Here is a 72,089-nt window from a genome sequence, read left to right on the forward strand (position 1 = left end):
CCACAATTTATATCCTCGCTCAATTTATATCCCCCATAATTTATGATCCCCACAATTTATATCCCCTCACAACTTTTATCCTCCCTCAATTTATATCGCCCCACAATTTATAACCCCCCTCAGTTGATAAACCCCAAAATTCATATTCCCCACAATTTATATCCTCCACAATTTATATCCCCCCACAATTTATATCCCCCACAATTTATATCCCCCCGCAATTTATATCCCCCACAATTTATACTCGCCTCAATTTATATCCCCCACAATTTGTATCCCCCGCAATTCATATCCCCCCACAATTTATAACCCCCTCAATTGATAACCCCCAAAATTCATATTCCCCAAATTTATATCCTCACGCAATTGATATCCCCACAATTTATATCTCACCACAATTCATATGCCCCAGCAATTTATAAATCCCCCGCAATTTATATCACCCACAATTTGTATTCCACACAATTTATGTCAGCCCGCAATTTATATCCCCCACAATTTTTATCCACCACAATTTATATCCCCCGCAATTTATACCCCCCGCAATTTATGTCCCCCACAATTTATACACGCCTCAATTTATATCCCCCCACAATTAAAATCCCCCCGCATTTTATATTCCCCCCGCAATTTATATCCCCCACAATTTATATTCCCCGCAATTTATGTCCCCCGGAATTCATATCCCACTGCAATTTATATCCCCAATCAATTGATATCCCCCCACAATTTATATCCACCACAATTTATATCCTCCCGCAATTTATATCCCCCACAACTTTTATCCCCCCTCAATTTATATCCCCCGCAATTTATACGTGCATCATTTTTTATCCCCCCACAATTTATATCCCCCCACAATTTATATCCCCCCGCACTTTGTATCCCCCACAATTTATGCACGCCTCAATTTATATCCCCCCACAATTTATATCCCCCCACAATTTATACCCCCCGCAATGTATATCCCCCACAATTAATATCCCCCTGCATTTTATATCCCCCCGCAATTTATATCGCCTCACAATTTATATACCCCTCAATTTATATACCCCGCAATTCATATCCCCCCGCAATTTATATCCCCAATCAATTGATATCCCCCCACAATTTATATGCCCCACAATTTATATCCTCCCTCAATGTATATCCCCCAGAACTTATATCCTCCCGCAATTGATATTCCCCCCACAATTCATATCCCCCACAATTCATATCCCCAAAAATTATATCCCCACAATTTATACATGCCTCCATTTATATCCCCCACAATTCATATCCCACAAAATGTATATCCACCACAATTTATACATGCCTCAATTTATATCCCCCACAATTTATATCCCCCCGCAATTCATATCCCCCACAATTTATACATGCCACAAATTATATCCCACACAATTTATATCCCCCCGCAATTTATATCCCCCCACAATTTATATCACCCACAATTTATATTCCCCACAATTTATATCACCCCGCAATTTATATCCCCCACAATTTATATTCTACCGCTGTTTATATCCCCTTAAAATTTAAATCCCCCACAATTTATATCCCCCACAATTTATATCCTCCCGCAATTTATATCCCCCACAATTTATATTCTACCGCTATTTATATCCCCTTAAAATTTAAATCCCCCACCATTTATAATCCCCACAATTTATATCCTCCCGCAATTTATATCCCCCACAACTTTTATCCCCCCTCAATTTATATCCCCCCGCAATTTATACATGCATCATTTTTTATCCCCCCACAATTTATATCCCCCCACAATTTATATCCCCCCGCAGTTTATATCCCCCACAATTTATGCACGCCTCAATTTATATCCCCCCACAATTTATATCCCCCCACAATCTATACCCCCCGCAATTTATATCCCCCACAATTAATATCCCACGTCATTTTATATCCCCCCGCAATTTATATCCCCCACAATTTATATACCCCTCAATTTATATACCCCGCAATTCATATCCCCCCGCAATTTATATCCCCAATCTATTGATATCCCCCCACAATTATTATGCCCCACAATTTATATCCTCCCTCAATGTATATCCCCCAGAACTTATATCCTCCCGCAATTGATATTCCCCCCACAATTCATATCCCCCACAATTCATATCCCCCAAAAATTATATCCCCACAATTTATACATGCCTCCATTTATATCCCCCACAATTCATATCCCCCAAAATGTATATCTCCCACAATTTATACATGCCTCAATTTATATCCCCCACAATTTATATCCCACCGCAATTCATATCCCCCACAATTTATACACGCCACAAATTATATCCCACACAATTTATATCCCCCGCAATTTATATGCCCCCACAATTTATATCACCCCGCAATTTATATCCCCCACAATTTATATTCTACCGCTATTTATATCCCCTTAAAATTTAAATCCCCCACAATTTATATCCACCACAATTTATATCCCCCCGCAATATATCAACAGCAATTTATATCCCAGAGCAATTTATATCCCACCGCAATTTATATCCCCCACAATTTATATCCCCCACAATTTATATCCCCCCGCAATATATCAACAGCAATTTATATCCTACCACAATTTATAACCCCCACAATTTATATCCTCCCTCAATTTATATCCCCCATAATTTTTGATCCCCCACGATTTATATCACCTCACAACTTTTATCCCCCTCAATGTATATCCCCCTCAATTTATACATGCATCATTTTTTATCCCCCCAGAATTTATATCCCCCACAATTTATATCCCCCCACAATTTATATCCCCCCGCAATTTATATCCCCCGCAATTTATATCCCCCGCATTTCATAACCCCCCACAATTTACAGCACCCACAAGTTATATCCCCCACAATTTATACACCCCTCAATTAAAATCCCCCCGCATTTTATATCCTCCCGCAATTTATATCTCCCACAATTTATATCCCCCGCAATTTATATCCCCCACAATTCATATCCCCCCACAATTTATATCCCCAATCAATTGACATCCCCCCACAATTTACATCCCCCACAATTTATATCATCCCTCAATTTATATCCCCCAGATCTTATATCCTCCCGCAATTGATATCCCCCCACAATCTATATCCCGCACAATTCATATCCCCAAAATTTATGTCCACCACAAATTATACATGCCTCAATTTATATCCCCTACAATTTATATCCCCCCGCAATTCATATCCCCCACAATTTATGCACGCCACAATTTATATCCCCCACAATTTATATCACCCACAATTTATACATGCCTCAATTTATATCCCCCCACAATTTATATCCCCCCGCAATTTTTATCCCCCGCAATTTATATCCCCCGCAATTCATAACCCCCCACAATTTACAACACCCACAGGTTATATCCCCCACAATTTATATCCCCCGCAATTTATATCCCCCCACAACTTACATCCCCCCATAATTTATAATCCCCCACAATTGATATCTCCCCGCAATTCATATCCCCCACAATTTATGCACGCCACAATTTATATCCCCCACAATTTATATCACCCACAATTTATATTCCCCACAATTTATATCACCCCGCAAGTTATATCCCCCACAATTTATATCCCCCACAATTTATATCCCACCGCTATTTATATCCCCCAAAATTTATATCCCCCACAATTTATATCCACCACAATTCAAATCCCCGAGCAATTTATATCCCCCAGATACTTATATCCCCCCGCAATTTATATCCCCCACAATTTATATCCCCCACAATTTATATACCCCTGCAATATATCAACCGCAATTTATATCCTACCACAATTTATATCCCCCACAATTTATATCCTCCCTCAATTTATATCCCCCATAATTTATGATCCCCCACAATTTATATCCCCTCACTACTTTTATCCTCCCTCAATTTATATCCCCCCACAATTTATAACCCCCCTCAATTGATAACCCTCAAAATTCATATTCCCCACAATTTATATCCTCCACAATTTATATCCCCGCACAATTTATATCCCCCACAATTTTCATCCCCCCGCAATTTATATCCCCCACAATTTATACACGCCTCAATTTATATCCCCCCACAATTTATATCCCCCGCAATTCATATCCCCCCACAATTTATAACCCCCTCAATTGATAACCCCCAAAATTCATATTCCCCACAATTTATATCCTCCCGCAATTGATATCCCCACAATTTATATTTTACCACAATTCATATCCCCCAGCAATTTATAAACCCCCCACAATTTATATCACCCACAATTTATATTCCACACAATTTATATCACCCCGCAATTTATATTGCCCACAATTTTTATCCACCACAATTTATATCCTCCCGCAATTGATATCCCCCCACAATTTATATCCCCCACAATTCATATTCCCCACAATTTATATCCCCCACAATGTATATTCCCCTGCAATTTATATCCCCCACAATTTATATCACCCATAATTTATATCACCCACAATTTATATCCACCCGCAATTTATATCTCCCACAATTTATATCCCCCACCATTTATATCCCACCGTAATTTATATCCCCCAAAATTTACATAACCCACAATTTATATCTCACTGCAATTTATACCCCCCTCAATTTATATCCCCCCACAATTTATAACCCTCCACAATTTATATGCCCCATAATTTATATCCCACCGCAATCTATATCCCCCCACAATTTATGCCCCCCCACAGTTTATATCCCTTCACAATATATATCCCACCGCAATTTATATACCCCTAAATTTATATCCCCACAATTTATATCCCCCAAATTTATATACCCCAGCAATTTATATCCCCCACAATATATATCCCCACAACTTATATTCCCCACAATTTACATCCCCCATAATTTATATCCCCCCACAGGTTATATCCCACACAACGTTTATCCCCCGCAATTTATTTCCCCCACAACTTAAATCCCCCCAGAATTTATATCCCCCCACAATTGTAATCCCCACAATTCATATCCCCCCGAAATTTATATCCCCCACAATTTACATCCCCCCATAATTTATATCACCCCACAATTAATATCCCCCCGCAATTTATGTGCCTCCACAATTTGCATCACCCTCAATTTATATCCCCCGCAATTTATATCCCCCATTATTTATATCCCATCACAATTTATATCCCCCGCAATTTATATCCCCCCGTAATTTATATCCCCCTTCAATTTATATCCCCTGCAAGTTATAACCCCCACAATGTCTTTCCTGCCACAATTTATTTCCCTCCACAATTTATATACCTCCACAATTTATATTCCCCAGCACTTTATATCCCCCACAATTTATATACCCCACAATTTTATGCCCCCGCAATTTATATCCCCCACAATTTATATCCCTCCACAATTTATATACCTCCACAATTTATATTCCCCCGCAATTTATATCCCCCATAATTTATAATCCCCCACAATTGATATCGCCCTGCAATTTATATCACCCGAAATTTATCTCCCCCACAATCAATATCCCTCCGCAAGTTATATCCCTCCGCAATTTATACCCCCCTCAATTTATATACCCCACAATTTATATCCCCCAACAATTTATATCCCCCCACTATTTATTTCGCCCCTCATTTATATCCCGCCGCAATTTATATCCCGCCTCAATTGATATCCCCCCACAATTTATATCCCCCACAATTTATATCCTCCCTCAATTTATATCCCCCACAATTTATATATTCCCGCAATTGATATCCCCCCACAATTTATATCCCCCACAATTCATATCCCTCAAAATTTCTATCCCCCACAATTTATATCACCCACAATTTATATTCCCCACAATTTATATCACCCCGCAATTTATATCCCCCACAATTCATATCCCCCACAATTTATACACGCCTCAATTTATATCCCCCACAATTTATATCCCCCCGCAATTTATATCCCCCCACAATTTATATCACCCACAATTTATATTCCCTCAATTTATAGCACCCCGCAATTTATTTCCCCCACAATTTATATCCCTCCGCAATTTATATCCCCCAAAATTTATATGCCCCGCAATTTATATCACCCGCAATTCATATCCCCCCGCAATTTATAACACACCTCAATTGATAACCCCCAAAATTTATAGTCCCCACAATTTATATCCTCCCTCAATTTATATTCCCCACAATTTATATCACCCCGCAATTGATATCCCCCACAATTTATATCCTACCACAATTTATACACGCCTCAATTTATATCCCCCACAATTTATATCCGCCCGCAATTTATATCCCCCCACAATTTATATCACCCACAATTTATATTCCCTCAATTTATAGCACCCCGCAATTTATATCCCCCACAATTTATATCCCACCGCAATTTATATCCCCCAAAATTTATATGCCCCGCAATTTATATCACCCGCAATTCATATCCCCCCGCAATTTATAACACACCTCAATTGATAACCCCCAAAATCTATAGTCCCCACAATTTATATCCTCCCTCAATTTATATCCCCCACAATTTATTTCCTCCTGCACTTGATATCCCCCACAATTTATATCCTACCACAATTCATATCGCCCGCTAATTTCGATCCCACAACAATTTCTGTCCCCCCGCAATTTATAAACCCCCCACAAATTATATCATCCACAATTTATATTCCCCACTATTTATATCCCACCGCAATTCATATCCCCCAAAATTTATATCCCCCAACATATATATCCCCCACAATTTATATCCCCCAGCAATTTAGATCCACCAGCAGTTTATATCTCCCCGCAATTTATATCCCCCATAATTTATGTCCCCCACAATTTATATCCGCCCGCAACATATCACCCGCAATTTATATCCTGCCACAATTTATTTCCCCCACAAATTATATCCACCCTCAATTTATATCCCCCTTAATTTATGTTCCCCCACAATTTATATCCCCTCACAATTTTTATCCCCCCTCAATTTATATCCCCCGCAATTTATACATGCATCATTTTTTAGCCCCACACATGTTGTATCCCTCCGCAATTTATACCCCCCTTAATTTATGTCCCTCCACAATTTATATCCCCCCACAGTTTATATCCCCCCACAATTCATATCCCCCGCAATTTATACATGCCTCAATTTATATCCCCCCACTATTTATTACCCCCCGTAATTTATATCCCCCCGCAATTTATATCCCCCTCAATTTATATTCCCCCGCAATTTATCTCCCCCGCAATTCATATTGCCCCGCAATTTATATCCACCCGCAATTGATATCACCCCACTATTTTTATCCCACACAAGTTCTATCCTCCCTCAATTCATTTCACCCCACAATTTATATCCCCCGCAATTCATATCCCCCCAAATTTATACACCATAGCAATTTATATCCCCCCTCAATTTATATCCCCCCACCAATTATAAAATCCCCACAATTTATATCCCTCATAATGTATATCCCCCCACAAGTTATATCCCCCACAATATCTTTCCTACCACAATTTATGTCGCACCGCAATTTATATCCCCCCGCAATTTTTAGCCCTCTCAATTTATATCCTCCCGCAATTTATAACCCCCCGCAATTTATATCCGCCCACAATTTTTACCCCCCACAATTTAAATCCCCCGCAAGTTATATCCCCCCAGAATTTATATCCCCCCGCAATTTATATCCCCCGCAATTTATATCACCCGCAATTTATAAACGCATCAGTTTATATCCTCCCATAATTTATATTGCCCCATAATTTAGATCGCCCCACAATATATATCCCCACAGTTTATATCCCCCACAATTTACATCCCCATAATTTATATCCCCCCACAAGTTATGTCCCACACAACGTTTATCCCCCACAATTTATATCCCCCACAAACTAAATCCACCCATAATTTATATCTCCCCGCTATTGCAATCCACACAATCTCCCCAGAATTTATATCCCCCCACAATTGTAATCCCCACAATTCATATCCCCCCGAAATTTATATCCCCCACAATTTACATCCCCCCATAATTTATATCACGCCACAATTAATATCCCCCCGCAATTTATGTGCCTCCACAATTTATATCCCCCACAATTTGCATCACCCTCAATTTATATCCCCCCGCAATTTATATCCCCCACAATTTACAACCCCCCATAATTTATATCCCCCCAAAATTAATATCCCCCGCAATTTATATGCCTCCACAATTTATATCCCCCACAATTTACATCACCCCGCAATTTATATCCCCCGCAATTTAAATCTCCCCATTATTTATATCCCCCCCAATTTATATCCCCCACAATTTTTATGACCCCGCAATTTATATCCCACACAATTAATATCCCTCCACAATTTATATACCTCCACAATTTATATTCCCCCGCAATTTATATCCCCCATAATTTATAATACCCCGCAATTGATATCGCCCTGCAATTTATATCACCCACAATTGATATCCCCCACAATCAATATCCCCCGCAAGTTATGTCCCTCCGCAATTTATACCCCCCTCAATTTATATTCCCCCACAATTTATATCCCCCCACAATTTATATCCCCTCGCATTTATAGACCGCAGCAATTTATATCCCACTCAATTTATATCCCCCGCAATTCATATCCACCCACAGTTTATATCCCCCTCAATTGATATCCCCCCACAATTTATATCGCCACAATTTATATCCTCCCTCAATTTATGTCCCCCCACGATTTACATCCTCCCGCCATTGATATCCCCCCAAAATTTATATACCCCACAATTCATATCCCCCAAAATTTATATCCACCACAATTTATACACGCCTCAATTCATATCCCCCACAATTTATATGCCCCCGCAATTTATATCCCCCACAATTTATACACGCCTCAATTTATATACCCCACAATTTATATCCCCCCACAATTTATATCCCCCCACAATTTATATCACCCACAATTTCTATTCCCCTCAATTTATATCCCACCTCAATTTCAATCCCCCAAAATTTATATCCCCCACAATTTATATCCCTCACAATTCAAATCCCCCAACAATTGATATCCACTCGCAATTTATATCCCCCACAATTTATATCCCCCCGCAATATATCACCCGCAATTTATATCCTACCACAATTTATATCCCCCACAATTTATATCTTCCCTCAATTTATATCCCCCATAATTTATGATCCCCCACAATTTATATCCCCTCACAATTTTTATCCCCCCTCAGTTTATATCCCCCGCAATTTATATATGCATCATTTTTTATTGCGCCACAATTTATATCCCCCCACAATTTATATCCCCCGGCAATTTATATCCCCCACAATTTATACACGCCTCAATTTATATCCCCCCTCAATTTATATCCCCCCTCAATTTATATCCCTCCGCAATTTATATCCCCCGCTATTTATATCACCCACAATTTCTATTCCCCTCAATTTATATCACTCCGCAATTTAAATCCCCCCCAATTTATATCCCCCACAATTTATATCCCACCTCAATTTCAATCCCCCAAAATTTATATCCCCCACAATTTATATCCCTCACAATTCAAATCCCCCAACAATTGATATCCACTCGCAATTTATATCCCCCACAATTTATATCCCCCCGCAATATATCACCCACAATTTATATCCTACCACAATTTATATCCCCCACAATTTATATCTTCCCTCAATTTATATCCCCCATAATTTATGATCCCCCACAATTTATATCCCCTCACAATTTTTATCCCCCCTCAATTTATATCCCCCGCAATTTATATATGCATCATTTTTTATTGCGCCACAATTTATATCCCCCCACAATTTATATCCCCCGGCAATTTATATCCCCCACAATTTATACACGCCTCAATTTATATCCCCCCTCAATTTATATCCCCCCTCAATTTATATCCCTCCGCAATTTATATCCCCCGCTATTTATATCCCCCACAATTTGTATCCCCCGCAATTTATATCGCCCGCAATTCATAACTCCCACAATTTATATTCCCCACAATTTATATCCTCCCTCAATTTTTATCCCCCACACACTATATCCTCCCGCAATTGCTATACCCCCACAATTTCTATCCCCCACAATTCATATCCCCCGATAATTTATTTCCCCCAACAATGTCTCTCCCCCCACAATTTATATCACCCACCATTTATATTCCCCGCAAATTATATCATTCCGCAAATTATATCCCCCACTTTTTATATCACCCACAATTTATATCCTCCCTCAATTAATATCCCCCATAATTTATGATCCCCTCACAATTTTTATCCCCCTAAATTTATATCCCCCCCAATTTATATCCCCCGCAATTTATACATGCATCATTTTTTATCCCCCCACAAGTGATATCCCCCTGCAATTTCTATCCTCCCGCAATTTATATCCCCCCGCAATTTATATCCCCCCGCAATTTTAACCCCCCTCAATTTATATCCTCCCGCAATTTATATCCCCCCGCAATTTATATCCACCCACAATTTTTGCCCCCTACAATTAAAATCACCCGCAAGTTATATCCCCCCAGAAATTATATCCCCCCGCAATTTATATCCCCCGCTATTTATACACGCATCAGCTTATATCCTCCCATAATTTATATCGCCCCATAATTTATATCCCCCCACAATTTATATCCCCCACAATTGTCATCACCCATAATGTATCTCCCCCCACAAGTTATATCCCACACAATGTATATCGCCCGCAATTTATATCCCCCACAATTTACATCTCCCCATAATTTATATCCCCCCACAATTTATATCCCCCAGCAATTTATATGCCTCCACTATTTAGATCCCCCACAATTTAAATCACCCTTCAATTTATATCCCATGCAATTTAAATCTCCCCATTATTTTTATCCCACCACAATTTATATCCCTCCGCAATTTATATCCCCCGCTATTTATATCCCCCACAATTTGTATCCCCCGCAATTTATATCGCCCGCAATTCATAACTCCCACAATTTATATTCCCCACAATTTATATCCTCCCTCAATTTTTATCCCCCACACACTATATCCTCCCGCAATTGCTATACCCCCACAATTTCTATCCCCCACAATTCATATCCCCCGATAATTTATTTCCCCCAACAATGTCTCTCCCCCCACAATTTATATCACCCACCATTTATATTCCCCGCAAATTATATCATTCCGCAAATTATATCCCCCACTTTTTATATCACCCACAATTTATATCCTCCCTCAATTAATATCCCCCATAATTTATGATCCCCTCACAATTTTTATCCCCCCTAAATTTATATCCCCCCCAATTTATATCCCCCGCAATTTATACATGCATCATTTTTTATCCCCCCACAAGTGATATCCCCCTGCAATTTCTATCCTCCCGCAATTTATATCCCCCCGCAATTTATATCCCCCCGCAATTTTAACCCCCCTCAATTTATATCCTCCCGCAATTTATATCCCCCCGCAATTTATATCCACCCACAATTTTTGCCCCTTACAATTAAAATCACCCGCAAGTTATATCCCCCCAGAAATTATATCCCCCCGCAATTTATATCCCCCGCTATTTATACACGCATCAGTTTATATCCTGACATAATTTATATCGCCCCATAATTTATATCCCCCCACAATTTATATCCCCCACAATTGTCATCACCCATAATGTATCTCCCCCCACAAGTTATATCCCACACAATGTATATCGCCCGCAATTTATATCCCCCACAATTTACATCTCCCCATAATTTATATCCCCCCACAATTTATATCCCCCAGCAATTTATATGCCTCCACTATTTAGATCCCCCACAATTTAAATCACCCTTCAATTTATATCCCATGCAATTTAAATCTCCCCATTATTTTTATCCCACCACAATTTATATCCCCCGCAATTTATATCCCCCCGCAAATTATATCCCCCCTCAATTTATATGCCCCGCAATTTATAACCCCTACAATGTATATCCTGCCACAATTTATATCCCTCCACAATTTATATACCTCCACAATTTATATTCCCCCGCAATTTATATACCCCACAATTTATATCCACCACAATTTTTCTCCACCCACACTTTATATTCCCAACAATTTATATCCCTCCACAATTTATAGACCTCCACAAATTTTATCCCCCCGCAATTTGTATACCCCACAATGGATATCCTACTACAATTTATATCCATCCACAAATTATATCCCCCCACTATTTATATCCCCCCACAATTTATATCCCCTCACAATTTTTATCCCCCCTCAATTTATATCCCCCGCAATTTATATATGCATCATTTTTTATTGCGCCACAATTTATATCCCCCCACAATTTATATCCCCCGGCAATTTATATCCCCCACAATTTATACACGCCTCAATTTATATCCCCCCTCAATTTATATCCCCCCTCAATTTATATCCCTCCGCAATTTATATCCCCCGCTATTTATATCCCCCACAATTTGTATCCCCCGCAATTTATATCGCCCGCAATTCATAACTCCCACAATTTATATTCCCCACAATTTATATCCTCCCTCAACTTTTATCCCCCACACACTATATCCTCCCGCAATTGCTATACCCCCACAATTTCTATCCCCCACAATTCATATCCCCCGATAATTTATTTCCCCCAACAATGTCTCTCCCCCCACAATTTATATCACCCACCATTTATATTCCCCGCAAATTATATCATTCCGCAAATTATATCCCCCACTTTTTATATCACCCACAATTTATATCCTCCCTCAATTAATATCCCCCATAATTTATGATCCCCTCACAATTTTTATCCCCCTAAATTTATATCCCCCCCAATTTATATCCCCCGCAATTTATACATGCATCATTTTTTATCCCCCCACAAGTGATATCCCCCTGCAATTTCTATCCTCCCGCAATTTATATCCCCCCGCAATTTATATCCCCCCGCAATTTTAACCCCCCTCAATTTATATCCTCCCGCAATTTATATCCCCCCGCAATTTATATCCACCCACAATTTTTGCCCCCTACAATTAAAATCACCCGCAAGTTATATCCCCCCAGAAATTATATCCCCCCGCAATTTATATCCCCCGCTATTTATACACGCATCAGCTTATATCCTCCCATAATTTATATCGCCCCATAATTTATATCCCCCCACAATTTATATCCCCCACAATTGTCATCACCCATAATGTATCTCCCCCCACAAGTTATATCCCACACAATGTATATCGCCCGCAATTTATATCCCCCACAATTTACATCTCCCCATAATTTATATCCCCCCACAATTTATATCCCCCAGCAATTTATATGCCTCCACTATTTAGATCCCCCACAATTTAAATCACCCTTCAATTTATATCCCATGCAATTTAAATCTCCCCATTATTTTTATCCCACCACAATTTATATCCCTCCGCAATTTATATCCCCCGCTATTTATATCCCCCACAATTTGTATCCCCCGCAATTTATATCGCCCGCAATTCATAACTCCCACAATTTATATTCCCCACAATTTATATCCTCCCTCAATTTTTATCCCCCACACACTATATCCTCCCGCAATTGCTATACCCCCACAATTTCTATCCCCCACAATTCATATCCCCCGATAATTTATTTCCCCCAACAATGTCTCTCCCCCCACAATTTATATCACCCACCATTTATATTCCCCGCAAATTATATCATTCCGCAAATTATATCCCCCACTTTTTATATCACCCACAATTTATATCCTCCCTCAATTAATATCCCCCATAATTTATGATCCCCTCACAATTTTTATCCCCCCTAAATTTATATCCCCCCCAATTTATATCCCCCGCAATTTATACATGCATCATTTTTTATCCCCCCACAAGTGATATCCCCCTGCAATTTCTATCCTCCCGCAATTTATATCCCCCCGCAATTTATATCCCCCCGCAATTTTAACCCCCCTCAATTTATATCCTCCCGCAATTTATATCCCCCCGCAATTTATATCCACCCACAATTTTTGCCCCTTACAATTAAAATCACCCGCAAGTTATATCCCCCCAGAAATTATATCCCCCCGCAATTTATATCCCCCGCTATTTATACACGCATCAGTTTATATCCTGACATAATTTATATCGCCCCATAATTTATATCCCCCCACAATTTATATCCCCCACAATTGTCATCACCCATAATGTATCTCCCCCCACAAGTTATATCCCACACAATGTATATCGCCCGCAATTTATATCCCCCACAATTTACATCTCCCCATAATTTATATCCCCCCACAATTTATATCCCCCAGCAATTTATATGCCTCCACTATTTAGATCCCCCACAATTTAAATCACCCTTCAATTTATATCCCATGCAATTTAAATCTCCCCATTATTTTTATCCCACCACAATTTATATCCCCCGCAATTTATATCCCCCCGCAAATTATATCCCCCCTCAATTTATATGCCCCGCAATTTATAACCCCTACAATGTATATCCTGCCACAATTTATATCCCTCCACAATTTATATACCTCCACAATTTATATTCCCCCGCAATTTATATACCCCACAATTTATATCCACCACAATTTTTCTCCACCCACACTTTATATTCCCAACAATTTATATCCCTCCACAATTTATAGACCTCCACAAATTTTATCCCCCCGCAATTTGTATACCCCACAATGGATATCCTACTACAATTTATATCCATCCACAAATTATATCCCCCCACTATTTATATCCCCCCACAATTTATATCCCCCCGCAATTTATATCCCCCGCAATTTATACACGCCTCCATTTATATAAACCCACAATTTATATCCCCCCTCAATTTACATCCACCAGCAATTTATATCCCACGCAATTCATATCCCCCGCAATTTATATACCCCCTCAATTGATATCCCCCCACAATTTATATCCCCCACAATTTATATCCTCCCTCAATTTATATCCCCCACATTTTATATCATCCCGCAATTGGTATCCTCCCACAATTTATATCCCCCACAATTGATATCCTACCACAATTTATATCCCCCACAATTTATATCATCCCGCAATTGGTATCCTCCCGCAATTTATATTCCCCCTCAATTGATATCCACCCACAATTTATATCCCCCACAATTTATATCCTCCCTCAATTTATATCCCCCACATTTTATATCATCCCGCAATTGGTATCCTCCCACAATTTATATCCCCCACAATTCATATACCCCACAATTTATATCCCCCGCAATTTATATCCCCCCACAATTTATGTCCCCCACAATTTATATCCCCCACAATTTATATCCCACGGCAATTTGTATCCCCCAAAATTTATATCCCCACAATGTATATCCCCCACAAGTTTTATCCCCCAGCAATTTATATCCCCCAGCAATTTTTTATCGTCCCGCAATTTATATCCCCCCGCGATATTTCACCCGCAATTTATATCCTACCACAGTTTATATCCCCCACAATTTTATCCCCCCTCAAGTTATATCCCCCGCAATTTATATATGCTCAATTTTTATCCCCCCACAATTTATATCCCCCACAATTCATATCCCCCACAATTTATACCCACCCTCAATTTATATCCCCCATAATTTATGATCCCCACAATTTATATCCTCCCACAATCTATGTCCCTCCACGTTTTATATCCTCCCGCAATTGATATCCCCCCACAATTTATATCCCCCACAATTCATATCCCCCAAAATTTATATACCTCCACAATTAATATTCCCCCGCAATTTTTATCCCACACAATTTATATCCCCCAGAATTTTTATTCCCCCGCAATTTGTATACCCCACAATGGATATCCGACCACAATTTATATCCCTCCACAAATTATATCCCCCCACAATTTATATATCCCCACAATTTATATCCCCACAAAATTTATATCCACCCGCAATTTATATCCCCCGCAATTTATACACGCCTCAATTTATATAACCCCACAATTTATATCCCCCCGCAATTTACATCCCCAGCAATTTATGTCCCCCGCAATTCATATCCCCCCACAATTTATATCCCCCACAATTTATATCCACCCTCAATTTATATACCCCACAATTTATATCCTCCCGCAATTGATATCCTCCCACAATTTATATCCTCCCGCAATTTATATCCCCCACAATTTATACACGCCTCAATTTATATACCCCACAATTTATATCCCCCCGCATTTTATATCCCCCCACAATTTATATCACCCAATATTTCTATTCCCCACAATTTATATCACCCCGCAATTTACATCCCCCACAATTTATATCCCCCACAATTTATATCCCCCGCAATTTCTCTCCCCGCACAATTGATGTCACCCCGCAATTTATATCCCCCACAATTTATATTCCCCCGCAATATATCACCCACAATTTATATCCAACCACAATTTATATCCCCCACAATTTATATCCTCCCTCAATTTATATCCCCCATAATTTATGATCCCCCACAATTTATATCCCCTCACAATTTTTATCCCCCCTCAATTTATATCCCCCACAATTTATACACGCCTCAATTTATATCCCCCTCAATTTATATCCCCCCGCAATTCATATCCCCCTCTATTTATATCCCCCGCAATTTGTATCCCCCGCAATTTATATCCCCCGCGATTCATATCCCCCCACAATTTATATTCCCCACAATTTATATCCTCCCTCAATTTTTATCCCACACAAATTATATCCTCCCGCAATTGATATGCTCCCACAATTTCTATCCCCCACAATTCATATCCCCCGATAATTTATATCCCCCAACAATTTATATCCCCCCACAATTTATATCACCCACAATTCATATCACCCCGCAAATTATATCCCCCACAATTTATAACACCCACAATTTATATCCTCCCTCAATTTATATCCCCCATAATTTATGTTCCCCCACAATTTATATCCCCTCACAATTTTTATCCCCCCTCAATTTATATCCCCCACAATTTATATCCCCCCACAAGTGATATCCCCCTGCAATTTATATCCCCCACAATTTATATCCCCACAATCTATATCCCCACATAAGTTATATCCCTCCGCAATTTATACCCTCCTTAATTTATGTCCCCCATTAATTTATCTCCCCCACAATGGAACACGCCTCAATTTATATCCCCCCTCAATTTATATCCCCCCGCAATTTATATCCCCCGCTATTTATATCCCCCACAATTTGTATCCCCTCACAATTTGTATCCCCCCTCAATTTATATCCCCGCACAATTTATATCCCCCCGCAATTTATATCCCCCGCAATTTATACATGCCTCAATTTATATCCCTCCACAATTTATATCCCCACGTAATTTATATCCCCCCGCAATTTATATCCCCCACAATTTATATCTCCCCGCAATTTATATCCCCCGCAATTCATATCCCCCCGCAATTTATATCCCCCCGCAATTGATATCACCCCACTATTTATATAGCACACAATTTATATCCTCCCTCAATTTATATCCCCCACAATTTATATCCTCCCTCAATTCATATCACCCCACAATTTCTATCCCCCGCTATTCATATCCACCCGCAATTCGTATTCTCCCGCAATTGATATCCCCCCACAATTTATATCCCCCACAATTCATATCCCCAACAATTTATATCCCCCACAATTTATATCCCCCCGCAATTTATATCCCCCACAATTTATATCTCCCACAATTTATATCACCCACAATTTATATCACCCCGCATGTTATATCCCCCACAATTTATATCCCCCCCAATTTATATCCCCCCACAATTATAACCCTCCACAATTTATATCCCTCCGCAATTTATATCCCCCACAATTTATATCCCACCGCAATTTATATCCCCCACAATTTATATCCCCGCACAATTTATATCCCCCCGCAATTTATATCCCCCGCAATTTATACATGCCTCAATTTATATCCCTCCACAATTTATATCCCCACGTAATTTATATCCCCCCGCAATTTATATCCCCCACAATTTATATCTCCCCGCAATTTATATCCCCCGCAATTCATTTCCCCCCGCAATTTATATCCCCCCGCAATTGATATCACCCCACTATTTATATAGCACACAATTTATATCCACCCTCAATTTATATCCCCCACAATTTATATCCTCCCTCAATTCATATCACCCCACAATTTATATCCCCCACAATTCATATCCACCCGCAATTCGTAATCTCCCGCAATTGATATCCCCCCACAATTTATATCCCCCACAATTCATATCCCCAACAATTTATATCCCCCACAATTTATATCCCCCCGCAATTTATATCCCCCACAATTTATATCTCCCACAATTTATATCACCCACAATTTATATCACCCCGCAAGTTATATCCCCCACAATTTATATCCCCCCCAATTTATATCCCCCCACAATTATAACCCTGCACAATTTATATCCCTCCGCAATTTATATCACCCACAATTTATATCCCACCGCAATTTATATCCACCAAAATTTATATCCCCACAATTTATATACCCCCAAATTTATATACCCTAGCAATTTATATCCTCCCGCAATTCATATCCCCCCTCAATTTATATCCGCCCACAAATTATAAATCCCCACAATTTATATCCCCCCTAATGTATATCCCCCCACAAGTTATATTCCGCGCAATTTATACACCCCTAAATTTATATACCCTCACAATTTATATCCCCCACAATGTATATCCCCCACAATTTATATCCCCCACAATATCTTTCCTACCACAATTTATGTCCCTCCAGAATTGATATCCCCCCAATTTATATCCCCCCACAATTTCAATCCCCACAATTTATATCCCCCATAATTTACATCTCCCCATAATTTATATCCCCCCACAATTTATATCCCCCCGCAATTTATATGCCTGCACAATTTAGATCCCCCACAATTTAAATCACCCCGCAATTTATATCCCCCACAATTTAAATCTCCCCATTATTTATATCCCACCACAATTTATATCCCCCGCAATTTATATCCCCCCGCAATTTATATCCCCCCTCAATTTATATCCCCGGCAATTTATAACCCCGACAATGTATATCCTGCCACAATTTATATCCCTCCATAACTTATATACCTCCACAATTTATATTCCCCCGCAATTTATATCCCCCACAATTTATGTCCCCCACAATTTTTATTCCACCACAATTTATATCCCTCCACAATTTATATACCTCCAAAAATTTTATCCCCCCGCAATTTGTATACCCCACAATGGATATCCTACCACAATTTATATCCCTCCACAAATTATATCCCCCCACAGCTTTTATCCCCCCTCACGTTATATCCCCCGCATTTTATACATGCATCAATTTTTATCCCCCCACAATTTATATCCCCCACAATTTATATCCCACCACAATTGATATCCCCCCGCAATTTATATCCCCCGCAATTTATATCCTACCACAATTTATATCCCCCACAATTTATATCCTCCCTCAATTTATATCCCCCACAATTTATACACGCCTCAATTTATATCCACCCACAATTTATATCCCCCCACAATTTATATCCCCCCGCAATTTATATCCCCCACAATTTATACACGCCTCAATTTATATCACCCCACAATTTAAATCCCCCCGCAATTTATATCCCCCCGCTATTTTTATCCCCCAAAATTTGAATCCCCCGCAATTTATATCCCCCACAATTCATATCCCGCCGCAATTTATAACCCCCATCAATTGATATACCCCCACAATTTATATTCCCCACAATTTATATCCTCCCTCAATTTTTGTCCCCCACAATTTATATCCTCCCACAATTGATAAACCTCCACAATTTCTATCCCCCACAATTCATATCCACCGCTAATTTATATCCCCCAACAATTTAAATCCCCCCTGCAATTTATATCACCCACAATTTATATTCCCCACAATTTATATCACCCCTTAATTTATATCCCCCACAATTTATATCCCCCACAATTTATATCCCACCGCAATTTATATCCCCCAAAATTTATATCCCCCACAATATATATCCCCACAATTTATATCGCCCACAATTTATATCCCCCGCAATATATCACCCACAATTTATATCCTACCACAATTTATATCCCCCACAATTTATATCCTCCCTCAATTTATATCCCCCATATTTTATGTTCCCCCACAATTTATATCCCCTCACAATTTTTATCCCCCCTCAATTTATATCCCCCGCAATTTATACATGCATCATTTTTATCCCCACACAAGTTATATCCCTCCGCAATTTATACCCCCCTTAATTTATGTCCCCCCTTAATTTATATCCCCAGACAATTTATGTCCCCCTGCAATTTCTATCCCCCACAATTTATACATTCCTCAATTTATATCCCCCAGCAATTTCTATACACCCGCAATTTATAACCCCCCTTCAATTTATATCCCCCCACAAATTATAAACCCCAACAATTTATATCCCCCATAATGTATATCCCCCACAAGTTATATCCCCCGCAATTTATACACCCCTCAATTTATATACCCTCACAATTTATAACCCCCACAATGTATATCCCCCACTATTGATATCCCCCACAATATCTTTCCTACCACAATTTATGTCCCTCCAGAATTTATATCCCCCCGCAATTTATATCCCCCCGCAATTTATATCCCCCCGCAATTTATACCCCCCTCAATTTATATCGCCCCAGAATTTATATCCCCCTGCTATTTATATCCCCCGCAATTTATATCACCCGCAATTTTTGCACGCATCAGTTTATATCTGCCCATAATTTATATCGCCCCATAATTTATATCTCCCAACAATATATATCCCCACAATTTATATCGCCCGCAATTTATATCCCCCACAATTTACATCTCCACATAATTTATATCCCCCCACAGTTTATATCCCCCCGCAATTTATATACCTCCACAATTTGTATTTCCCACAATTTACATCACACCGCAATTTCTATCCCCCACAATTCATATCCACCGCTAATTTATATCCCCCAACAATTTATATCCTCCCTGCAATTTATATCACCCACAATTTATATTCCCCACAATTTATATCACCCCTTAATTTATATCCCCCACAATTTTTATCCCCCACAATTTATATCCCCCACAATTTACATCTCCACATAATTTATATCCCCCCACAGTTTATATCCCCCCGCAATTTATATACCTCCACAATTTGTATTTCCCACAATTTACATCACACCGCAATTTCTATCCCCCACAATTCCTATCCACCGCTAATTTATATCCCCCAACAATTTATATCCCCCCTGCAATTTATATCACCCACAATTTATATTCCCCACAATTTATATCACCCCTTAATTTATATCCCCCACAATTTATATCCCCCACAATTTATATCCCACCGCAATTTATATCCCCCAAAATTTATATCCCCCACAATATATATCCCCACAATTTATATCGCCCACAATTTATATCCCCCGCAATATATCACCCACAATTTATATCCTACCACAATTTATATCCCCCACAATTTATATCCTCCCTCAATTTATATCCCCCATATTTTATGTTCCCCCACAATTTATCTCCCCTCACAATTTTTATCCCCCCTCAATTTATATCCCCCGCAATTTATACATGCATCATTTTTATCCCCACACAAGTTATATCCCTCCGCAATTTATACCCCCCTTAATTTATGTCCCCCCTTAATTTATATCCCCAGACAATTTATATCCCCCCGCAACTTCTATCCCCCACAATTTGTACATGCCTCAATTTATATCCCCCAGCAATTTCTGTACACCCGCAATTTATAACCCCCCTTCAATTTATATCCCCCCACAAATTATAAACCCCAACAATTTATATCCCCCATAATGTATATCCCCCCCACAAGTTATATCCCCCGCAATTTATACACCCCTCAATTTATATACCCTCACAATTTATAACCCCCACAATGTATATCCCCCACGTTTGATATCCCCCACAATATCTTTCCTACCACAATTTATGTCCCTCCAGAATTTATATCCCCCCGCAATTTATATCCTCCCGCAATTTATATCCCCCCGCAATTTATATCCCCCCAGAATTTATATCCCCCTGCTATTTATATCCCCCGCAATTTATATCACCCGCAATTTATACACGCATCAGTTTATATCTGCCCATAATTTATATCGCCCCATAATTTATATCTCCCAACAATATATATCCCCACAATTTATATCGCCCGCAATGTATTTCCCCCACAATTTACATCTCCACATAATTTATATCCCCCCACAGTTTATATCCCCCCGCAATTTATATACCTCCACAATTTGTATTTCCCACAATTTACATCACACCGCAATTTATATCCCCCGCAATTTAAATCTCCCCATTATTTATATCCCACCATAATTTATATCCCCCACAATTTATATCCCCCCGCAATTTATATCCCCCGCAATTTATAACCCCCACAATGTATATCCTGCCACAATTTATATCCCTCCACAATTTATATACCTCCACAATTTATATTCCCCCGCAATTTATATCGTCCACAATTTATATCCCCCACAATATATATCCCCACAATTTATATCGCCCACAATTTATATCCCCCGCAATATATCACCCACAATTTATATCCTACCACAATTTATATCCCCCACAATTTATATCCTCCCTCAATTTATATCCCCATATTTCATGTTCCCCCACAATTTATATCCCCTCACAATTTTTATCCCCCCTCAATTTATATCCCTCGCAATTTATACATGCATCATTTTTATCCCCACACAAGTTATATCCCTCCGCAATTTATACCCCCCTTAATTTATGTCCCCCCTTAATTTATATCCCCAGACAATTTATGTCCCCCCGCAATTTCTATCCCCCACAATTTATACATGCCTCAATTTATATCCCCCAGCAATTTCTATACACCCGCAATTTATAACCCCCCTTCAATGTATATCCCCCCACAAATTATAAACCCCAACAATTTATATCCCCCATAATGTATATCCCCCACAAGTTATATCCCCCGCAATTTATACACCCCTCAATTTATATACCCTCACAATTTATAACCCCCACAATGTATATCCCCCACTATTGATATCCCCCACAATATCTTTCCTACCACAATTTATGTCCCTCCAGAATTTATATCCCCCCGCAATTTATATCCCCCCGCAATTTATATCCCCCCGCAATTTATACCCCCCTCAATGTATATCCCCCCAGAATTAAGATCCCCCTGCTATTTATATCCCCCGCAATTTATATCACCCGCAATTTTTGCACGCATCAGTTTATATCTGCCCATAATTTATATCGCCCCATAATTTATATCTCCCAACAATATATATCCCCACAATTTATATCGCCCGCAATTTATATCCCCCACAATTTACATCTCCACATAATTTATATCCCCCCACAGTTTATATCCCCCGCAATTTATATACCTCCACAATTTGTATTTCCCACAATTTACATCACACCGCAATTTCTATCCCCCACAATTCATATCCACCGCTAATTTATATCCCCCAACAATTTATATCCTCCCTGCAATTTATATCACCCACAATTTATATTCCCCACAATTTATATCACCCCTTAATTTATATCCCCCACAATTTTTATCCCCCACAATTTATATCCCCCACAATTTACATCTCCACATAATTTATATCCCCCCACAGTTTATATCCCCCCGCAATTTATATACCTCCACAATTTGTATTTCCCACAATTTACATCACACCGCAATTTCTATCCCCCACAATTCCTATCCACCGCTAATTTATATCCCCCAACAATTTATATCCCCCCTGCAATTTATATCACCCACAATTTATATTCCCCACAATTTATATCACCCCTTAATTTATATCCCCCACAATTTATATCCCCCACAATTTATATCCCACCGCAATTTATATCCCCCAAAATTTATATCCCCCACAATATATATCCCCACAATTTATATCGCCCACAATTTATATCCCCCGCAATATATCACCCACAATTTATATCCTACCACAATTTATATCCCCCACAATTTATATCCTCCCTCAATTTATATCCCCCATATTTTATGTTCCCCCACAATTTATCTCCCCTCACAATTTTTATCCCCCCTCAATTTATATCCCCCGCAATTTATACATGCATCATTTTTATCCCCACACAAGTTATATCCCTCCGCAATTTATACCCCCCTTAATTTATGTCCCCCCTTAATTTATATCCCCAGACAATTTATATCCCCCCGCAACTTCTATCCCCCACAATTTGTACATGCCTCAATTTATATCCCCCAGCAATTTCTGTACACCCGCAATTTATAACCCCCCTTCAATTTATATCCCCCCACAAATTATAAACCCCAACAATTTATATCCCCCATAATGTATATCCCCCCCACAAGTTATATCCCCCGCAATTTATACACCCCTCAATTTATATACCCTCACAATTTATAACCCCCACAATGTATATCCCCCACGTTTGATATCCCCCACAATATCTTTCCTACCACAATTTATGTCCCTCCAGAATTTATATCCCCCCGCAATTTATATCCCCCCGCAATTTATATCCCCCCGCAATTTATATCCCCCCAGAATTTATATCCCCCTGCTATTTATATCCCCCGCAATTTATATCACCCGCAATTTATACACGCATCAGTTTATATCTGCCCATTATTTATATCGCCCCATAATTTATATCTCCCAACAATATATATCCCCACAATTTATATCGCCCGCAATGTATTTCCCCCACAATTTACATCTCCACATAATTTATATCCCCCCACAGTTTATATCCCCCCGCAATTTATATACCTCCACAATTTGTATTTCCCACAATTTACATCACACCGCAATTTATATCCCCCGCAATTTAAATCTCCCCATTATTTATATCCCACCATAATTTATATCCCCCACAATTTATATCCCCCCGCAATTTATATCCCCCGCAATTTATAACCCCCACAATGTATATCCTGCCACAATTTATATCCCTCCACAATTTATATACCTCCACAATTTATATTCCCCCGCATTTTATATCATCCACAATTTATATCCCCCACAATATATATCCCCACAATTTATATCGCCCACAATTTATATCCCCCGCAATATATCACCCACAATTTATATCCTACCACAATTTATATCCCCCACAATTTATATCCTCCCTCAATTTATATCCCCCATATTTTATGTTCCCCCACAATTTATATCCCCTCACAATTTTTATCCCCCCTCAATTTATATCCCCCGCAATTTATACATGCATCATTTTTATCCCCACACAAGTTATATCCCTCCGCAATTTATACCCCCCTTAATTTATGTCCCCCCTTAATTTATATCCCCAGACAATTTATGTCCCCCCGCAATTTCTATCCCCCACAATTTATACATGCCTCAATTTATATCCCCCAGCAATTTCTATACACCCGCAATTTATAACCCCCCTTCAATTTATATCCCCCCACAAATTATAAACCCCAACAATTTATATCCCCCATAATGTATATCCCCTCACAAGTTATATCCCCCGCAATTTATACACCCCTCAATTTATATACCCTCACAATTTATAACCCCCACAATGTATATCCCCCACTATTGATATCCCCCGCAATATCTTTCCTACCACAATTTATGTCCCTCCAGAATTTATATACCCCTGCAATTTAAATCCCCCCGCAATTTATATCCCCCCGCAATTTATACCCCCCTCAATTTATATCCCCCCAGAATTTATATCCCCCTGCTATTTATATCCCCCGCAATTTATATACCCGCAATTTTTGCACGCATCAGTTTATATCTGCCCATAATTTATATCGCCCCATAATTTATATCTCCCAACAATATATATCCCCACAATTTATATCGCCCGCAATTTATATCCCCCACAATTTACATCTCCACATAATTTATATCCCCCCACAGTTTATATCCCCCCGCAATTTATATACCTCCACAATTTGTATTTCCCACAATTTACATCACACCGCAATTTCTATCCCCCACAATTCCTATCCACCGCTAATTTATATCCCCCAACAATTTATATCCCCCCTGCAATTTATATCACCCACAATTTATATTCCCCACAATTTATATCACCCCTTAATTTATATCCCCCACAATTTATATCCCCCACAAATTATATCCCACCGCAATTTATATCCCCCAAAATATATATCCCCCACAATATATATCCCCACAATTTATATCGCCCACAATTTATATCCCCCGCAATATATCACCCACAATTGATATCCTACCACAATTTATATCCCCCACAATTTATATCCTCCCTCAATTTATATCCCCCATATTTTATGTTCCCCCACAATTTATATCCCCTCACAATTTTTATCCCCCCTCAATTTATATCCCCCGCAATTTATACATGCATCATTTTTATCCCCACACAAGTTATATCCCTCCGCAATTTATACCCCCCTTAATTTATGTCCCCCCTTAATTTATATCCCCAGACAATTTATATCCCCCCGCAACTTCTATCCCCCACAATTTATACATGCCTCAATTTATATCCCCCAGCAATTTCTATACACCCGCAATTTATAACCCCCCTTCAATTTATATCCCCCCACAAATTATAAACCCCAACAATTTATATCCCCCATAATGTATATCCCCCCCACAAGTTATATCCCCCGCAATTTATACACCCCTCAATTTATATACCCTCACAATTTATAACCCCCACAATGTATATCCCCCACTATTGATATCCCCCACAATATCTTTCCTACCACAATTTATGTCCCTCCAGAATTTATATCCCCCCGCAATTTATATCCCCCCGCAATTTATATCCCCCCGCAATTTATACACCCCTCAATTTATATCCCCCCAGAATTTATATCCCCCTGCTATTTATATCCCCCGCAATTTATATCACCCGTAATTTATACACGCATCAGTTTATATCTGCCCATAATTTATATCGCCCCATAATTTATATCTCCCAACAATATATATCCCCACAATTTATATCGCCCGCAATGTATATCCCCCACAATTTACATCTCCACATAATTTATATCCCCCACAGTTTATATCCCCCCGCAATTTATATACCTCCACAATTTGTATTTCCCACAATTGACATCACACCGCAATTTATATCCCCCGCAATTTAAATCTCCCCATTATTTATATCCCACCATAATTTATATCCCCCACAATTTATATCCTCCCGCAATTTATTTCCCCCGCAATTTATAACCCCCACAATGTATATCCTGCCACAATTTATATCCCTCCACAATTTATATACCTCCACAATTTAAATTCCCCCGCAATTTATATCATCCACAATTTATATCCCCCACAATTTTTATCCCCCCGCAATTTATATCCCCAACAAATTATATCCCTCCACAATTCATATCCCTCGACAATTTATATTCCCCTGCAATTTATATCCCCCACAATTTATATCCCCCACAATTATTATCCCCCCGCAATTTATTTCCCCCACAATGGATATCCTACCACAATTTATATCCCTCCACAAATTATATCCCCCCTCAATTTATATCCCCCCACAATTTATATCCCCCCGCAATTTATATCCCCCGCAATTTATACACGCCTCAATTTATATAACCCCACAATTTATATCCCCCCGCAATTTATATCCCCTTGCAATTTATATCACTCACAATTTATATCCCCCGCAATTGATATCCTCCCTCAATTTTTATCCCCCTCAATTTATATCCTCCCTCAATTGATATCCCCCATAATTTATGTTCCCCCACAATTTATATCCCCTCACAATTTTTATCCCCCCTCAATTTATGTCCCCCGCAATTTATACATGCATCATTTTTTATCCCCCCGCAATTTATATCCCCCACAATTTATATCCCCCCACAATTGATATCCCCCTGCAATTTATATCCCCCACAATTTATATCCCCCACAATCTATATCCCCACACAAGTAATATCCCCCTGCACGTTATACGCCCCTTAATTTATGTCCCCTCTTAATTTATATCCCCGCACAATTTATATCCCCCCGCAAATTCTCTCCCCGCAATTTATACATGCCTCAATTTATATCCTCCGACAATTTATATCCCCCCGTAATTTATATCCCCCCGCAATTTATATCCCCCACAATTTATATCCCCCGCAATTGATATCACCCCAATATTTATATCCCCACAATTTATATCCTCCCTCAATTCGTATCACCCCACAATTTATATCCGCTGCAATTCGTATCCACCCGCAATTCGTATCCTCCCTCAATTTATATCCCCACAATTTATATCCCCCACAATTCATATCCTTCACAATTTATATCCCCCACAATTTATATCCCCCCACAATTTATATCCCCCACAATTTATGTCAACCACAATTTATATCACCCACAATTTATATCACCGCGCAATTTATATCCCCCACAATTTATATCCCCCACCATTTATATCACACAGCAATTTATATCCCCCAAAATTTACATAACCCAAAATTTATATCTCACTGCAATTTATATCCCCCATCAATTGATATCCCCCCACAATTTATATTCCCCACAATTTATATCCTCCCTCAATTTTAATCCCCCTCAATTTATATCCTCCCTCAATTTATATCCCCCATAATTTATGTTCCCCCACAACTTATATCCCCTCACAATTTTTATACCCCCTCAATTTATGTCCCCTGCAATTTATACATGCATCATTTTTTATCCGCCCACAATTTATATCCCCCACAATCTATATCCCCCCGCAATTTATATCCCCCGCAATTTATACACGCCTCAATTTATATAACCCCACAATTTATATCCCCCCGCAATTTATATCCCCTTGCAATTTTTATACATGCCTCAATTTATATCCCCCCGCAATTGATATCACCCCAATATTTATATCCCACGCAATTTATATCCTCCCTCAATTTATATCCCCACAATTTATATCCTCCCTCAATTCATATCACCCCACAATTTATATCCCCTGCAATTCGTATCCCCCCGCAATTCGTATCCTCCCGCAATTGATATCCCCCACAATTTGTATCCCCCACAATTCATAACCTTCACAATTTATATCCCCCACAATTTAAATCCCCCCACAATTTATATCCCCCACAATTTATGTCAACCACAATTTATATCACCCACAATTTATATCACCGCGCAATTTATATCCCCCACAATTTATATCCCCCACCATTTATATCCCACAGCAATTTATATCACCCAAAATTTACATAACCCAAAATTTATATCTCACTGCAATTTATATCCCCCATCAATTGATATCCCCCACAATTTATATTCCCCACAATTTATATCCTCCCTCAATTTTTATCCCCCTCAATTTATATCCTCCCTCAATTTATATCCCCCATAATTTATGTTCCCCCACAACTTATATCCCCTCACAATTTTTATACCCCCTCAATTGATGTCCCCTGCAATTTATACATGCATCATTTTTTATCCGCCCACAATTTATATCCCCCACAATCTATATCCCCCCGCAATTTATATCCCCCGCAATTTATACACGCCTCAATTTATATAACCCCACAATTTATATCCCCCCGCAATTTATATCCCCTTGCAATTTATATCCCCCACAATTTATATCCCCCCGCAATTGATATCACCCCAATATTTATATCCCACGCAATTTATATCCTCCCTCAATTTATATCCCCACAATTTATATCCTCCCTCAATTCATATCACCCCACAATTTATATCCCCTGCAATTCGTATCCCCCCGCAATTCGTATCCTCCCGCAATTGATATCCCCCACAATTTGTATCCCCCACAATTCATATCCTTCACAATTTATATCCCCCACAATTTAAATCCCCCCACAATTTATATCCCCCACAATTTATGTCAACCACAATTTATATCACCCACAATTTATATCACCGCGCAATTTATATCCCCCACAATTTATATCCCCCACCATTTATATCCCACAGCAATTTATATCACCCAAAATTTACATAACCCAAAATTTATATCTCACTGCAATTTATATCCCCCATCAATTGATATCCCCCACAATTTATATTCCCCACAATTTATATCCTCCCTCAATTTTTATCCCCCTCAATTTATATCCTCCCTCAATTTATATCCCCCATAATTTATGTTCCCCCACAACTTATATCCCCTCACAATTTTTATACCCCCTCAATTTATGTCCCCTGCAATTTATACATGCATCATTTTTTATCCGCCCACAATTTATATCCCCCACAATCTATATCCCCCCGCAATTTATATCCCCCGCAATTTATACACGCCTCAATTTATATAACCCCACAATTTATATCCCCCCGCAATTTATATCCCCTTGCAATTTATATCCCCCACAATTTATATCCCCCCGCAATTGATATCACCCCAATATTTATATCCCACGCAATTTATATCCTCCCTCAATTTATATCCCCACAATTTATATCCTCCCTCAATTCATATCACCCCACAATTTATATCCCCTGCAATTCGTATCCCCCCGCAATTCGTATCCTCCCGCAATTGATATCCCCCACAATTTGTATCCCCCACAATTCATATCCTTCACAATTTATATCCCCCACAATTTAAATCCCCCCACAATTTATATCCCCCACAATTTATGTCAACCACAATTTATATCACCCACAATTTATATCACCGCGCAATTTATATCCCCCACAATTTATATCCCCCACCATTTATATCCCACAGCAATTTATATCACCCAAAATTTACATAACCCAAAATTTATATCTCACTGCAATTTATATCCCCCATCAATTGATATCCCCCACAATTTATATTCCCCACAATTTATATCCTCCCTCAATTTTTATCCCCCTCAATTTATATCCTCCCTCAATTTAGATCCCCCATAATTTATGTTCCCCCACAATTTATATCCCCTCACAATTTTTATCCCCCCTCAATTTATGTCCCCCGCAATTTATACATGCATCATTTTTTATCCCCCCGCAATTTATATCCCCCACAATTTATATCCCCCCACAATTGATATCCCCCTGCAATTTATATCCCCCACAATTTATATCCCCCACAATCTATATCCCCACGCAAGTAATATCCCTCTGCACGTTATACGCCCCTTAATTTATGTCCCCTCTTAATTTATATCCCCGCACAATTTATATCCCCCCGCAAATTCTCTCCCCGCAATTTATACATGCCTCAATTTATATCCTCCGACAATTTATATCCCTCCGTAATTTATATCCCCCCGCAATTTATATCCCCCACAATTTATATCCCCCGCAATTGATATCACCCCAATATTTATATCCCACGCAATTTATATCCTCCCTCAATTTATATCCCCACAATTTATATCCTCCCTCAATTCGTATCACCCCACAATTTATATCCCCTGCAATTCGTATCCACCCGCAATTCGTATCCTCCCGCAATTGATATCCCCCACAATTTATATCCCCCACAATTCATATCCTTCACAATTTATATCCCCCACAATTTATATCCCCCCACAATTTATATCCCCCACAATTTATGTCAACCACAATTTATATCACCCACAATTTATATCACCGCGCAATTTATATCCCCCACAATTTATATCCCCCACCATTTATATCCCACAGCAATTTATATCCCCCAAAATTTACATAACCCAAAATTTATATCTCACTGCAATTTATATCCCCCATCAATTGATATCCCCCCACAATTTATATTCCCCACAATTTATATCCTCCCTCAATTTTTATCCCCCTCAATTTATATCCTCCCTCAATTTATATCCCCCATAATTTATGTTCCCCCACAATTTATATCCCCTCACAATTTTTATCCCCCCTCAATTTATGTCCCCCGCAAATTATACATGCATCATTTTCTATCCCCCCACAATTTATATCCCCCACAATCTATATCCCCACACAAGTTATATCCCTCTGCACTTTATACGCCCCTTAATTTATGTCCCCTCTTAATTTATAACCCCGCACAATTTATATCCCCCCACAAATTCTATCCCCCGCAATTTATACATGCCTCAATTTATATCCTCCGACAATTTATATCCCCCCGTAATTTATATCCCCCCGCAATTTATATCCCCCACAATTTATATCCCCCCGCAATTAATATCCCCCGCAATTCATATCCCCCCGCAAATTAGATACCCCCGCAATTGATATCACCCCACTATTTATATGCCACACAATTTATATCCTCCCTCAATTTATATCCCCCACAATTTATAGCCCCCCTCAATTCATATCACCCCACAATTTATATCCCCCGCAATTCATATCCCCCCCAATTCGTATCCTCCCGCAATTGATATCCCCCCACAATTTATATCCCCCACAATTCATATCCCCCAATATTTATATCCCCCACAATTTATATCACCCGCAATTTATATCCCCCACCATTTATATCCCCCACCATTTGTATCCCACCGCAATTTATATCCACCAAAATTTACATAACCCAAAATTTATATCTCACTGCAATTTATATCCCCGCCCAATTTATATCCCCACACAATTTATATCCCTCCACAATTTATACCCCTCCGCAATTTATATCCCCCACAATTTATATCCCACCGCAATTTATATCCCCCCACAATTTGTATTTCCCACAATTTACATCACACTGCAATATATATCCCCCGCAATTTAAATCTCCCCATTATTTATATCCCACCACAATTTATATCCCCTGCAATTTATATCCCCCCGCAATTTATATCCCCCGCAATTTATAACCCCCACAATGTATATCCTGCCACGATTTATATCCCTCCACAATTTATATACCTCCACAATTTATATTCCCCCGCAATTTATATCCCCCACAATATATATCCCCCACAATTTTTATCCCCCCGCAATTATATCCTCAACAAATTATATCCCTCCACAATTCATATACCTCGACAATTTATATTCCCCTGCAATTTATCTCCCCCACAATTTATATCCCCCACAATTATTATCCCCCCGCAATTTATATCCCCCACAATGGATATCCTAACACAATTTATATCCCTTCACAAATTATATGGCCCCACAATTTACAACCCCCCAGAATTTATATCCCCCGCAATTCATATCCCCCGCAATTTATACATGCCTCAATTTATATAACCCCACAATTTATATCCCCCCGCAATTGATATCACCCCAATATTTATATCCCACGCAATTTATATCCTCCCTCAATTTATATCCCCACAATTTATACCCTCCCTCAATTCATATCACCCCACAATTTATATCCCCTGCAATTCGTATCCCCCCGCAATTCGTATCCTCCCGCAATTGATATCCCCCACAATTTGTATCCCCCACAATTCATATCCTTCACAATTTATATCCCCCACAATTTATATCCCCCCACAATTCATATCCCCCACAATTTATGTCAACCACAATTTATATCACCCACAATTTATATCACCGCGCAATTTATATCCCCCACAATTTATATCCCCCACCATTTATATCCCACAGCAATTTATATCACCCAAAATTTACATAACCCGAAATTTATATCTCACTGCAATTTATATCCCCCATCAATTGATATCCCCCCACAATTTATATTCCCCACAATTTATATCCTCCCTCAATTTTTATCCCCCTCAATTTATATCCTCCCTCAATTTATATCCCCCATAATTTATGTTCCCCCACACTTTATATCCCCTCACAATTTTTATCCCCCCTCAATTTATGTCCCCCACAATTTATACATGCATCATTTTTTATCCCCCCGCAATTTATATCCCCCACAATTTATATCACCCCACAATTAATATCCCCCTGCAATTTATATCCCCCACAATTTATATCCCCCACAATCTATATCCCCACACAAGTAATATCCCTCTGCACGTTATACGCCCCTTAATTTATGTCCCCTCTTAATTTATATCCCCGCACAATTTATATCCCCCCGCAAATTCTCTCCCCGCAATTTATACATGCCTCAATTTATATCCTCCGACAATTTATATCCCCCCGTAATTTATATCCCCCCGCAATTTATATCCCCCACAATTTATATCCCCCGCAATTGATATCACCCCAATATTTATATCCCACGCAATTTATATCCTCCCTCAATTTATATCCCCACAATTTATATCCTCCCTCAATTCGTATCACCCCACAATTTATATCCCCTGCAATTCGTATCCACCCGCAATTCGTATCCTCCCGCAATTGATATCCCCCACAATTTATATCCCCCACAATTCATATCCTTCACAATTTATATCCCCCACAATTTATATCCCCCACAATTTATATCCCCCACAATTTATGTCAACCACAATTTATATCACCCACAATTTATATCACCGCGCAATTTATATCCCCCACAATTTATATCCCCCACCATTTATATCCCACAGCAATTTATATCCCCCAAAATTTACATAATCCAAAATTTATATCTCACTGCAATTTATATCCCCCATCAATTGATATCCCCCCACAATTTATATTCCCCACAACTTATATCCAACCTCAATTTTTATCCCCCTCAATTTATATCCTCCCTCAATTTATATCCCCCATAATTTATGTTCCCCCACAATTTATATCCCCTCACAATTTTTATCCCCCCTCAATTTATGTCCCCCGCAATTTATACATGCATCATTTTTTATCCCCCCACAATTTATATCCCCCACAATTTATATCCCCCACAATTGATATCCCCCTGCAATTTATATCCCCCACAATTTATATCCCCCACAATCTATATCCCCACACAAGTTGTATCCCTCTGCACTTTATACGCCCCTTAATTTATGTCCCCTCTTAATTTATAACCCCGCACAATTTATATCCGCCCACAAATTCGATCCCCCGCAATTTATACATGCCTCAATTTATATCCTCCGACAATTTATATCCCCCCGTAATTTATATCCCCCCGCAATTTATATCCCCCACAATTTATATCCCCCCGCAATTAATATCCCCCGCAATTCATATCCCCCCGCAAATTAGATACCCCCGCAATTGATATCACCCCACTATTTATATGCCACACAATTTATATCCTCCCTCAATTTATATCCCCCACAATTTATATCCCCCCTCAATTCATATCACTCCACAATTTATATCCCCCGCAATTGATATCCCCCCGCAATTCGTATCCTCCCGCAATTGATATCCCCCACAATTTATATCCCCCACAATTCATATCCCCCAATATTTATATCCCCCACAATTTATATCACCCGCAATCTATATCCCCCACCATTTATATCCCCCACAATTTATATCCCCGCCCAATTTATATCCCCACACAATTTATATCCCTCCACAATTTATACCCCTCCGCAATTTATATCCCCCACAATTTATATCCCACCGCAATTTATATCCCCCCACAATTTGTATTTCCCACAATTTACATCACACCGCAATTTATATCCCCCGCAATTTAAATCTCCCCATTATTTATATCCCACCACAATTTATATCCCCCGCAATTTATATCCCCCCGCAATTTATATCCTCCGCAATTTATTAACCCCCACAATGTATATCCTGCCACAATATATATCCCCCACAATTTTTATCCCCCCGCAATTATATCCTCAACAAATTATATCCCTCCACAATTCATATACCTCGACAATTTTTATTCCCCTGCAATTTATCTCCCCCACAATTTATATCCCCCACAATTATTATCCCCCCGCAATTTATATCCCCCACAATGGATATCCTAACACAATTTATATCCCTCCACAAATTATATGGCCCCACAATTTACAACCCCCCACAATTTATATCCCCCCGCAATTCATATCCCCCGCAATTTAATCATGCCTCAATTTATATAACCCCACAATTTATATCCCCCCGCAATTGATATCACCCCAATATTTATATCCCACGCAATTTATATCCTCCCTCAATTTATATCCCCACAATTTATATCCTCCCTCAATTCATATCACCCCACAATTTATATCCCCTGCAATTCGTATCTCCCCGCAATTCGTATCCTCCCGCAATTGATATCCCCCACAATTTGTATCCCCCACAATTCATATCCTTCACAATTTATATCCCCCACAATTTATATCCCCCCGCAATTTATACCCCCCACAATTTATGTCAACCACAATTTATATCACCCACAATTTATATCACCGCGCAATTTATATCCCCCACAATTTATGTCCCCCACCATTTATATCCCACAGCAATTTATATCCCCCAAAATATACACAACCCAAAATTTATATCTCACTGCAATTTATATCCCCCATCAATTGATGTCCCCCCACAATTTGTATTCCCCACAATTTATATCCTCCCTCAATTTTTGTCCCCCTCAATTTATATCCTCCCTCAATTTATATCCCCCATAATTTATGTTCCCCCACAATTTATATCCCCTCACAATTTTTATCCCCACTCAATTTATGTCCCCCGCAATTTATACATGCATCATTTTTTATCCCCCCACAATTTATATCCCCCACTATTTATGTCCCCCCACAATTGATATCCCCCTGCAATTTATATCCCCCACAATTTATATCCCCCACAATCTATATCCCCACACAAGTTATATCCCTCCGCACTTTATACACCCCTTAATTAATGTCCCCTCTTAATTTATATCCCCGCACAATTTATATCCCCCCGCAAATTCTATTCCCCGCAATTTATGCATGCCTCAATTTATATCCTCCGACAATTTATATCCCCCCGTAATTTATATCCCCCCGCAATTTATATCCCCCACAATTTATATCCCCCCGCAATTAATATCCCCCGCAATTCATATCCCCCCGCAAATTAGATACCCCCGCAATTGATATCACCCCACTATTTATATGCCACACAATTTATATCCTCCCTCAATTTATATCCCCCACTATTTATATCCCCCCTCAATTCATATCACCCCACAATTTATATCCCCCGCAATTCATATCCCCCCGCAAATTGTATCTTCCCGCAATTGATATTCCCCCACATTTTATATCCCCCACAATTCATATCCCTCACAATTTATATCCCCCACAATTTATATCACACCGCAATTTATATCACCCACAATTTATATCACCCCGCAATTTATATCCACCAAAATTTACATAACCCAAAATTTATATCTCACTGCAATTTATATCCCCGCCCAATTTATATCCCCACACAATTTATATCCCTCCACAATTTATATCCCTCCGCGATTTATATCCCTCCACAATTTATATCCCTCCGCAATTTATATTCCCCACCATTTATATCCCACCGCAATTTATATCCACCAAAATTTACATAACCCAAAATTTATATCTCACTGCAATTTATATCCCCGCCCAATTTATATCCCCACACAATTTATATCCCACCACAATTTATATCCCTCCGCAATTTATGTCCCCCACAATTTATATCCCACCGCAATTTATATCCCCCAACAATTTATGCCCCCCCCCCACAGTTCATATCCCTTCACAATGTATATCCCACCGCAATTTATCTCCCCCACAATTTATGTACCCCCAAATTTATATACCCCAGCAATTTATATCCCCCCGCAATTTATAACCCCCCCTCAATTTATATCCCCCCACAAATTATAAACCCCCACAATTTATATCCCCCATAATCTATGTCCCCCCACAAGTTATATTCCCCGCAATTGATACACCCCTCAATTTATATACCCTCACAATTTACATCCCCCACAATGTATATCCCCCACAATTTACATTCCCCACAAAATCTTTCCTACCACAATTTATGTCCCTCCAGAATTTACATCCCCCCGCAATTTATACCCCCCTCAATTTATATCCTCCCGCAATTTATATCCCCCCGCAATTTATGTCCGCCCACAATTTTTACCCCCTACAATTTAAATCCCCCGCAAGTTATATCCCTGCAGAAATTATATCCCCCCGCAATTTATGTCCCCCGCAATTTATATCACCCGCAATATAGACATGCATCAGTTTATATCCTCCCATAATTTACATCCCCCATAATTTATATCCCCCCACAAGTTATATCCCACACAATGTATATCCCCCGCAATTTATATCCCCCACAACTTACATCCCCCCATGATTTATATCCCCCCACAATTTCAATCCCCACTATTTATATCCCGCCTCAATTTATATCCCCCACAATTTACATCCCCCCATAATTTATATCCCCCCCCAATTTATATCCCCCCGAACTTTATATGCCTCCACAATTTATATCCCCCACAATTTACATCTCCCCGCAATTTATATCCCGAGCAATTTAAATCTCCCCATTATTTATATCCCACCAGAATTTATATCCCCCCGCAATTTATATCCCCCCTCAATTTATATCCCCCCTCAATTTATATCCCCCGCAATTTAGAACCCCCACAATGTATATCCTGCCACAATATATATCCCTCCACAATTTATATTCCCCCGCAATTTATATCTCCGACAATTTATATCCCCCACAATTTTTATCCCCCCGCAATTTATATCCCACACAATATATATCCCTCCACAATTTATATGCCTCCACAATTTATATTCCCCCGCAATTTATATCCCCCACAATTTATATCCCCCACAATTTTGATCCCCCCGCAATTTATCTCCCCCACAATGGATATCCTACCACAATTTATATCCCTCCACAAATTATATCCGCCCACAATTTATATCCCCCCACAATTTTTAACCCCCTGCAAATTATATCCCCCGCAATTTATACATGCCTCAATTTATATAACCCCACAATTTATATCCCCCCGTAATTCATATCCCGCCGCAATTATTATCCCCCTCAATTGATATCCCCCCACAATTTATATCCCCCACAATTTATATCCTCCCTCAATTTATATCCCCCACAATTTATATCCTCCCGCAATTGACATCCCGCCACAATTTATATCCCCCACAATTTATATCCCCCACAATTTATATCCCCCCGCAATTTATATCCCCCGCAATTTATATCACCTGCAATTTATACACGCATCAGTTTATATCCTCCCATAATTTACATCCCCCATAATTTATATCCCCCCACAAGTTATATGCCACACAATGTATATCCCCCGCAATTTATATCCCCCACAACTTACATCCCCCCATAATTTATATCCCCCCACAATTTCAATCCCCACAATTTATATCCCCCCGCAATTTATATCCCCCACAATTTATATCCCCCCATAACTTATAGCTCCCAAAATTTATATCCTCCCGCACTTTATATGCCTCCACAATTTATATCTCCCACAATTTACATCTCCCCGCAATTTATATCCCGAGCTATTTAAATCTCCCCATTATTAATATCCCACCACAACTTATATCCCCAGCAATTTATATCCCCCGCAATTTATATCACCTGCAATTTATACACGCATCAGTTTATATCCTCCCATAATTTACATCCCCCATAATTTATATCCGCCCACAAGTTATATCCCACACAATGTATATCCCCCGCAATTTATATCCCCCACAACTTACATCCCTCCATAATTTATATACCCCCACAATTTAAATCCCCACAATTTATATCCCCCCGCAATTTATATCCCCCACAATTTATATCCCCCATAGTTTATATCTCCCAAAATTTATATCCCCCCGCACTTTCGATGCCTCCACAATTTCTATCCCCCACAATTTACATCTCCCCGCAATTTATATCCCGAGCTATTTAAATCTCCCCATTATTTATATCCCACCACAATTTATAACCCCAGCAATTTATATCCCCCGCAATTGAAATCCCCACTCAATTTATATCCCCCCAATTTATAACCCCCACAATGTATATCATGCCACAATATATATTCCTCCACAATTTATATACCTCCACAATTTATATTCCCCCGCAATTTATATCCCCCACAATTTATATCCCCCACAATTCATATCCCCCACAATTTATATCCCCCAAAATCTATACCCCCTCAATTTATCCCCCTCCACAATTTATATCCCGCACAATTTATATTCCCCACAATTTATATCCCCCCACAATTTACGTCCCCCACAATTTATATCCCCCACAATTTATATCCCACCGCAATTTGTATCCCCCAAAATTTATATCCCCCACAATTTATATCCCCCACAATGTATATCCCCCAGCAATTTATATCCCCCAGCAATTTATATCCCCACGCGATATATAACCCGCATTATATATCCTGCCACAATTTATATCCCCCACAATTTATATCCCCCACAATTTTTATCCCCCCGCAATTTATCTCCCCACAATGGATATCCTACCACAATTTATATCCCTCCACAAATTATATCCCCCCCACAATTTATATCACCCCCACAATTTATATCCCCCTGCAAATTATATCCCCCGCAATTTATACATGCCTCAATTTATATAACCCCAGAATTTATATCCCCCACCATTTATATCCCACAGCAATTTATATCACCCAAAATTTACATAACCCAAAATTTATATCTCACTGCAATTTATATCCCCCATCAATTGATATCCCCCACAATTTATATTCCCCACAATTTATATCCTCCCTCAATTTTTATCCCCCTCAATTTATATCCTCCCTCAATTTAGATCCCCCATAATTTATGTTCCCCCACAATTTATATCCCCTCACAATTTTTATCCCCCCTCAATTTATGTCCCCCGCAATTTATACATGCATCATTTTTTATCCCCCCGCAATTTATATCCCCCACAATTTATATCCCCCCACAATTGAAATCCCCCTGCAATTTATATCCCCCACAATTTATATCCCCCACAATCTATATCCCCACACAAGTAATATCCCTCTGCACGTTATACGCCCCTTAATTTATGTCCCCTCTTAATTTATATCCCCGCACAATTTATATCCCCCCGCAAATTCTCTCCCCGCAATTTCTACATGCCTCAATTTATATCCTCCGACAATTTATATCCCTCCGTAATTTATATCCCCCCGCAATTTATATCCCCCACAATTTATATCCCCCGCAATTGATATCACCCCAATATTTATATCCCACGCAATTTATATCCTCCCTCAATTTATATCCCCACAATTTATATCCTCCCTCAATTCGTATCACCCCACAATTTATATCCCCTGCAATTCGTATCCACCCGCAATTCGTATCCTCCCGCAATTGATATCCCCCACAATTTATATCCCCCACAATTCATATCCTTCACAATTTATATCCCCCACAATTTATATCCCCCCACAATTTATATCCCCCACAATTTATGTCAACCACAATTTATATCACCCACAATTTATATCACCGCGCAATTTATATCCCCCACAATTTATATCCCCCACCATTTATATCCCACAGCAATTTATATCCCCCAATATTTACATAACCCAAAATTTATATCTCACTGCAATTTATATCCCCCATCAATTGATATCCCCCCACAATTTATATTCCCCACAATTTATATCCTCCCTCAATTTTTATCCCCCTCAATTTATATCCTCCCTCAATTTATATCCCCCATAATTTATGTTCCCCCACAATTTATATCCCCTCACAATTTTTATCCCCCCTCAATTTATGTCCCCCGCAAATTATACATGCATCATTTTCTATCCCCCCACAATTTATATCCCCCACAATCTATATCCCCACACAAGGTATATCCCTCTGCACTTTATACGCCCCTTAATTTATGTCCCCTCTTAATTTATAACCCCGCACAATTTATATCCCCCCACAAATTCTATCCCCCGCAATTTATACATGCCTCAATTTATATCCTCCGACAATTTATATCCCCCCGTAATTTATATCCCCCCGCAATTTATATCCCCCACAATTTATATCCCCCCGCAATTAATATCCCCCGCAATTCATATCCCCCCGCAAATTAGATACCCCCGCAATTGATATCACCCCACTATTTATATGCCACACAATTTATATCCTCCCTCAATTTATATCCCCCACAATTTATATCCCCCCTCAATTCATATCACCCCACAATTTATATCCCCCGCAATTCATATCCCCCCGCAATTCGTATCCTCCCGCAATTGATATCCCCCCACAATTTATATCCCCCACAATTCATATCCCCCAATATTTATATCCCCCACAATTTATATCACCCGCAATTTATATCCCCCACCATTTATATCCCCCACCATTTATATCCCACCGCAATTTATATCCACCAAAATTTACATAACCCAAAATTTATATCTCACTGCAATTTATATCCCCGCCCAATTTATATCCCCACACAATTTATATCCCTCCACAATTTATACCCCTCCGCAATTTATATCCCCCACAATTTATATCCCACCGCAATTTATATCCCCCCACAATTTGTATTTCCCACAATTTACATCACACTGCAATATATATCCCCCGCAATTTAAATCTCCCCTGCAATTTATATCCCACCACAATTTATATCCCCTGCAATTTATATCCCCCCGCAATTTATATCCCCCGCAATTTATAACCCCCACAATGTATATCCTGCCACGATTTATATCCCTCCACAATTTATATACCTCCACAATTTATATTCCCCCGCAATTTATATCCCCCACAATATATATCCCCCACAATTTTTATCCCCCCGCAATTATATCCTCAACAAATTATATCCCTCCACAATTCATATACCTCGACAATTTATATTCCCCTGCAATTTATCTCCCCCACAATTTATATCCCCCACAATTATTATCCCCCCGCAATTTATATCCCCCACAATGGATATCCTAACACAATTTATATCCCTTCACAAATTATATGGCCCCACAATTTACAACCCCCCAGAATTTATATCCCCCGCAATTCATATCCCCCGCAATTTATACATGCCTCAATTTATATAACCCCACAATTTATATCCCCCCGCAATTGATATCACCCCAATATTTATATCCCACGCAATTTATATCCTCCCTCAATTTATATCCCCACAATTTATATCCTCCCTCAATTCATATCACCCCACAATTTATATCCCCTGCAATTCGTATCCCCCCACAATTCGTATCCTCCCGCAATTGATATCCCCCACAATTTGTATCCCCCACAATTCATATCCTTCACAATTTATATCCCCCACAATTTATATCCCCCCACAATTCATATCCCCCACAATTTATGTCAACCACAATTTATATCACCCACAATTTATATCACCGCGCAATTTATATCCCCCACAATTTATATCCCCCACCATTTATATCCCACAGCAATTTATATCACCCAAAATTTACATAACCCAAAATTTATATCTCACTGCAATTTATATCCCCCATCAATTGATATCCCCCCACAATTTATATTCCCCACAATTTATATCCTCCCTCAATTTTTATCCCCCTCAATTTATATCCTCCCTCAATTTATATCCCCCATAATTTATGTTCCCCCACAATTTATATCCCCTCACAATTTTTATCCCCCCTCAATTTATGTCCCCCGCAATTTATACATGCATCATTTTTTATCCCCCCGCAATTTATATCCCCCACAATTTATATCCCCCCACAATTAATATCCCCCTGCAATTTTTATCCCCCACAATTTATATCCCCCACAATCTATATCCCCACACAAGTAATATCCCTCTGCACGTTATACGCCCCTTAATTTATGTCCCCTCTTAATTTATATCCCCGCACAATTTTTATCCCCCCTCAATTTATGTCCCCCGCAATTTATACATGCATCATTTTTTATCCCCCCGCAATTTATATCCCCCACAATTTATATCCCCCCACAATTGAAATCCCCCTGCAATTTATATCCCCCACAATTTATATCCCCCACAATCTATATCCCCACACAAGTATTATCCCTCTGCACGTTATACGCCCCTTAATTTATGTCCCCTCTTAATTTATATCCCCGCACAATTTATATCCCCCCGCAAATTCTCTCCCCGCAATTTATACATGCCTCAATTTATATCCTCCGACAATTTATATCCCTCCGTAATTTATATCCCCCCGCAATTTATATCCCCCACAATTTATATCCCCCGCAATTGATATCACCCCAATATTTATATCCCACGCAATTTATATCCTCCCTCAATTTATATCCCCACAATTAAGATCCTCCCTCATTTCGTATCACCCCACAATTTATATCCCCTGCAATTCGTATCCACCCGCAATTCGTATCCTCCCGCAATTGATATCCCCCACAATTTATATCCCCCACAATTCATATCCTTCACAATTTATATCCCCCACAATTTATATCCCCCCACAATTTATATCCCCCACAATTTATGTCAACCACAATTTATATCACCCACAATTTATATCACCGCGCAATTTATATCCCCCACAATTTATATCCCCCACCATTTATATCCCACAGCAATTTATATCCCCCAAAATTTACATAACCCAAAATTTATATCTCACTGCAATTTATATCCCCCATCAATTGATATCCCCCCACAATTTATATTCCCCACAATTTATATCCTCCCTCAATTTTTATCCCCCTCAATTTATATCCTCCCTCAATTTATATCCCCCATAATTTATGTTCCCCCACAATTTATATCCCCTCACAATTTTTATCCCCCCTCAATTTATGTCCCCCGCAAATTATACATGCATCATTTTCTATCCCCCCACAATTTATATCCCCCACAATCTATATCCCCACACAAGTTATATCCCTCTGCACTTTATACGCCCCTTAATTTATGTCCCCTCTTAATTTATAACCCCGCACAATTTATATCCCCCCACAAATTCTATCCCCCGCAATTTATACATGCCTCAATTTATATCCTCCGACAATTTATATCCCCCCGTAATTTATATCCCCCCGCAATTTATATCCCCCACAATTTATATCCCCCCGCAATTAATATCCCCCGCAATTCATATCCCCCCGCAAATTAGATACCCCCGCAATTGATATCACCCCACTATTTATATGCCACACAATTTATATCCTCCCTCAATTTATATCCCCCACAATTTATAGCCCCCCTCAATTCATATCACCCCACAATTTATATCCCCCGCAATTCATATCCCCCCGCAATTCGTATCCTCCCGCAATTGATATCCCCCCACAATTTATATCCCCCACAATTCATATCCCCCAATATTTATATCCCCCACAATTTATATCACCCGCAATTTATATCCCCCACCATTTATATCCCCCACCATTTGTATCCCACCGCAATTTATATCCACCAAAATTTACATAACCCAAAATTTATATCTCACTGCAATTTATATCCCCGCCCAATTTATATCCCCACACAATTTATATCCCTCCACAATTTATACCCCTCCGCAATTTATATCCCCCACAATTTGTATTTCCCACAATTTACATCACACTGCAATATATATCCCCCGCAATTTAAATCTCCCCACAATGTATATCCTGCCACGATTTATATCCCTCCACAATTTATATACCTCCACAATTTATATTCCCCCGCAATTTATATCCCCCACAATATATATCCCCCACAATTTTTATCCCCCCGCAATTATATCCTCAACAAATTATATCCCTCCACAATTCATATACCTCGACAATTTATATTCCCCTGCAATTTATCTCCCCCACAATTTATATCCCCCACAATTATTATCCCCCCGCAATTTATATCCCCCACAATGGATATCCTAACACAATTTATATCCCTTCACAAATTATATGGCCCCACAATTTACAACCCCCCAGAATTTATATCCCCCGCAATTCATATCCCCCGCAATTTATACATGCCTCAATTTATATAACCCCACAATTTATATCCCCCCGCAATTGATATCACCCCAATATTTATATCCCACGCAATTTATATCCTCCCTCAATTTATATCCCCACAATTTATATCCTCCCTCAATTCATATCACCCCACAATTTATATCCCCTGCAATTCGTATCCCCCCGCAATTCGTATCCTCCCGCAATTGATATCCCCCACAATTTGTATCCCCCACAATTCATATCCTTCACAATTTATATCCCCCACAATTTATATCCCCCCACAATTCATATCCCCCACAATTTATGTCAACCACAATTTATATCACCCACAATTTATATCACCGCGCAATTTATATCCCCCACAATTTATATCCCCCACCATTTATATCCCACAGCAATTTATATCCCCCAAAATTTACATAACCCAAAATTTATATCTCACTGCAATTTATATCCCCCATCAATTGATATCCCCCCACAATTTATATTCCCCACAATTTATATCCTCCCTCAATTTTTATCCCCCTCAATTTATATCCTCCCTCAATTTATATCCCCCATAATTTATGTTCCCCCACAATTTATATCCCCTCACAATTTTTATCCCCCCTCAATTTATGTCCCCCGCAATTTATACATGCATCATTTTTTATCCCCTCGCAATTTATATCCCCCACAATTTATATCCCCCCACAATTAATATCCCCCTGCAATTTATATCCCCCACAATTTATATCCCCCACAATCTATATCCCCACACAAGTAATATCCCTCTGCACGTTATACGCCCCTTAATTTATGTCCCCTCTTAATTTATATCCCCGCACAATTTATATCCCCCCGCAAATTCTCTCCCCGCAATTTATACATGCCTCAATTTATATCCTCCGACAATTTATATCCCCCCGTAATATATATCCCCCCGCAATTTATATCCCCCACAATTTATATCCCCCGCAATTGATATCACCCCAATATTTATATCCCACGCAATTTATATCCTCCCTCAATTTATATCCCCACAATTTATATCCTCCCTCAATTCGTATCACCCCACAATTTATATCCCCTGCAATTCGTATCCACCCGCAATTCGTATCCTCCCGCAATTGATATCCCCCACAATTTATATCCCCCACAATTCATATCCTTCACAATTTATATCCCCCACAATTTATATCCCCCACAATTTATATCCCCCACAATTTCTGTCAACCACAATTTATATCACCCACAATTTATATCACCGCGCAATTTATATCCCCCACAATTTATATCCCCCACCATTTATATCCCACAGCAATTTATATCCCCCAAAATTTACATAATCCAAAATTTATATCTCACTGCAATTTATATCCCCCATCAATTGATATCCCCCCACAATTTATATTCCCCACAATTTATATCCAACCTCAATTTTTATCCCCCTCAATTTATATCCTCCCTCAATTTATATCCCCCATAATTTATGTTCCCCCACAATTTATATCCCCTCACAATTTTTATCCCCCCTCAATTTATGTCCCCCGCAATTTATACATGCATCATTTTTTATCCCCCCACAATTTATATCCCCCACAATTTATATCCCCCCACAATTGATATCCCCCTGCAATTTATATCCCCCACAATTTATATCCCCCACAATCTATATCCCCACACAAGTTGTATCCCTCTGCACTTTATACGCCCCTTAATTTATGTCCCCTCTTAATTTATAACCCCGCACAATTTATATCCCCCCACAAATTCGATCCCCCGCAATTTATACATGCCTCAATTTATATCCTCCGACAATTTATATCCCCCCGTAATTTATATCCCCCCGCAATTTATATCCCCCACAATTTATATCCCCCCGCAATTAATATCCCCCGCAATTCATATCCCCCCGCAAATTAGATACCCCCGCAATTGATATCACCCCACTATTTATATGCCACACAATTTATATCCTCCCTCAATTTATATCCCCCACAATTTATATCCCCCCTCAATTCATATCACTCCACAATTTATATCCCCCGCAATTGATATCCCCCCGCAATTCGTATCCTCCCGCAATTGATATCCCCCACAATTTATATCCCCCACAATTCATATCCCCCAATATTGAAATCCCCCACAATTTATATCACCCGCTATCTATATCCCCCACCATTTATATCCCCCACAATTTATATCCCCGCCCAATTTATATCCCCACACAATTTATATCCCTCCACAATTTATACCCCTCCGCAATTTATACCCCCCACAATTTATATCCCACCGCAATTTATATCCCCCCACAATTTGTATTTCCCACAATTTACATCACACCGCAATTTATATCCCCCGCAATTTAAATCTCCCCATTATTTATATCCCACCACAATTTATATCCCCCGCAATTTATATCCCCCCGCAATTTATATCCCCCGCAATTTATTAACCCCCACAATGTATATCCTGCCACAATATATATCCCCCACAATTTTATCCCCCCGCAATTATATCCTCAACAAATTATATCCCTCCACAATTCATATACCTCGACAATTTATATTCCCCTGCAATTTATCTCCCCCACAATTTATATCCCCCACAATTATTATCCCCCCGCAATTTATATCCCCCACAATGGATATCCTAACACAATTTATATCCCTCCACAAATTATATGGCCCCACAATTTACAACCCCCCACAATTTATATCCCCCCGCAATTCATATCCCCCGCAATTTAATCATGCCTCAATTTATATAACCCCACAATTTATATCCCCCCGCAATTGATATCACCCCAATATTTATATCCCACGCAATTTATATCCTCCCTCAATTTATATCCCCACAATTTATATCCTCCCTCAATTCATATCACCCCACAATTTATATCCCCTGCAATTCGTATCTCCCCGCAATTCGTATCCTCCCGCAATTGATATCCCCCACAATTTGTATCCCCCACAATTCATATCCTTCACAATTTATATCCCCCACAATTTATATCCCCCCGCAATTTATATCCCCCACAATTTATGTCAACCACAATTTATATCACCCACAATTTATATCACCGCGCAATTTATATCCCCCACAATTTATGTCCCCCACCATTTATATCCCACAGCAATTTATATCCCCCAAAATATACACAACCCAAAATTTATATCTCACTGCAATTTATATCCCCCATCAATTGATGTCCCCCCACAATTTGTATTCCCCACAATTTATATCCTCCCTCAATTTTTATCCCCCTCAATTTATATCCTCCCTCAATTTATATCCCCCATAATTTATGTTCCCCCACAATTTATATCCCCTCACAATTTTTATCCCCACTCAATTTATGTCCCCCGCAATTTATACATGCATCATTTTTTATCCCCCCACAATTTATATCCCCCACTATTTATGTCCCCCCACAATTGATATCCCCATGCAATTTATATCCCCCACAATTTATATCCCCCACAATCTATATCCCCACACAAGTTATATCCCTCCGCACTTTATACACCCCTTAATTAATGTCCCCTCTTAATTTATATCCCCGCACAATTTATATCCCCCCGCAAATTCTATTCCCCGCAATTTATGCATGCCTCAATTTATATCCTCCGACAATTTATATCCCCCCGTAATTTATATCCCCCCGCAATTTATATCCCCCACAATTTATATCCCCCCGCAATTAATATCCCCCGCAATTCATATCCCCCCGCAAATTAGATACCCCCGCAATTGATATCACCCCACTATTTATATGCCACACAATTTATATCCTCCCTCAATTTATATCCCCCACTATTTATATCCCCCCTCAATTCATATCACCCCACAATTTATATCCCCCGCAATTCATATCCCCCCGCAAATTGTATCTTCCCGCAATTGATATTCCCCCACAATTTATATCCCCCACAATTCATATTCCTCACAATTTATATCCCCCACAATTTATATCACACCGCAATTTATATCACCCACAATTTATATCACCCCGCAATTTATATCCACCAAAATTTACATAACCCAAAATTTATATCTCACTGCAATTTATATCCCCGCCCAATTTATATCCCCACACAATTTATATCCCTCCACAATTTATATCCCTCCGCGATTTATATCCCTCCACAATTTATATCCCTCCGCAATTTATATTCCCCACCATTTATATCCCACCGCAATTTATATCCACCAAAATTTACATAACCCAAAATTTATATCTCACTGCAATTTATATCCCCGCCCAATTTATATCCCCACACAATTTATATCCCACCACAATTTATATCCCTCCGCAATTTATGTCCCCCACAATTTATATCCCACCGCAATTTATATCCCCCAACAATTTATGCCCCCCCCCACAGTTCATATCCCTTCACAATGTATATCCCACCGCAATTTATCTCCCCCACAATTTATGTACCCCCAAATTTATATACCCCAGCAATTTATATCCCCCCGCAATTTATAACCCCCCCTCAATTTATATCCCCCCACAAATTATAAACCCCCACAATTTATATCCCCCATAATCTATGTCCCCCCACAAGTTATATTCCCCGCAATTGATACACCCCTCAATTTATATACCCTCACAATTTACATCCCCCACAATGTATATCCTCCACAAATTACATTCCCCACAAAATCTTTCCTACCACAATTTATGTCCCTCCAGAATATACATCCCCCCGCAATTTATACCCCCCTCAATTTATATCCTCCCGCAATTTATATCCCCCCGCAATTTATGTCCGCCCACAATTTTTACCCCCTACAATTTAAATCCCCCGCAAGTTATATCCCTGCAGAAATTATATCCCCCCGCAATTTATGTCCCCCGCAATTTATATCACCCGCAATATAGACATGCATCAGTTTATATCCTCCCATAATTTACATCCCCCATAATTTATATCCCCCCACAAGTTATATCCCACACAATGTATATCCCCCGCAATTTATATCCCCTACAACTTACATCCCCCCATGATTTATATCCCCCCACAATTTCAATCCCCACAATTTATATCCCGCCTCAATTTATATCCCCCACAATTTACATCCCCCCATAATTTATATCCCCCCCAATTTATATCCCCCCGAACTTTATATGCCTCCACAATTTATATCCCCCACAATTTACATCTCCCCGCAATTTATATCCCGAGCAATTTAAATCTCCCCATTATTTATATCCCACCACAATTTATATCCCCCCGCAATTTATATCCCCCCTCAATTTATATCCCCCCTCAATTTATATCCCCCGCAATTTAGAACCCCCACAATGTATATCCTGCCACAATATATATCCCTCCACAATTCATATTCCCCCGCAATATTTCTCCGACAATTTATATCCCCCACAATTTTTATCCCCCCGCAATTTATATCCCACACAATATATATCCCTCCACAATTTATATGCCTCCACAATTTATATTCCCCCGCAATTTATATCCCCCACAATTTATATCCCCCACAATTTTGATCCCCCCGCAATTTATCTCCCCCACAATGGATATCCTACCACAATTTATATCCCTCCACAAATTATATCCGCCCACAATTTATATCCCCCCACAATTTTTAACCCCCTGCAAATTATATCCCCCGCAATTTATACATGCCTCAATTTATATAACCCCACAATTTATATCCCCCCGCAATTCATATCCCGCCGCAATTATTATCCCCCTCAATTGATATCCCCCCACAATTTATATCCCCCACAATTTATATCCTCCCTCAATTTATATCCCCCACAATTTATATCCTCCCGCAATTGACATCCCGCCACAATTTATATCCCCCACAATTTATATCCCCCACAATTTATATCCCCCCGCAATTTATATCCCCCGCAATTTATATCACCTGCAATTTATACACGCATCAGTTTATATCCTCCCATAATTTACATCCCCCATAATTTATATCCCCCCACAAGTTATATCCCACACAATGTATATCCCCCGCAATTTATATCCCCCACAACTTACATCCCCCCATAATTTATATCCCCCCACAATTTCAATCCCCACAATTTATATCCCCCCGCAATTTATATCCCCCACAATTTATATCCCCCCATAACTTATAGCTCCCAAAATTTATATCCTCCCGCACTTTATATGCCTCCACAATTTATATCTCCCACAATTTACATCTCCCCGCAATTTATATCCCGAGCTATTTAAATCTCCCCATTATTTATATCCCACCACAACTTATATCCCCAGCAATTTATATCCCCCGCAATTTATATCACCTGCAATTTATACACGCATCAGTTTATATCCTCCCATAATTTACATCCCCCATAATTTATATCCGCCCACAAGTTATATCCCACACAATGTATATCCCCCGCAATTTATATCCCCCACAACTTACATCCCTCCATAATTTATATACCCCCACAATTTAAATCCCCACAATTTATATCCCCCCGCAATTTATATCCCCCACAATTTATATCCCCCATAGTTTATATCTCCCAAAATTTATATCCCCCCGCACTTTCGATGCCTCCACAATTTCTATCCCCCACAATTTACATCTCCCCGCAATTTATATCCCGAGCTATTTAAATCTCCCCATTATTTATATCCCACCACAATTTATATCCCCAGCAATTTATATCCCCCGCAATTGAAATCCCCACTCAATTTATATCCCCCCCAATTTATAACCCCCACAATGAAAATCATGCCACAATATATATTCCTCCACAATTTATATACCTCCACAATTTATATTCCCCCGCAATTTATATCCCCCACAATTTATATCCCCCACAATTTATATCCTCCCTCAATTTATATCCCCCATAATATATGATCCCCCACAATTTATATCCCCTCACAATTTTCATCCCCCCTCAATTTATACCCCCGCAATTTATATATGCATCATTTTTTATCCCCCCACAATTTATTTCCCCCCACAATTTATATCCCCCCGCAATTGATATCCTCCACAATTTATACACGCCTCATTTTTTGTCCCCCCGCAATTTATATCCCCCCGCAATTTATATCGCACCGCTATTTAAATCCCCCACAATCTGTATCCCCCGCAATTTATATCCCCCGCCATTCATATCCCCCCACAATTTATATTCCCCACAATTTATATCCTCCCTCAATTTTAATCCCCCACAATTTATATCCTCCCGCAATTGATATACCCCCACAATTTCTATCCCCCACAATTCATATCCCCCGCTAATTTATATCCCCCAACAATTTATATCCCCCTGCAATTTATATCCCTCCACAATTTAGATCACCCACAATTTATATTCCCCACAATTTATATCACCCCGCAATTTATATCCCCCACAATTTATATCCCACACAATTTATATCCCACCGCAATTTATATCCACCAAAATTTATGTCCCCCACAATTTATATCCCCCACAATTTATATCGCCCACAATTTATATCCCCCGCAATATAAATCACCCGCAATTTATATCCTACCACAATTTATATCCCCCACAATTTATAACCTCCCTCAATTTATATCCCCCATAATTTATGTTCCCCCACAATTTATATCCCCTCACAATTTTTATCCCACTGCAATTTATATCCCCCGCAATTTATACATGCCTCATTTTTTTATCTCCCCACAATTTATATCCTCTACAATTTATATCCCCCCACAATTGATATCCCCCTGCAATTTATATCCCCCACAATTTATATCCACAACAATCGATATCCCCACACAAGTTATATCGCTCCGCAATTTATACCCCCCATAATTTATGTCCCCCCTTAATTTATATCCCCGCACAATTTATATCCCCCCGAAATTTATAACCCCCGGACTTTATATCCCCCTCAATTTATATCTCCCCGCAATTGATATCACTCCACTATTTATATCCCACACAATTTATATCCTCCCGCAATTTATATCCCCCACAATTTATATCCCCCCGTAATTTATATCCCCCCGCAATTTATATCCCCCACAATTTATATCTCCCCGCAATTGATATCACCCCACTATTTATATCCCACACAATTTATATCCTCCCTCAATTAATATCCCCCACAATTTATATCCTCCCTCAATTCATATCACCCCACAATTTATATCCCCCGCAATTCATATCCCCCCGCAATATGTATCCTCCCGCAATTGATATCCCCCCACAATTTCTCTCCTCGACAATTCATATCAAACCACAATTTATATCCCCCAGCAATTTATATCCCCCCGCAATTTATATCCCCCACAATTTATATCACCCACAATTTATATCACCCACAATTTATATCACCCGCAATTTATATCCCCCACAATTTATATCTACCACCATTTATATCCCACCGCAATTTATATACCCCAAAATTTACATAACCCAAAATTTATATCTCACTGCAATTTATATCCCCCCCAATTTATATCCCCCCACAATTTATATTCCTCCACAATTTATATCCCCCACAATTTATATCCCACCGCAAATTATATCCCCCACAATTTATGCCCCCCCACAGTTCATATCCCTTCACAATGTATATCCCACTGCAATTTATGTACCCCAGCAATTTATATCCCCCCGCAATTTATAACGCCCCACAATTTATATCCCCCCACAAATTATAAACCCCCACAAATTATATCCCCCATAATGTATATCCCCCACAAGTTATATCCCCCACAATATCTTTCCTACCACAATTTATGTCGCTCCAGAATTTATATCCCCCCGCAATTTATATCCCCCCGCAATTTATATCCCCCCGCATTTTATAACACCCTCAATTTATATCCTCAAGCAATTTATATCCCCCCACAATTTATATCCCCCACAATGTATATCCCCCAGCAATTTATATCCCCCAGCAATTTATATCCCCACGCGATATATAACCCGCATTATATATCCTGCCACAATTTATATCCCCCACAATTTATATCCCCCACAATTTTTATCCCCCCGCAATTTATCTCCCCACAATGGATATCCTACCACAATTTATATCCCTCCACAAATTATATCCCCCCACAATTCATATCACCCCCACAATTTATATCCCCCTGCAAATTATATCCCCCGCAATTTATACATGCCTCAATTTATATAACCCCAGAATTTATATCCCCCCGCAATTTATATCCCCCCGCAAATTATATCGCCCACAATTTATATCCTCCCTCAATTTATATCCCCCACAATTTATATCCTCCCGCAATTGATATCATCCCACAATTTATATCCCCCACAATTCATATCCCCCACAATTTATATCCCCCAAAATTTATATCCTCCTCAATTTATATCCCCCCACAATTTATATCACGCACAATTTATATTCCCCACAATTTATATCCCCCCACAATTTATGTCCCCCACAATTTATATCTCCCACAATTTATATCCCACCGCAATTTGTATCCCCCAGAATTTATATCCCCACAATTTATATCCCCCAGCAATTTATGTCCCCCAGCAATTTATACCCCCCGCAATTTATATCCCCGACAATTTATATCTCCCCGCGATATATAACCCGCAATATATATCCTACCACAATTTATATCTCCCACAATTTATATCCTCCCTCAATTTATATCTCCTTTAATTTATGATCCCCCACAATTTATATCCCCTCACTATTGTTATCCCCCCTCAAGTTATATCCCCTGCCATTTATGCATGCATCAATTTTTAACCCCCCACAATTTGTATTCCCCACAATTTATATCTCCCACAATTGATGTCCCCCTGCAATTTATATCCCCCGCAATTTATATCCTCCCACAATTTATATCCCCCACAATTTATATCCTCCATCAATTTATATCCCCCATAATATATGATCCCCCACAATTTATATCCCCTCACAATTTTCATCCCCCCTCAATTTATACCCCCGCAATTTATATATGTACCATTTTTTATCCCCCCACAATTTATTTCCCCCCACAATTTATATCCCCCCGCAATTGATATCCTCCACAATTTATACACGCCTCAATTTTTGTCCCCCCGCAATTTATATCCCCCCGCAATTTATATCGCCCCGCTATTTAAATCCCCCACAATCTGTATCCCCCGCAATTTATATCCCCCGCCATTCATATCCCCCCACAATTTATATTCCCCACAATTTATATCCTCCCTCAATTTTAATCCCCCACAATTTATATCCTCCCGCAATTGATATACCCCCACAATTTCTATCCCCCACAATTCATATCCCCCGCTAATTTATATCCCCCAACAATTTATATCCCCCTGCAATTTATATCCCTCCACAATTTAGATCACCCACAATTTATATTCCCCACAATTTATATCACCCCGCAATTTATATCCCCCACAATTTATATCCCACACAATTTATATCCCACCGCAATTTATATCCACCAAAATTTATGTCCCCCACAATTTATATCCCCCACAATTTATATCGCCCACAATTTATAGCCCCCGCAATATAAATCACCCACAATTTATATCCTACCACAATTTATATCCCCCACAATTTATAACCTCCCTCAATTTATATCCCCCATAATTTATGTTCCCCCACAATTTATATCCCCTCACAATTTTTATCCCACTGCAATTTATATCCCCCGCAATTTATACATGCCTCATTTTTTATCTCCCCACAATTTATATCCTCCACAATTTATATCCCCCCACAATTGATATCCCCCTGCAATTTATATCCCCCACAATTTATATCCGCAACAATCGATATCCCCACACAAGTTATATCGCTCCGCAATTTATACCCCCCATAATTTATGTCCCCCCTTAATTTATATCCCCGCACAATTTATATCCCCCCGAAATTTATAACCCCCGGACTTTATATCCCCCACAATTTATATCTCCCCGCAATTGATATCACCCCACTATTTATATCCCACACAATTTATATCCTCCCGCAATTTATATCCCCCACAATTTATATCCCCCCGTAATTTATATCCCCCCGCAATTTATATCCCCCACAATTTATATCTCCCCGCAATTGATATCACCCCACTATTTATATCCCCGGAAATTTATATCTCCCCGCAATTGATATCACCCCACTATTTATATCCCACACTATTTATATCCTCCCTCAATTTATATCCTCCCTCATTTTTTATCCCCCACAATTTATATCCTCCCGCAATTGATATCCCCCCACAATTTATATCCCCCACAATTCATATCCCCCGCAATTTATATCCCCAACAATTTATGTCCCACCGCAATTTATATCCCCCCACAATTTATATCACGCACAATTGATATTCCCCACAATTTATATCCTCCCGCAATTTATGTCCCCCACAATTTGTATCCCACAAAATTTATATCCCCACAATTTATATCCCCCACAATTTATATCCCCCAGCAATTTATATCCCCCCGCAATTTATGTCCCCCACAATTTATATCCCCCCGCAATATAACCCGCAATTTATACCCCCCACAATTTATATCCCACCGCAATTTGTCTCCCCCTAAATTTATTTCCCCCACAATTTATATCCCCCAGCAATTTATGTCCCCAGCAATATATATCCCCTCGCAATTTACATCCCCCACAATTTATATCCCCCCGCGATATATAACCTGCAATTTATATCCTACCACAATTTATATCCCCCACAATTTATATCCTCCCTCAATTTATATCCCCCATAATTTATGATCCCCACAATTTATATCCCTTCACAATTTATATCCCCCCTCAAGTTATATCCCTGGCAATTTATACATGCATCAATTTTTATCCCCCCACAATTTATATCCCCCACAATTTATATTCCCCACAATTGATATCCCCCTGCAATTTAATTCCCCCGCAATTTATATCCCCCAATCTATATCCCCACACAAGTTTTATCCCTCCTCAATTTATATCCCCCCACAATTTATATCCCACCGTACTTTCTATCCCCTCGCAATTTAGAACCCCTACAATTTATATCCCCCCGCAATTTATATCCCCCACAATTTATATCCCCCACAAATTATATCCCCGCAATATATATCCCCCGCAATTCATATCCACCCGCAATTTATATCCCCCCTCAATTGATATCCCCCCACAATTTACATCCCCCACAAGTTATATCCTCCCTCAATTTATATCACGCACAATTTATATTCCCCACAATTTATATCCCCCCTACAATTTATATCCCCCCACAATTCATATGACCCCGCAATTTATATCCCACCTCAATTGACATTCCCCACAATTTATATCCCCCACAATTCATATCCCCCACAATTTATATCCTCCCTCAATTTTTATCCCCCACAATTTATATCCCCCCACAATTGATATCCCCCTGCAATTTATATCCCCCAAAATTTATATCCACAACAATCTATATCCCCACACAAGTTATATCGCTCTGCAATTTATACCCCCCATAATTTATGTGCCCCCTTAATTTACATCCCCGCACAATTTATATCCCCCCGAAATTTATATCCCCCCGCAATTTATATCCCCCACAATTTATATCTCCCCGCAATTGATATCACCCCACTATTTATATCCCACAAAATTTATATCCTCCCTCAATTAATATCCCCCACAATTTATATCCTCCCTCCATTCATATCACCCCACAATTTATATCCCCCGCAATTCATATCCCCCCGCAATATGTATCCTCCCGCAATTGATATCCCACCACAATTTCTCTCCTCGACAATTCATATCAAACCGCAATTTATATCCCCCACAATTTATATCCCCCCGCAATTTATATCCCCCCACAATTTATATCCCCCCGTACTTTATATCCCCTCGCAATTTAGAACCCCTACAATTTATATCCCCCCGCAATTTATATCCCCCACAATTTATATCCCCCACAAATTATATCCCCGCAATTTCTATCCCCCCCAATTCATATCCCCCCGCAATTTATATCCCCCCTCAATTGATATCCCCCCACAATTTATATCCCCCACAACTTATATCCTCCCTCAATTTATATCACGCACAATTTATATTCCCCACAATTTATATCCCCCCTACAATTTATATCCCCCCGCAATTCATATGACCCCGCAATTTATATCCCACCTCAATTGACATTCCCCACAATTTATATCCCCCACAATTCATATCCCCCACAATTTATATCCTCCCTCAATTTTTATCCCCCACAATTCATATCCCCCACAATTTATATCCCCCACAATTTATATCCCACCGCAATTTATATCCCCCACAATTTATATCACGCACAATTGATATTCCCCAGCAATTTATATCCCCCAGCAATTTATATCCCCCCGCAATTTATATCCCCCACAATTTATATCACGCACAATTGATATTCCCCAGCAATTTATATCCCCCAGCAATTTATATCCCCCCGCAATTTATATCCCCCACAATTTATATCACCCACAATTTATATCACCCACAATTTATATCACTCCGCAATTTATATCCCCCACAATTTATATCTACCACCATTTATATCCCACCGCAATTTATATACCCCAAAATGTACATAACCCAAAATTTATATCTCACTGCAATTTATATCCCCCCCAATTTATATCCCCCCACAATTTATATCCCTCCACAATTTATATTCCTCCACAATTTATATCCCCCACAATTTATATCCCACCGCAATTTATATCCCCCACAATTTATGCCCCCCCACAGTTCATATCCCTTCACAATGTAGATCCCACCACAATTTATATACCCCAGCAATTTATATCCCCCGCAATTTATACCCCCCCACAATTTATATCCCCCCACAAATTATAAACCCCCACAAATTATATCCCCCATAATGTATATCCCCACAACTTATATCCCCCACAATATCTTTCCTACCACAATTTATGTCGCTCCAGAATTTATATCCCCCCGCAATTTATATCCCCCCGCAATTTATATCCCCCCGCATTTTATACCCCCCCTCAATTTATATCCTCAAGCAATTTATATCCCCCCGCAATTTATATCCATCCACAATTTATGTTCCCCTACAATTTTAATCCCCCGCAAGTTATATCCCCCCAGAATTTATATCCCCCCGCAATTTATATCCCCTCAATTTACATCACCTGCAATTTATACACGCATCAGTTTATATCCTCCCATAATTTATATCGCCCCATAATTTATAACCCCCACAATATATATCCCCACAATTTATATCCCCCGCAATTTACATCCATCATAATTTATATCCCCGCACAATATATATCCCCACAATTTATATCCCCCGCAACTTACATCCCCCCATAATTTATATCCCCCCACAATTTCAATCCCCACAATTTATATCCCCCCGCAATTTATATCCCCCACAATTTATATCCCCCCATAATTTATATCCCCCCACAATTTATATCCCCCCGAAATTTCTATGCCTCCACAATTTATATCCCCCACTATTTACAACACCCCGCAATTTATATCCCCCCACAATTTACATACCCCATAATTTATATCCCCCCACAATTTATGTCCCCCCGTAATTTCTATGCCTCCACAATTTATATCCCCCACTATTTACAACACCCCGCAATTTATATCCCACCACAATTCTTTCCTCCGCAATTTTATCCCCCCACAATTTATATCCCCCCTCAATTCATATCCCCCGCAATTTATAACCCCGACAATGTATATCCTGCCACAATTTATATCCCTCCACAAATTATATACCTCCACAATTTATATTCCCCCGCAATTTATATCCCCCACAATTTATATCCCCCACAATATATATCCCTTCTCAAATTATATACCTCCACAATTTTTATGCCCCCGCAATTTATATCCCCCACAATGGATATCCTACCACAATTTATTTCACTCCACAATTTACATCACCCACAATTTATATTCCCCACAATTTATATCCCCCCGCAATTTATATCCCCCACAATTTATATCCCCTGCAATTTATATCCCCCCGCAATTCATATGACCCCACAATTTATATCCCACCTCAATTGATATTCCCCACAATTTATGTCCCCCACAATTCATATCCCCCACAATTTATATCTTCCCTCAATTTTTATCCCCCACAATTTATATCCTCCCGCAATTGATATTCCCCACAATTTATATCCCCCACAATTCATATCCCCCGCAATTTATATCGCCCACAATTTATATCCCACCGCAATTTATATCCCCCCACAATTTATTTCACGCACAATTGATATTCCCCACAATTTATATCCCCCCGCAATTTATGTCCCCCACAATTTGTATCCCCCAAAATTTATATCCCCCACAATTTATATCCCCCACAATTTATATCCCCCAGCAATTTATATCCCCCCGCAATTTATGTCCCCCACAATTTATATCCCCCCGCGATATATAACCCGCAATTTATACCCCCCACAATTTATATCCCACCGCAATTTGTATCCCCCTAAATTTATTTCCCCCACAATTTATATCCCCCACAATTTATATCCCCCAGCAATTTATATCCCCAGCAAAATATATCCCCTCGCAATTTATATCCCCCACAATTTATATCCCCCCGCGATATATAACCTGCAATTTATATCCTACCACAATTTATATCCCCCACAATTTATATCCTCCCTCAATTTATATCCCCCATAATTTATGATCCCCACAATTTATATCCCTTCACAATTTATATCCCCCCACCGCAATTTATACATGCATCAATTTTTATCCCCCCACAATTTATATCCCCTACAATTTATATTCCCCACAATTGATATCCCCCTGCAATTTAATTCCCCCGCAATTTATATCCCCCCAATCCATATCCCCACACAAGTTTTATCCCTCCTCAATTTATATCCCCCCACAATTTATATCCCCCCGTACTTAAAATCCCCTCGCAATTTAGAACCCCTACAATTTATATCCCCCCGCAATTTATATCCCCCACAATTTATATCCCCCACAAATTATATCCCCGCAATTTATATCCCCCCCAATTCATATCCCCCCGCAATTTATATCCCCCCTCAATTGATATCCCCCCACAATTTATATCCCCCACAACTTATATCCTCCCTCAATTTATATCACGCACAATTTATATTCCCCACAATTTATATCCCCCCTACAATTTATATCCCCCCGCAATTCATATGACCCCGCAATTTATATCCCACCTCAATTGACATTCCCCACAATTTATATCCCCCACAATTCATATCCCCCACAATTTATATCCTCCCTCAATTTTTATCCCCCACAATTTATATCCTCCCGCAATTGATATCCCCCCACAATTTATATCCCCCACAATTCATATCCCCCACAATTTATATCCCCCACAATTTATATCCCACCGCAATTTATATCCCCCACAATTTATATCACGCACAATTGATATTCCCCAGCAATTTATATCCCCCAGCAATTTATATCCCCCGCAATTTATGTCCCCCACAATTTATATCCCCCCGTGATATATCTCCCGCAATTTATCCCCCCCACAATTTATATCCCACCGCAATTTGTATCCCCCTAAATTTATTTCCCCCACAATTTATATCCCCCACAATTTATATCCCCCAACAATTTATATCCCCAGCAATTTATATCCCCTCGCAATTTATATCCCCCACAATTTATATCCCCCCGCGATATATAACCCGCAATTTATATCCTACCACAATTTATATCCCCCACAATTTATATCCTCCCTCAATTTATATCCCCCATAATTTATGATCCCCACAATTTATATCCCTTCACAATTTATATCCCCCTCAAGTTATATCCCCCGCAATTTATACATGCATCAATTTTTATCCCCCCACAATTTATTTCCCCCACAATTTATATACCCCACAATTGATATCCCCCTGCAATTTAATTCCCCCGCAATTTATATCCCCCAATCTATATCCCCACACAAGTTTTATCACTCCTCAATTTATATCCCCCCACAATTTATATCCCCCCGTACTCTATATCCCCTCGCAATTTAGAACCCCTGCAATTTATATCCCCCCGCAATTTATATCCCCCGCAATTTATATCCCCCACAAATTATATCCCCGCAATTTATATCCCCCGCAATTCATATCCCCCCGCAATTTATATCCCCCCACAATTGATATCCCCCCACAATTTATATCCCCCACAACTTATATCCTCCCTCAATTTATATCACGCACAATTTATATTCCCCACAATTTATATCCCCCCTCAATTGATATCACCCACAATTTATATCCACCCGCAATTGATATCCCCCCACAATTTATATCCCCCAAAATTCATGTCCCCCACAATTTATATCCCCCAAAATCTATATCCCCCCTCAATTTATATCGCCCCACAATTGAAATCACGCACAATTTATGTTCCCCACAATTTATATCCCCCCGCAATTTATGTCCCCCACAATTTATATCCCCCACAATTTATATCCCACCACAATTTATATCCCCCAGCAATATATATCCCCCGCAATTTATATCCCCCTCAATTTATATCTCCCCACGATATATCCCCCGCAATTTATATCCTACCACAATTTATATCCCCCACAATTTATATCCTCCCTCAATTTATATCCCCCATAATTTATGATGCCCCAAAATTTATATCCCCTCACAATTTTTATCCCCCCTCAATTTATAGGCCCGCAATTTATATATGCATCATTTTTTATCCCCCCATAATTTATATCCCCCCGCAATTTATATCCCCCCGCTATTTATATCCCCCACAATTTGTATCCCCCGCAATTTATAACCGACCTCAATTGATATCCCCCCACAATTTATATCCCCCACAATTTATATCCCCCCGCAATTTATATCCCCCCGCAATTTATAACACCCACAATTTCGATTCCCCACAATTTATATCAGCCCGCAATTTATATCCCCCACAATTTATATCCTCCACAATTTATATCCCTCCGCAATTTATATCCCCCAAAATTTATATCCCCCACAATATATATCCCCCACAATTTAGATCCGACAGCAATTTATCTCCCCCCACAATTTATATCCCCCACAATTTTTATCCCCCACAATTTATATCCCCCCGCAATATATCACCCGCAATTTAAACCCTCCCTCAATTTATATCCCCCATAATTTATGTTCCCCAACAATTTATATCCCCTCACAATTGTTATCCCCCCTCAATTTATATCCCCCGCAATTTATACATGCATCATTTTTTATCTCCCCACAATTTATATCCCCGACAATTTATATCCCCCCACAATTGATATCCCCCTGCAATTTATATCCCCGGCAATTTATATCCACAGCAATCTATATCCCCACACAAGTTATATCGCTCCGCAATTTATACCCCCCATAATTTATGTCCCCCCTTAATTTATATCCCCCCACAATTTATATCCCCCCGGAATTTATATCCCCCGCAATTTATATCCCCCACAAATTATATCCCCGCAATTTATATCCCCCGCAATTCATATCCCCCCGCAATTTATATCCCCCCTCAATTGATATCACCCACAATTTATATCCACCCGCAATTGATATCCCCCCACAATTTATATCCCCCAAAGTTCATGTCCCCCACAATTTATATCCCCCAAAATCTATATCCCCCCGCAATTTATATCGCCCCACAATTGAAATCACGCACAATTTATGTTCCCCACAATTTATATCCCCCCGCAATTTATGTCCCCCACAATTTATATCCCCCACAATTTATATCCCACCACAATTTATATCCCCCAGCAATTTATATCCCCCGCAATTTATATCCCCCTCAATTTATATCTCCCCACGATATATCCCCCGCAATTTATATCCTACCACAATTTATATCCCCCACAATTTATATCCTCCCTCAATTTATATCCCCCATAATTTATGATGCCCCAAAATTTATATCCCCTCACAATTTTTATCCCCCCTCAATTTATAGGCCCGCAATTTATATATGCATCATTTTTTATCCCCCCACAATTTATATCCCCCACAATTTTTATCCCCCACAATTTATATCCCCCCGCAATATATCACCCGCAATTTAAACCCTCCCTCAATTTATATCCCCCATAATTTATGTTCCCCAACAATTTATATCCCCTCACAATTGTTATCCCCCCTCAATTTATATCCCCCGCAATTTATACATGCATCATTTTTTATCTCCCCACAATTTATATCCCCGACAATTTATATCCCCCCACAATTGATATCCCCCTGCAATTTATATCCCCGGCAATTTATATCCACAGCAATCTATATCCCCACACAAGTTATATCGCTCTGCAATTTATACCCCCCAGAATTTATGTCCCCCCTTAATTTATATCCCCCCACAATTTATATCCTTCCGCAATTTATATAACCCCGCAATTGATATCACCCCACTATTTATATCCCACACAATTTATATCCTCCCACAATTTATATCCCCCACAATTTATATCCTCCCTCAATTCATATCACCACACAATTTATATCCCAATAATTCATATCCCCCCGCAATACGTATCCTCCCGCAATTGATATCCCTCCACAATTTATATCCCCCATAATTCATATCCCCCACAATTTATATCCCCCACAATTTATATCCCCCCGCAATTTATATCCCCCACAATATATATCACCCACAATTTATATCACCCACAATTTATATCACCCCGCAATTTATATTCCCCACAATTTATATCTACCACCATTTATATCCCACCGCAATGTATTTCCCCCAAAATTTACATGACACAAAATTTATATCTCACTGCAATTTATATCCCCCCCAATTTATATCCCCCACAATTTATATCCCTCCACAATGTATATCCCTCCGCAATTTTTATCCCACCGCAATGTATATCCCCCCACAATTTATGCCCCCCACAGTTCATATCCCTTCACAATGTATATCCCACCGCAATTTTTATCCACCAAAATTTACATACCGCCAATTTACATACCCGCAAATTAAAATATCCCAGCAATTTATATCCCCCCGCAATTTATAACCCCCCTCAATTTATATCCCCCACAAATTATAAACCCCCACAATTTATATCCCCCATAATGTATATCCCCCACAATTTATATCCCCCACAATATCTTTCCTACCACAATTTATGTCGCTCCAGAATTTATATCCCCCCGCAATTTATATCCCCCCTCAATTTATATCCCCCGCAATTTATACCCCCCTCAATTTATATCCCCCCGCAATATATATCCACCCACAATTTTTGCCCCCTACAATTTAAATCCCCCACAAGTTATATCCCCCAGAATTTATATCCCCCCGCAATTTATATCCCCCCAATTTACAACACCTGCAATTTATACACGCATCAGTTTATATCCTCCCATAATTTATATCGCCCCATAATTTATATCCCGCCGCAATATATATCCACACAATTTATATCCCCCATAATTTATGATCCCCACAATTTATATCCCTTCACAATTTATATCCCCCTCAAGTTATATCCCCCGCAATTTATACATGCATCAATTTATATCCCCCCACAATTTATTTCCCCCACAATTTATATACCTCCGCAATTTTTATCCCACCGCAATTTATATCCCCCCACAATGTATATCCCTCCGCAATTTTTATCCCACCGCAATTTATATCCCCCCACAATTTATGCCCCCCACAGTTCATATCCCTTCACAATGTATATCCCACCGCAATTTTTATCCCACCGCAATTTATATCCCCCCACAATTTATGCCCCCCACAGTTCATATCCCTGCACAATGTATATCCCACCGCAATTTTTATCCACCAAAATTTACATACCGCCAATTTACATACCCGCAAATTAAAATATCCCAGCAATTTATATCCCCCCGCAATATATAACCCCCCTCAATTTATATCCCCCACAAATTATAAACCCCCACAATTTATATCCCCCATAATGTATATCCCCCCGTACTCTATATCCCCTCGCAATTTAGAACCCCTGCAATTTATATCCCCCCGCAATTTATATCCCCCGCAATTTATATCCCCCACAAATTATATCCCCGCAATTTATATCCCCCGCAATTCATATCCCCCCGCAATTTATATCCCCCCACAATTGATATCCCCCCACAATTTATATCCCCCACAACTTATATCCTCCCTCAATTTATATCACGCACAATTTATATTCCCCACAATTTATATCCCCCCTCAATTGATATCACCCACAATTTATATCCACCCGCAATTGATATCCCCCCACAATTTATATCCCCCAAAATTCATGTCCCCCACAATTTATATCCCCCAAAATCTATATCCCCCCTCAATTTATATCGCCCCACAATTGAAATCACGCACAATTTATGTTCCCCACAATTTATATCCCCCCGCAATTTATGTCCCCCACAATTTATATCCCCCACAATTTATATCCCACCACAATTTATATCCCCCAGCAATATATATCCCCCGCAATTTATATCCCCCTCAATTTATATCTCCCCACGATATATCCCCCGCAATTTATATCCTACCACAATTTATATCCCCCACAATTTATATCCTCCCTCAATTTATATCCCCCATAATTTATGATGCCCCAAAATTTATATCCCCTCACAATTTTTATCCCCCCTCAATTTATAGGCCCGCAATTTATATATGCATCATTTTTTATCCCCCCATAATTTATATCCCCCCGCAATTTATATCCCCCCGCTATTTATATCCCCCACAATTTGTATCCCCCGCAATTTATAACCGACCTCAATTGATATCCCCCACAATTTATATCCCCCACAATTTATATCCCCCCGCAATTTATATCCCCCCGCAATTTATAACACCCACAATTTCGATTCCCCACAATTTATATCAGCCCGCAATTTATATCCCCCACAATTTATATCCTCCACAATTTATATCCCTCCGCAATTTATATCCCCCAAAATTTATATCCCCCACAATATATATCCCCCACAATTTAGATCCGACAGCAATTTATCTCCCCCCACAATTTATATCCCCCACAATTTTTATCCCCCACAATTTATATCCCCCCGCAATATATCACCCGCAATTTAAACCCTCCCTCAATTTATATCCCCCATAATTTATGTTCCCCAACAATTTATATCCCCTCACAATTGTTATCCCCCCTCAATTTATATCCCCCGCAATTTATACATGCATCATTTTTTATCTCCCCACAATTTATATCCCCGACAATTTATATCCCCCCACAATTGATATCCCCCTGCAATTTATATCCCCGGCAATTTATATCCACAGCAATCTATATCCCCACACAAGTTATATCGCTCCGCAATTTATACCCCCCATAATTTATGTCCCCCCTTAATTTATATCCCCCCACAATTTATATCCCCCCGGAATTTATATCCCCCGCAATTTATATCCCCCACAAATTATATCCCCGCAATTTATATCCCCCGCAATTCATATCCCCCCGCAATTTATATCCCCCCTCAATTGATATCACCCACAATTTATATCCACCCGCAATTGATATCCCCCCACAATTTATATCCCCCAAAGTTCATGTCCCCCACAATTTATATCCCCCAAAATCTATATCCCCCCGCAATTTATATCGCCCCACAATTGAAATCACGCACAATTTATGTTCCCCACAATTTATATCCCCCCGCAATTTATGTCCCCCACAATTTATATCCCCCACAATTTATATCCCACCACAATTTATATCCCCCAGCAATTTATATCCCCCGCAATTTATATCCCCCTCAATTTATATCTCCCCACGATATATCCCCCGCAATTTATATCCTACCACAATTTATATCCCCCACAATTTATATCCTCCCTCAATTTATATCCCCCATAATTTATGATGCCCCAAAATTTATATCCCCTCACAATTTTTATCCCCCCTCAATTTATAGGCCCGCAATTTATATATGCATCATTTTTTATCCCCCCACAATTTATATCCCCCACAATTTTTATCCCCCACAATTTATATTCCCCCGCAATATATCACCCGCAATTTAAACCCTCCCTCAATTTATATCCCCCATAATTTATGTTCCCCAACAATTTATATCCCCTCACAATTGTTATCCCCCCTCAATTTATATCCCCCGCAATTTATACATGCATCATTTTTTATCTCCCCACAATTTATATCCCCGACAATTTATATCCCCCCACAATTGATATCCCCCTGCAATTTATATCCCCGGCAATTTATATCCACAGCAATCTATATCCCCACACAAGTTATATCGCTCTGCAATTTATACCCCCCAGAATTTATGTCCCCCCTTAATTTATATCCCCCCACAATTTATATCCTTCCGCAATTTATATAACCCCGCAATTGATATCACCCCACTATTTATATCCCACACAATTTATATCCTCCCACAATTTATATCCCCCACAATTTATATCCTCCCTCAATTCATATCACCACACAATTTATATCCCAATAATTCATATCCCCCCGCAATACGTATCCTCCCGCAATTGATATCCCTCCACAATTTATATCCCCCATAATTCATATCCCCCACAATTTATATCCCCCACAATTTATATCCCCCCGCAATTTATATCCCCCACAATATATATCACCCACAATTTATATCACCCACAATTTATATCACCCCGCAATTTATATTCCCCACAATTTATATCTACCACCATTTATATCCCACCGCAATGTATTTCCCCCAAAATTTACATGACACAAAATTTATATCTCACTGCAATTTATATCCCCCCCAATTTATATCCCCCACAATTTATATCCCTCCACAATGTATATCCCTCCGCAATTTTTATCCCACCGCAATGTATATCCCCCCACAATTTATGCCCCCCACAGTTCATATCCCTTCACAATGTATATCCCACCGCAATTTTTATCCACCAAAATTTACATACCGCCAATTTACATACCCGCAAATTAAAATATCCCAGCAATTTATATCCCCCCGCAATTTATAACCCCCCTCAATTTATATCCCCCACAAATTATAAACCCCCACAATTTATATCCCCCATAATGTATATCCCCCACAATTTATATCCCCCACAATATCTTTCCTACCACAATTTATGTCGCTCCAGAATTTATATCCCCCCGCAATTTATATCCCCCCTCAATTTATATCCCCCGCAATTTATACCCCCCTCAATTTATATCCCCCCGCAATATATATCCACCCACAATTTTTGCCCCCTACAATTTAAATCCCCCACAAGTTATATCCCCCAGAATTTATATCCCCCCGCAATTTATATCCCCCCAATTTACAACACCTGCAATTTATACACGCATCAGTTTATATCCTCCCATAATTTATATCGCCCCATAATTTATATCCCGCCGCAATATATATCCACACAATTTATATCCCCCATAATTTATGATCCCCACAATTTATATCCCTTCACAATTTATATCCCCCTCAAGTTATATCCCCCGCAATTTATACATGCATCAATTTATATCCCCCCACAATTTATTTCCCCCACAATTTATATACCTCCGCAATTTTTATCCCACCGCAATTTATATCCCCCCACAATGTATATCCCTCCGCAATTTTTATCCCACCGCAATTTATATCCCCCCACAATTTATGCCCCCCACAGTTCATATCCCTTCACAATGTATATCCCACCGCAATTTTTATCCCACCGCAATTTATATCCCCCCACAATTTATGCCCCCCACAGTTCATATCCCTGCACAATGTATATCCCACCGCAATTTTTATCCACCAAAATTTACATACCGCCAATTTACATACCCGCAAATTAAAATATCCCAGCAATTTATATCCCCCCGCAATATATAACCCCCCTCAATTTATATCCCCCACAAATTATAAACCCCCACAATTTATATCCCCCATAATGTATATCCCCCACAATTTATATCCCCCACAATATCTTTCCTACCACAATTTATGTCGCTCCAGAATTTATATCCCCCCGCAATTTATATCCCCCCTCAATTTATATCCCCCGCAATTTATACCCCCCTCAATTTATATCCCCCCGCAATATATATCCACCCACAATTTTTGCCCCCTACAATTTAAATCCCCCACAAGTTATATCCCCCAGAATTTATATCCCCCCGCAATTTATATCCCCCCAATTTACAACACCTGCAATTTATACACGCATCAGTTTATATCCTCCCATAATTTATATCGCCCCATAATTTATATCCCGCCGCAATATATATCCACACAATTTATATCCCCCATAATTTATGATCCCCACAATTTATATCCCTTCACAATTTATATCCCCCTCAAGTTATATCCCCCGCAATTTATACATGCATCAATTTTTATCCCCCCACAATTTATTTCCCCCACAATTTATATACCCCACAATTGATATCCCCCTGCAATTTAATTCCCCCGCAATTTATAACACCCACAATTTATATTCCCCACAATTTATGTTCCCCAACAATTTATATCCCCTCACAATTGTTATCCCCCCTCAATTTATATCCCCCGCAATTTATATCCACAGCAATCTATATACCCACACAAGTTATATCGCTCCGCAATTTATACCCCCCATAATTTATGTCCCCCCTTAATTTATATCCCCCCACAATTTATATCCTTCCGCAATTTATATAACCCCGCAATTGATAACACCCCACTATTTATATCCCACACAATTTATATCCTCCCACAATTTATATCCCCCACAATTTATATCCTCCCTCAATTCATATCACCACACAATTTATATCCCAATAATTCATATCCCCCCGCAATACGTATCCTCCCGCAATTGATATCCCCCCACAATTTATATCCCCCATAATTCATATCCCCCACAATTTATATCCCCCCACAATTTATATCCCCCCGCAATTTATATCCCCCACAATATATATCACCCACAATTTATATCACCCACAATTTATATCACCCCGCAATTTATATTCCCCACAATTTATATCTACCACCATTTATATCCCACCGCAATGTATTTCCCCCAAAATTTACATGACACAAAATTTATATCTCACTGCAATTTATATACCCCCCAATTTATATCCCCCCACAATTTATAGCCCTTCACAATTTATATCCCTCCGCAATTTTTATCCCACCGCAATTTATATCCCCCCACAATTTATGCCCCCCACAGTTCATATCCCTTCACAATGTATATCCCACCGCAATTTTTATCCACCAAAATTTATATACCGCCAATTTACATACCCGCAAATTAAAATATCCCAGCAATTTATATCCCCCCGCAAT

Source organism: Heterodontus francisci, chromosome X (genome assembly GCF_036365525.1).
Source record: "Heterodontus francisci isolate sHetFra1 chromosome X, sHetFra1.hap1, whole genome shotgun sequence".
Lineage (NCBI taxonomy): Eukaryota > Metazoa > Chordata > Chondrichthyes > Heterodontiformes > Heterodontidae > Heterodontus > Heterodontus francisci.